Source organism: Vitis vinifera, chromosome 13, assembly GCF_030704535.1.
Source record: "Vitis vinifera cultivar Pinot Noir 40024 chromosome 13, ASM3070453v1".
NCBI lineage: Eukaryota > Viridiplantae > Streptophyta > Magnoliopsida > Vitales > Vitaceae > Vitis > Vitis vinifera.
Window position 1 is genome coordinate 8,775,830 of NC_081817.1, and position 72,089 is coordinate 8,847,918.

General features: G+C 32.7%; 5 protein-coding genes across 6 annotated transcripts; all 5 read left to right on the forward strand.

The window, feature by feature from the left end:
• The first annotated feature begins 571 nt into the window (after positions 1-571).
• On the forward strand, positions 572-1,321 carry LOC104881185 (putative B3 domain-containing protein At3g24850). The gene is made up of 2 exons (XM_010660443.1): positions 572-647; positions 711-1,321. The coding sequence occupies exons 1-2, from the start codon at positions 572-574 to the stop codon at positions 1,319-1,321; spliced, it is 687 nt and encodes a 228-aa protein (XP_010658745.1).
• A 3,445-nt stretch (positions 1,322-4,766) lies between these two features.
• On the forward strand, positions 4,767-5,516 carry LOC104881177 (B3 domain-containing protein At2g32645). Its single transcript, XM_059741892.1, has one exon. It carries the CDS (start codon positions 4,767-4,769, stop codon positions 5,514-5,516), a length of 750 nt encoding a protein of 249 aa, XP_059597875.1.
• Positions 5,517-21,941: 16,425 nt separating this feature from the next.
• On the forward strand, positions 21,942-22,442 carry LOC104881186 (uncharacterized). Its single transcript, XM_010660445.1, has one exon. It carries the CDS (start codon positions 21,942-21,944, stop codon positions 22,440-22,442), a length of 501 nt encoding a protein of 166 aa, XP_010658747.1.
• Positions 22,443-58,091: 35,649 nt separating this feature from the next.
• On the forward strand, positions 58,092-60,752 carry LOC100245453 (GABA transporter 1). Of its 2 annotated transcripts, none has more exons than XM_010660418.3 (7): positions 58,092-58,408; positions 58,586-58,816; positions 58,980-59,077; positions 59,335-59,482; positions 59,569-59,699; positions 59,848-60,081; positions 60,177-60,752. In XM_010660418.3, exons 1-7 carry the CDS (start codon positions 58,318-58,320, stop codon positions 60,552-60,554), a joined length of 1,311 nt encoding a protein of 436 aa, XP_010658720.1. In that variant the 5' UTR covers positions 58,092-58,317; the 3' UTR covers positions 60,555-60,752. The 2 variants fall into 2 exon arrangements, with proteins under 2 accessions (XP_010658720.1, XP_002265793.1); XM_002265757.4 differs by having other exon boundaries at positions 58,093-58,408; positions 59,296-59,482.
• Positions 60,753-67,838: 7,086 nt separating this feature from the next.
• On the forward strand, positions 67,839-70,612 carry LOC100266050 (GABA transporter 1). The gene is made up of 8 exons (XM_010660419.3): positions 67,839-67,946; positions 68,036-68,205; positions 68,376-68,606; positions 68,868-68,965; positions 69,208-69,394; positions 69,480-69,610; positions 69,759-69,992; positions 70,094-70,612. Exons 2-8 carry the CDS (start codon positions 68,115-68,117, stop codon positions 70,472-70,474), a joined length of 1,353 nt encoding a protein of 450 aa, XP_010658721.1. The 5' UTR covers positions 67,839-67,946; positions 68,036-68,114; the 3' UTR covers positions 70,475-70,612.
• Positions 70,613-72,089: the final 1,477 nt, after the last annotated feature.

The following is a 72,089-nucleotide window of genomic DNA, read 5'->3' on the forward strand; positions in this document are numbered from 1 at the left end:
TAAAAAATAAAAAATAATTATAATTTTCATATAAAAATAATAAACCTTTTTACAAAAATTGTAACCGAGCTTATATCCTTAAAATATTGAAACAATGATAAATCACATTAGCACAAAAAATAATACTCTATTTACAAACATAAAAAATAAAATAAAATAAAATATGGGATAATTGAACTTGTTTAAATTTTATAAGAAATAGAATTTGGAGGCCAAGGTCCAAGTTCCGAATATTTGGGGAGGTTGTAGGATTTGATTAGGATTTAGTAACATTCCAAATTGAAAGACTCGTGCCCCAAGTTTCCAAATATTTGGGGAGGTTGTAGGATTTAATTAGGACTTAGTAACTTTCCAAATTGAAAGACTCGTCTCCCAGGGAACTCATCTATATATAAGCTCTCTCCTGCCAACGAGAACAACAAACCATTCGTAATTTTTCCAAATTGAAAGACTTCTCTCTGGGTCATCATCTTGCCATCCCAAGAAGACCAAGAAACCACTTCCTTCCTTACCAAGAACAAGAAACCACCGAAGCTATATAGTTTGAGCATTCTGTGATCGAAGAGCTACAATGGATTCTATTGTAGAAGATGAGAAGAAACACGATCAGGTTCTCGAAGAAACGACCAACAACTTTGAAGATGAAGGTGATCAGGCTCTTCAAGAAACGATCGACAAATTTGAAGATGACGGTGATTAGTATCCTCAAGAATCGATCAGGATCAAGAAGCGACCACCACGGTGCCATGATGATGATGAGGGCGGGTGTGTTCAGGAGAAAACGAAGCGAATGATGAAGAAGATGATGGATAAGGCAAGGTGTCCGTCTCCCCATGCAACGCCGGAGCTCCCTGTCATCCTCAGGAATCGGATCAGGGCTTTGGGGGGTTCTGATGTCACTTTTGTAATCCAGAAGCCTCTCTTCAAGACTGATGTGAGTTCCGGTCACAACCGTCTGTCCATATCGTTGAACCAGGTACAACAAAGTTTCCTCACACCTGAAAAGAGCGAGAGGTTGAACTCGGGGGGAAACGGAAAAAAATGTGCAGCTATGGAAGTGATGTTGATTGAGCCCTCCCTTCATCGGGAAACCATCAGTCTGAGGAAGTGGAACATGAAGAAAGCTTCCGGAAATTCTACCTCAATGTATGTGTTGGTGACTAATTGGAAATCGGTTACGGAAAGGAATAGCATGAAGGAAGATGAAACGGTGCAGGTCTGGTCTTTTCGAATCAAGTCCAAGTTGGGTTTCGCTCTTGTAAAGAGAAGACTACAAGATGATCCTAGGAATCGTTCATTAAGGGGCATCCTGGATAGCTGATATGGATATCAGGGACAGATAGGGTAGGCGTATTTACCATTTAGTAGAAGATGATAAACCTCCCTAGATAATGATTGTCACTAAATTGATTTTCCCTTTTTTTTTTGTATTTGTTTTTTTCTGATTGTGTAGAATTTTAATTTTGATTGAATTTTAATTGTGAAAATAATTAATTCAAATTCAGTCATTCTGTTTTTTTTTCCTTTATTTGTTTTCCCCATAGTTTCTATAAACCAAAGGGTTAGGATGTTGTCCTTCTGAGTTTCTTTTACTTGAGATAGTCTAATACATATGAAGCACATGCACTATTTGAAACTGGTATGAGAGAAAGGCAGAAAGATGAAATCAAAATTATGAGTTTCATATTTGGACATCAGTTGCATTTCTTTTGATGTCAATTCAATTTGGGTATTTGGCAATCACCACGTTTTTCATTGTTGCCATATCCGGGTATTGGGCGTTTGGCAATCAGGCCAAGGGAACTGTTCTTGCTTACCTTAATTTCTTCTAAAAATAATTTAGATGTCTATTATTTTTTAGATGTTGTCTTGGACTTGAATTTTATTTTGGGCTTTACATATTGAGGTTGTTTTAGGCTTCAATTATTGTTTTGGTGTGGGCTTGGTGTATTTGGCTATGGGCTATGCTTGTGGGCCTCAGGCCGTCAAATTTGTTTCTTTGTTTGGGCTTAGCTTTTGATATATCATTTGGGCCTAATTAAATTTATTTGACATTGGATTGGTCTTGGGTTGCACGATTTTTGTTGGGCCAATTTGAATTCATTTGACTTGGATTTTACTTGGGCCTTTTTACTTATTCTTATTTGGGCTTGTCTTACTTTTATAGATGGGTCAATTCTACTACAACTTTTTTTCTCGGAGCTTTGGACAATCACCACATGGAGGACTAGATTAGACTCGAAATCTCTTTAATAATCTTTTAAAAAAAATTTTACAAAAAACTTGGAAGGCCTTTTTTCTAATAAAATTGTAATTTTTTTTAATAAAAACTATAAAATGTTTTTTAAATAAAAAATACAAAAATACTTTTTAAATCAAAACTGCAAAATATTTCTTTAAATAAAAACAATAAAATCACTTTTCAAACAAAAAATGTATATAAAATCCTTTTTTTTCAATAAATACTATAAAAACTTTTTTTTTTCAAATAAAAATATTAAATTACTTTTAAAATTATTTTTTTAATGAAAATTGAAAAATTACATTTCAAATAAAAATTTCAAAACTCTTTTTTTGAATAAAAACTGAAAAAAAAATCACTTTTCGAATAAAAACCGCAAACATTTTTAATAAAAAAAACTGTGAAATCACTTTTTAAAATAAAATTGCAAAATTACTTTTTAGATAAAAATTTCAAAAATATTTCCTTTTAATAAAAATTGCAATTTTTAAAAAAAGAAAAGTTTTAAAAATCTTTAAATTGACTTGCAACATTACTTTTGTAAAAACCCATTTTTTAATTATTATTATTTTTTTTAAAAAAATCACATTTTCTAAATAAAAGTTATGTGGAAACATTCTTTTACAAATAAAATAATAAACTTGACATCCATCCTCCAACTTAAGAGGGTATATTAAAAAATTGTTGCAACGCTTATGTGGCGTAAAGCGTTGTATATAATATTTTGTAAAAAATTTAAAATTATTATAATAAGTAAAAAATGTTTCAACTCTCTAAAAGCTAGTTCACATCATCATTTTACTTTTATTTTATTAGGTAGATGATAAAATTTATAGTGGGGTTTTTATCTACTCATGCCTTAATTTATTACTTAAATTTTCTTAAGTGATATTAATCTTAAAATATAATTAAATATCAAATAATTTTTTATTAATATTTTTCATTAAAAAAATTGAAAAAAATCAACTATATTATATAAAAATTCATATATTTGTCGCATGGGTTTCTCTATCCATTTTCAAAAAACTTCTAATAAAATGTCTTATTTGTTATTGATAATTTAGTTTTAACATTGTTGAAAAAATTAGGGTCTAAATTTAACACGGCAGAAGTATGAATTGATGTATAAGTTATTCTATTTATTTATTAAATAGAAAAGGAGTGGAGTTTGGAAAGTGGATGTTTTAGTACTTGAATGGGCAAATATTGGGTTGGTTAAGAAGGAAATAAAATTTTGGAGAATATATTTAAAAATAGGGTATATAAGTATATATAAAACTCCTCATATAAAATATGAATTTTTAAAATTAAAAATAAAAATAACCTCCACAAAGGTTTATTTATTTATTTATTTTTATGCCTTTAGAGAACCTTTTGAAAAATGGGGGGAAGGACAAATAAAAACAAGGGACACTAATGTGTAATTGAGGTTTAATTTTTAAAAAGTGAATTATTTTTATGAATAGTTAGTCTTTTTGTTTAAATATTTTAATAAAAAAATTTAAATTTAATAAAACAAATTGACACATTTCTTCATTATTCTTATATATATATATATATATATATTATAAAATGAAGAATTTAAAAATGTATTAATTTTTAAATCAATTTTATACTATATCTGATTTTTTTTCCCCATTTTTCAAATTAATTCAAAAAAAAAAAAAAGATTTTAAACTTTTTCTTACTTATTCTTTTGCTTCCTCTTATTTTATAGAGCATGAGACTAAAAATAGTTACCAATTAAAATAAGTCTAAATGTCACCTACACTTCAATTTAAAGCTACTTTAATTTTTTTTTTCAGTCATTGAATTAAAAGGGAAGAAAATAAAAAGGAAATATAGAATGGAACAATTAATTATTTATAAAAAGAAAATCGAGAAAAAAAAGTCAATGCCTAAGGGAGCATGAGGGAAAAAATTATTTTTTGAAATCTCTCATTGAGGATTTGGATTTGGCTTAACTCTATTCAAATATTTTCTATTTTTATTTTTAAAAAATAAAAAATAATTATAGTTTTCATATAAAATAATAAACCCTTTTACAAAAATTGTAACCGAGCTTATATCCTTAAAATATTGAAACAATGATAAATCACATTAGGACAAAAAATAATACTCTATTTACAAAAATAAAAAATAAAAAATAAAATAAAATACAAATCGATGGGATAATTGAACTTGTTTAAATTAAATAGAATTTGGAGGCCAACCGTCCAAGTTTCCGAATATTTGGGGAGGTTGTAGGATTTGATTAGGATTTAGTAACTTTTCAAATTGAAAGACTCGTCCCGAGTTTCCGAATATACAGGGAGATTGTAGGATTTGATTAGGATTTAGTAACTTTACAAATTGAAAGACCCGTCCCTCATCTCTATATAAGCTCTCTCCTGCCATGCCAACGAGAACAAGTAACTTTTTCAAATCGAAAGACTTCTCTCTGGGTCATCGTCTTGCCATCCCAAGAAGACCAAGAAACCACCGAAGCTATATAGTTTGCGCATTCTGTGATCGAAGAGCTACAATGGATTCTGTTGTAGAAGATGAGAAGAAGCACGATCAGGTTCTCGAAGAAACGACCAACAAATTTGAAGATGAAGGTGATCAGGCTCTTCAAGAAACGATCGACAAATTTGAAGATGACGGTGATCAGTATCCTCAAGAATCGATCAGGATCAAGAAGCGACCACCACGGTGCCATGATGATGATGAGGGCGGGTGTGTTCAGGAGAAAAAGAAGCGAATGATGAAGAAGATGATGGAGAAGGCAAGGTGCCCATCTCCCCATGCAACGCCAGAGCTCCCTGTCATCCTCAGGAATCGGATCAGGGCTCTGGGGGGTTCTGATGTCACTTTTGTAATCCAGAAGCCTCTCTTCAAGACTGATGTGAGTTCCGGTCACAACCGTCTGTCCATACCGTTGAACCAGGTACAACAAAGTTTCCTCACAACTGAAGAGAGCGAGAGGTTGAACTCGGGAGGAAACGGAAAAAAATGTTCAGATATGGAAGTGATGTTGATTGAGCCCTCCCTTCATCGGGAAACCATCAGTCTGAGGAAGTGGAACATGAAGAAAGCTTCCGGAAATTCTACCTCAATGTATGTGTTGGTGACTAATTGGAAATCGGTTACGGAAAGGAATAGCATGAAGGAAGATGAAACGGTGCAGCTCTGGTCTTTTCGAATCAAGTCCAAGTTGGGTTTCGCTCTTGTAAAGAGAAGACTACAAGATGATCCTAGGAATCGTTCATTAAGGGGCATCCTGGATAGCTGATATGGATATCAGGGACAGATAGGGTAGGTGTATTTACTCTTTAGTAGAAGATGATAAACCTCCCTGGATAATGATTGTCACTAAATTGATTTTCCCTTCTTTTTTTTTGTATTTGTTTTTTTCTGATTGTGTAGAATTTTAATTTTGATTGAATTTTAATTGTGAAAATAATTAATTCAAATTCAGTCATTCTGTTTTTTTTTCCTTTATTTGTTTTCCCCATAGTTTCTATAAACCAAAGGGTTAGGATGTTGTCCTTCTGAGTTTCTTTTACTTGAGATAGTCTAATACATATGAAACACATGCACTAAAAAGTAGGGATCTAACACTATTTGAAACTGGTATGAGAGAAAGGCAGAAAGATGAAATCAAAATTATGAGTTTCATATTTGGACATCAGTTGCATTTCTTTTGATGTCAATGAGTCAGGTAGCAACTGATAGTCACGGACCTTGTTAATTTTGTTTTGAGCATAGGCATAACCTTGAATAGTGTTACATAAAGGCACTGAGAAGTAGGGACTTGTCACTATTTAAAACAGGAGAGGAAGGTAGAATGATGACTGAAACTAAAATTCATTGACTTGTAGAAAGCTGAAAAACTATGGCTTTTGATGGGTGACACAATATGATTGAAGAATGTTAACACACTGAAAAGTATAAATTCCATCTAGATCATCTTTTGTGCAAAAGCTATGGTATGGTAAGAAAACCTTGAAGGGTCCAAGGAATGAGGACACATTAGCCAGTGTGTCTCACATAGCCTCAAATTCCCAAAAAGACTCAAATAAGATGTTGATCATAGCTGGGTACCATAAGTTGTGGTTATCAGCAAACTAACAAAGATAATTGATGGTAATCCGTCTGAACTTTAGGCTGATATCTTTCAGATACTGATGGTTGGGAATAAGCTTCTGATCTTTGGTTTTCCAATCCCGAGTTGTCTGAAAGATGATAAATGACGAATGTCCATATACATCAATCTCCTTAATTCTCAATTCTCAGTGTGTTTTTTTTTTTAAGGCTTATCCGGGGGCTGCTACTCTGGGCCATCCAATTCCTCTTCTTTCTTTTGCTGCTGATCTCACATTGGGAGCAGTTCCTTCTCGTTAGGGTCATCAAATGAGAGATGGTCCTCCGACTCCAAGAAGAAATAGATATTAAACTACCAAATCCACATTATTGAAACCTGTTTAGTGAGGCTGCAACATAAGGACTGCAATTAGTGTGCAGAAAAAGGAGAGTGCTAAGTTTGATTATAAGGACTTGAAGGCCCCAACAAAGTGTGTGGAGTTTGAGCTGTTCTAGCTGAAACTTTCTCCAGATGGTTTGAGTGTCTTTTCTGAAGTCTTGAGATTTTTCACCCTTGCTGTAACTAATGATACGCAGCCTGCCAGTTTCTGCAATAATGCTATCTTCAGTTCATTCATCTTAGAATAGTAGGGCTAGATTTGCTTGAAACCCCCCTTGGGAATTTGGTACTAGGTCAGGACCAATTTTGAGAATGAATAAAACCAACAATTTCTATCCAGGTACTCTGCAACAAAATCAGGCTCAATATGAACCAATAAGATTAGCAAGAAGCTGTGGTGGACAGAGTGTTCTGCTCCAGCATGTGAGCACAATTAAACTTTCTTTACTATTTTTATTGTTTTTGACATTTCTCTGGCTATTCTTGCATGACTGAACTGATTCTATTGCTCCTAATTTACTCATGGAGCTTATCAATCAACTTTTGTACTTCTATGTCATTGCTTCTTGTTACTAAAATATCATCAACATAGACTAAGATAAAGGTAGGATGTTGTAGAGTGATGCTTACAAAGAGAGATTGATCTGACTTTGTTGACTTGAATCCAAGCATGAGTAGAGCATTATACAATTTTTCAAACTAAGCCCTTAGAGTTTGTCTGAGACCATAAAGGAATTTGTGCAAATGACAAACCATTGTAGGTTGATTGGGATCTTGAAAACCATATGGCTGCTGCATATGCACTTCTTGCAAATCTCCATTGAGAAATGCATTATTAACATCCAATTGTTTAACCACCCAATTTCTTGCTGGTGTAATTGAGAGAATTACTCTGATGGTAGTTGGTTTCATTACAGGACTAAACATTTCATTAAAGTCAAAGCCTGCAACTTGATGCAAGCCTTTAGCTACCAACCTAGCTTTGTACTTGTTAACAGTGTTATTAGGATTCTCTTTAATTTTGAAAACCCACTTGCATCCTATTTCTTTTCTGCCTTGTGGTAATGAAACTAATGACCAAGTTGCATTCCTCATTAGTGCAAGATGCTCATCTCTCATTGTTGCAGCCTCATTTTCATTCTATAGAGCTTCATCAACAAATTCAAGTTGTACAACAGCAATATAGACTTTAGGCTTGTAAATGCCAACCTTAGATCTTGTAATCATGTTGTGTGAATTGGTGATATGCAACCTGTCCTTATTAGGTAAAACTGAATCAAACGAGTCAGCAGCACCAACACAAGGGGCTGAATTAGAATTAGGAACACCAATAGGTATAGCAGAGTCTAGAGATTCAGCTTGATGACCAAGAGTTTCTTGAAAATTTGGTTGAAAGATGGAAGATGAAGAAGTGAACTTGGATGGTTTTATGGAAGAAGATGTAAAAATTGGAAGTTGGGTTGGTGTGCTATGTTGAGTAAAAGCAGAGGTAGCATAGGGTTCAATATAATTCTTTTTGGCAAAAGGGAGGACTTCTCATTAAAGATGACATCCTCGAAGATAAAAATTCTGCCAGAAGCATCTAAACACTTGTAACCCTTGTGATTGATGTTATAGTTAAGAAAGGTACATTTAGTGGAACAAAGGGCAAGTTTATAAGAGTATAGGGTTGAGTATTAAGATAGCATGCACATCCAATTACCTTGAGAGACTTATAATCTGGCACAATATGAAACAATATGAAACAATTTTTCTAGGGGAGATTTATTGTTAAGAAGAGGTGTGGGCAGTCTATTGAGTAGGAAAGCAGAGGCTCTAAATGCCTCATCCCAATATTTTAAAGGCTTGGATGATTAAGCTAAAAGAGTTAAGCCATTTTCAATAATGTGCATATGTTTTCTGTCAGCTACACCATTATGTTGGTGTGTGTGTGAGGGCAAGAAGTGTGATGAACAATTCTACAACATAGAAGATAATCGGTAAATGCTCTATACTTCCCCCCACCCCAATCAATTTGGATTGCCTTGATCTTATAACCAAGTTGCAATTCAGCTTAAGTTTTAAAATGAACGAAGGTTTGCAAGGCATCAGATTTGTTCGTTAGCATATAGATCCAAGTGAATCTAGATGACTGATGCGGTGTAGGACCCCTAGATCAGAATGTACAAGTTTTAGTGATTTAGTATAGATTATTTCAGAAGATGAAAACGGAAATTTATGAATCTTCCCAAAACAGCAAGCTGACCAGAAAGAAGCATCAGTTTTATGTATATGACAGAGGTTACATTTGGACAAAACAAACCATACAATATTATCATAAGTGTGGCCTATTATGCCATACACTGCAATCAGAAACTAAAGAATAGGCTGTAGTTTGTACAAAAAAAGAACAAGCTGTAAGTTGTGGCATAGAAGAAAGAAGGTCTGAATGACTAGTAGAAATATTGGAAGAAGGATGAGATTGTCACTTGTTCTGAAGATTCAGTTGTGTCTGATCAAAAGCATGTAGGCCATCTTTAAATCTTCCTTTTAGTAGAATGGATTTGGTATCCTAATCCTTCACAAAGCAAAAATGAGGATGAAATTCAAAGAAGACATGATTATCAAAAGCAAATTTGGAGACACTAAGCAAGTTCTTGGTAATTGGAGGAACATGTAAAAGATGTTGAAGGGACAACAGTTTGGAATTGTAAGGAGAAAAGAAACTGGATTGACCATCATGTTTAATAGCTAGACCCTTACCATCACCCATGTGAACCTTATTGTTACCAAGAAAATCAGTTTTTGTTATCAAGTTCCTTGCATCTGTTGTAACATGATTGGAAGCTTCAGAATCAGGATACCAATTGGTATCACAAACTGTTCCAGGTGTGGCAAGAATGACTGTCATAGGAGAGTGTGAATTTGATGTGTTCTAAAAATGGCCTTAAAACTGAGATGAACCAATGAACGTTTGATCAAACCTATAAAAGCATTGTCGCACTATATGACTAAACCTCCCACATAGCTAACATTGAGGTTTGTTGTTATTCTAAGAGCCACGACCACCATATTGACTACCATGTCTTCCTCGACCACCAAATTGACCATTACCTCTTCCTCTATTACAGTTGTGACTATTCTTATTGAAAGTGAAGTTGAGATTTCCACGAAAACTGCTAGGACTAGAAAAGAAACCTTGGCCTTGGCCATATTGAGAGTCAAAACCTCCAAATGGATTATTGCTGAAATCACCAAACTTCTTCTTTCCAGTGTTCCAAGACTACCAGAATTAGTATTCATATGTGCAACATTAACAATCACTGAGTCCGACCTCTGTTAATTCTTTTTAATCCGAGCTTCTTGTGAAAGAAGAAAAGATTCAACCTCATCTATTGTATATGAATCTATGTGTGAATTAATTGATGTAATGAATGTTTCATATTCTGAGGGTAAAGCCCCAAATATAGCATCAATGTAATCTTTTGGTGAGAGTTCATGACCAACAAGAGCTGGATGATCTACTAAGCTACGAATCTTTAACAGAAAATCATTCATCCCTAAAGACTCTTTCTTAATTTTCTGAAGTTGAGTCTTGTATTGATTTACCTTGGCTTGATTTTGTGCCACAGTTCCTACGACCTTCTCTCGCTGGTCTTGGACCACCACGCTCAGCAGGGCAATCACCAGCTTCGTTTCCAGGACATGGCTACAGATATTTTAGGTGGGTGATAGCTTCTCTCTTATGGCCATATAATGTTGAATCAAATGGACTCTTTATCCATCATCTATTGTATTAAATATTATTGAAATACTCCTTGAAATTGATATTATGGTTCATGTAAGTATGTAACTGGAAAAAGCATTACTGAAATTTGATAGGTTCAGGACGGGGAAGGTATTTAGTGGGTCCAATTCAATTTGGTCATGTTATGCTACAGTCATCCCCTGTATTCTTGTTCTGAGGTTGGGCATGTTCTTTCATTGAAGATTTTCATCACAACTCAAATTATCTGGAATGATTTCCTTCTTGCGTTTTGGGGGCAGTTTATTTACTTGCTGTCAAGACCAAATGGGAGCATGCAGCTTTGCCAATTTGTGATTGTTTCAGGGTGCAAATTCTGTCCTTCCACTCCTTAAGGCACATTAACCTTGTCTCTCAAATCCTCTGCCTCTCCTACACTGCTTCCCACTGCTGGTTCCATATACACAGCACGATTAAATGTGATGAGTTATGCTAGATACTTGTTTCACCCATTTCCCTTAAAAATAAACACGAGTGGATATTTAAATAAAAAACACAATATAATTTGTATTAAAGCCAAGATGAGAGAAGCTTGTGGAAACAAGTGAGTTGTGATTATTCTATTCAAATTTACTTCAAAATTGTATTTCCTCCTTCTCTGTTTTTCTTTAGGTGAAATGAATTTACAATTTATAATTCAATAAGTATTTTTTATTTTTTATCTATAAACTCAAATATCCTTTCTTGCTCCATCCGCCTGCTTAGCTTTAAATTGTCTTCATCATATTCCATTTCAGAGTGTTGATAATGGCCAAGCCCCTGTCATAGACTTCGAATTTTGTTGTAGTAAGCTGTCATTGAAGATTCCCTTTGCTTTGTGTAATGGATCATATTCTGCAAACCATAAATCTGGGTAATATTCCGCAGATTTGAATACATTTAAATCAACTCATCTCAAACTTCCTTGGCTGTTGAGAGAAACAAGCAAGTCCTGCTGGTTTCTGATTGCATAGAATTCAGCAACCAAGACATGATCTTGGAGTTTGCTACATACCATCATTTGAAATCTGGATCCACAGATTTTGGTTCCTTCACAGTAGTGAGAAATCTCCCCATTTTGCCTCTACTTTTGCTGAACAAATTTATGGATTGAGATCACTCTAGGAAGTTTTGTCCATTGAGTTTCTCTGGTAATTTGAAGAGTAGAGTTGTCACCATGAGCTAAAGTTCATGATTGATCCATGGCCTTCACTAATTGACTATTTTGAGACACTTCCTGACATTGTTCAAGTGAAAGAAGGCTCGACAAAGGGCAAAAACAAGAAAAAGATCTAAGACTTGGCAATGAAGGCCAATGAGAACTTTATACCAATTTAGGTTTCAACAATGAATGCTGAAAGAAGTTAGTGCCCTGATACCATGTTGGAGAAATTAAAAATTAGAGTACTTTTTCTTACCAATTTCAACAATCACATTTGTATTTATATAAAGTCAGTCATAAACAATAAAAAAGAAAGTAGTCTATTGAAGTTAATCTCCTGATGTTGGATAATTGGTATGTGGAAGGTAGTTGTGACCATTGGAATGGAAGAAGGCTCATTAGGGGATTATATCATTAGGAGTTAGAAATGGTAGAATCCTTTTTCACTTGTCTCCAAAATGTGGTTGTGCATGTATGTAATGAGGATAATTTAACTTGAAAATATGCTAATGATGGAAGACTACAGGGTATTGAGTGCATATTGTAATCTCCCTTTCTCGTATAGAAAGGTCTGGGGTTCACCTGCCTGCATATTCTTTTGTTTGGGAAATGATTCTTACTTAATGCAAAAGAGAAGGGCTTTGGTCCAGTAGTGTTGTTAGGGTAAACAGGAAGAAGAATGGGCCAAGCACTTATCCATTTTATGAAGGTATAGAGTTCATGGTCTTTTATCATTCTCAACTTTAGGTATTATTTGGGTGCTTCTTGATACAATTAAGAATACCTTAACTAGTTGGCATGCAGGGATTGTGAGGAAGGAGAAAAATGAAAGTATGGCCTTACAGCTCCATTATGTTTATTTTGGTGTATGTGGAAAAAATGAAATAGAAGGTCTTTAATAACATAGATTGGTTTGAATTGTAGCTGAAAAATGTTTGTATGGATTCTTTAGTTGAATGGACTGGAAGATGATTAGGAGATGAAAGACTTCCTTTTATAGACTTCATTGATGTTCTGGGTAGTAAAGGAGTGAATGATATCTTTCATTCTGTTTTCGTTTGTCTTCTTGGTCTGTGTATATAACATGTGTCCAAGGGTTGACCCACTCCTTAAGTGCTTATTGTTTAAAATTTTACATATCAAAAAGAAAAAAAAAAAAAAAAAGAATTTGGGCTAGATTTTTGTCTTTGCTTGCTTTTTCCTGCTCTTATAAACAACTGTTTATTGTTCTACAGCCTAAAAAGTCGTGAGCCTGAATTCCTTGTGGCCACACCTGAGAGACTTTTGGAGCTTATTTCCTTGAAGGCCATTGACATATCTGGTGTCTCCTTATTGGTAAGCATTTTACCCTTTTCATAACTACAAGTTTCTTATCTTGCTTGCTTTTAATTCTCATAAATATATTTGACTTATTTCTTTTACGATTTACATTTTCAATTGTGCCTATTATTTGGGAGTCTTGACATTTAAAAGGGCAGACTTAAATAATGTATAGGCCAAAATATTTCACTTGTTTAATGGACATTTTGATTTAAGAGGAAACTATAATAAAGTGCATATCAAAATATTTCACTTTTGTGTTACAGATTCTGAATTTGTTATCTACCCTTAGTTCTCATAAAAATAACAAGAGGAATACAGGACTTACTGTTTATGAAGGTCCTCTGATGCTTTCTTGCAAATTTGTCCTTGGTTGTTGATTATCTGTTTATTCTATTCTACTGGTACTAACCATTAATGTCTGATCATGCTTTTGAATATCATAAATATACAATTTACTCTCTGAAAATCATTGACATATATTTAGGTCTATCTGCTTCTTAAGATGTTACGAAGAATTTTATAGATCTTTATCTGGGAAGCTCTTGTTATTTACTATATCAAGTTTTCGTTATGGATGGACATGATTCACGTCACTACATTTCCTAGGCTCACCTAGATAACTACTTCTCATTTTAATATGTGCTGATGTAGGACAACCCTAGGATGGTTGCCTACACTCAAGGGTAGGTGGACTAGGGTTTTATTTTTTAGGGTATAAGGAGAGGAACAAAGAATAAATTTTATGGTAGAGAAAATTATAAGATAAGAAATAGAGAGAAAAAAGAAACAATGAAAAAAAGATGGAAAACCTTAGAGTTTCACTAAGGCCTTCTGGGAGTCTCACCTAGAAGAAAATCAATGGAGTCTCACCATTGGGAGTTGCAACCTTGCAATGAAAGAAAATATATTATTATTCATATCAATTCATCCCTTTGATTTACATTGATTAGCCTATTTATAGGCTTCTCTAAGAAATCCAAAGTCTACTACGACTCTAATAACCTATTATGATTCTAATTCTAATTATAACATCCAAAATGTACTAGGACTCTAATAACCTATCATGACTCAAATTCTAATTATATTATAAATTAACTAGCTAATCCTAATTAGACTCCAACAAATATTAATCCTACTTTAATTACAACTAATACTAATTCCCTTTCTTGATATATATCTTGAAGATTCATCCTCATCATGTGCATTAGTCATTTTTCAGTGATTTGTCTGAAATATGAGCTATTAGATGGCTGTTAGTTGGCATCTTTTATATTAGTGCTCACATTTTTCATAGGTTTGTTACTTTTGGCATCATTACTTTCTGATTCATTTTTGACATTTAAATAGGTTGTTGATGGACTTGACACTCTTTGTAAAGGAGGCTTCCTTGATATGATTAAATCTATTAGGCAGTCAATTTCTCGAAATCCCCATGCAGTTGTTTTCAGTGAACGCTCAAGCTGTACCTCTGTTCCAGGTGTAGAAGATCTCCTTAGAGGATCATACTGTAGATTACCTCTTAAGGGTTCAATTAATAATCAAAGTGCTTGCATTGCTCAGTCTATACATGCGTGAAGAAAAACTACTAAAGGTATGCTTATCACTTGGTTTTTATGCAAAAATTGTATGATCAATCATTGGGAAAACATGTCATGAAGCAAACCCTACCATCTGAAACCAAATCCTTTCCATTTGTGATAATGTTCATCTCTTTCCCACCACTGAAACTATTGCATATACCCCTGTTCTTCCAATGCCGGTTGAAATGATTTGCTCTAAAGTCATATTCTAAAATTATATAGTATTAAAGAGGCAATTGTGATAGGCTTGTTGATGGGCTGAGCCCAAAGTAACGAGAGAGCGCTTGTTTTTTGTTTTCTCTTCTTTTCTGTTTGCCCGTTGGTGCCTATCATATACAATGTATGTATTTTGGTGTATCATTTCTTAGGTGTTATTAATATATTTTCTAATATTGCCCGTAAAATAGTAATGATAATAATGGAATCATGCAGGTTTGAGATACTAGAAGCCATCCTATGTCTTTACTTAACCCGTCTCTGATCCAAGGGCCGAGATTTTTCTTCATGTCCATATTGCTCCCTTTGGCTGGATATATTCTGGAATGTGGACCTATGAATTATGGCGCAGTTAATAGGTCATATCTTCTAGTAATACGGTTATGAGTCCCAATATTTGTCCATCATCTTCCTGCTGCTGGTCTCCATAAACTTACTGAGGTCGAGAGTGAACCTTTTCCTACAACTCTTAGGCAAGTGACTCTGAAGATTCAATATAATTCTTAGAAAGATATGAATTAGTGCTGTTTGATTTTTGGTGGTGGTCTATGGCTACAGCCATTTTACTGTTGATTCTGTTGATATTCATATTGCAGCTCTCCCCGTCCATAACCATTTATTATACAAGAATCCCAGTGCTTGTCTTAATCTTGAAGGCCAAAAGTTGACTACTTAACCTTTGAACCCAAAATCGCGGGCAGTGTCGTATAATTGTTCATACTTTAGGTTTGACCAAATGATTTCTACCCATCAGATTCAAGTTCTCTTTTCTTGTGTTTTCCTTTTTGTGCAGTTCAGTTATTTTGTCTTTGCGATTTCTTCGCCATTTCTTCTCATTTTCTTTGGGCAGTTTACTTTGCTTGATCATAAACAAAAAGCTGGAACTCATCTGGATGCTTAGAAGATGGGAAAGGATGAAATTTTCGATGAATTTCCCATCTTCTCAGAAAACCAGAGGACAATTTTTTCACTTACAAAAGGAAAAGTAGAAGTATCAGCATGGGTTTTGTTTCCCTTCTGCTGTTTAACACTGGCATGCTGCTCATTTGAGGTCAAATTTTGACAGCAGAACAACTCAGCCGTTGGTGATTGATTCAGAGCACATGAGCACCACCTAGAATAGTTCGTGATCTTGACTTCAAATTGGGCATATCCAATTCTCGCAGAGATGGGCGGCTGCACTTTCAATTGTTTGTTACATAGCTGTTTTTATAGCAAGAGAAGATGTTGCACCACTTGCAGGACCATGGATTGATATTGTGAATGAGTGCAGGAAGCTCTATCTGACTGAAGCCCCCGGGATATTTATGACACTCCACATCATGGCTTTTGAGATGCTGGAGTTACAATTCTCTTTAAGAATGTTGTATCATTCGCATTTTTGCCTGAAAATACAATTAGATCAAATATCATAAACCCTTATATTTTGTTTTTCTGCATCATGACCCTTCCTAACGTCACTGACCGGGCTAAATTTTGTTTACAATTTTGGCATTGTACGACTTCTGGTATGTCTCCTGTAACACACAATCTCAGCATCCACATGAAGATAGTGAGTATTAGTGCTATTGTGTAATTTATAATGTTTTCAGAGCCAAGAATTGATAAAGTTCATGATTCATTATTCGGATTCGTGATTGAATTACGGTTGAATCTTTGTTGTCATAATTATATAATTTTTATATTTGATATATTAAATTAACTTATATAAATATATTAATATTTTAAAATTTATTAAATAGAAAATGTATAATATTTAAGTATGAAGATATGTTTAAGATAAAAAAAAAAATCATAGTATTTGATTTGATTTTTTTGTCTTTGTATTTTATTATTTTAATTATTGATATTATTTTCATAATTATTATTATAAAAATAAACATGAATATAAATATTTATATTTGTTCAAAAATTTTATACGGAAAGTTTAAGGGCATATGAAGAAACCCATTAAACTACGAAATGAGACGTTATTGATTTCTGTTACACATCCACACAGGAATCCCTGCAATGAAGAATACCAAACGCTCATATTTGGACAAAAATGACGTCGTTTCAACATTTTTGAAGCATTTTTATTTTCTTTTTCAAGCTTGGGACATTTTCTCCGTTTGGTTGCTGAGAAAAATGGACCCATTTCCATCTAGTGTTTTGTTCGGTTCCATTATTTTCCCGAGAACCAAACAGAGAAAAGACAATAGCTTTACTGGATCCGGCGAACCCGATAACGAAAGACAGCGGGGGGCGAGCGTAAACGATGACGAGTTTGAAAGGCTTGGTTTTGGGGGGTGAGAAGAAATGATCGAGAGTCCATTCGAGAGCGTAAAAGCTGTGAGAGCTGTCGTCGATGCCGATCACTAGCACAAGTCTCTCCGTGGTCTCCATGGAAGAAAGCAAAAATGCTTGAAAAGGACCCGTTCCCAAAAACAACGGCGTTTTAAGAATCGCTAAACATTGATCGTCTCCAGGAGACTGGTTTCCGTATTTTAAGTTGCGCCCCACGTGATGTTTGGTAAGTTTCCTAATATATGGGGAGGTTGTAGGATTTGATTAGGATTTAGTAACTTTCCAAATTGAAAGACTCGTCCCCCAAGTTTCCAAATATATGGGGAGGTTGTACGATTTGATTAGGATTTAGTAACTTTCCAAATTGAAAGACTCCAGGGACCTCATCTATATATAAGCTCTCTCCTGCCATACCAACGAGAACAAGAAACCGTTCGTAACTTTTCCAAATTGAAAGACTTCTCTTTGGGTCATCATCTTGTCATACCAAGAAGAGCAAGAAACCACTTCCTGCCTAACCAAGATCAAGAAACCCTCGAAGCTATATACTTTGCGCATTCGCTTCAATGGATTATGTGGTAAAAGATGAGAAGAAACACGATCAGCGTCTTGAAGAAACAATGAAGATATTTGAAGATAGAGGTGATCAACGTCTTCAAAAAAAGAATCAAGATCAAGAAGCGGCCACCACGATGCCATGATGATGACGACGATGATGATGATGAGGGGGGTGTGTTCAGGAGAAAAAGAAGCAGAGATGATCAGTGTCTTCAAAAAATGATCAAGATCAAGAAGCGACCACCATGGTGCCATGACAATGACGACGACGATGATGATGAGGGGGGGGGGGGGGGGGGGTTGTTCAGGAGAAAAAGTAGCTGAGGATGAATAAAATAATGGATGAGGCAAGGTGCTCGTCTCCCCATGCAACGCCAGAGCTCCCTGTCATCCTCAGGAATCGGATCAGGGCTATAGGGGGTTCTGATGTCACTTTTGTAATCCAAAAGCCTCTCTTCAAGACTGATGTGAGTTCCGGTCACAACCGTCTGTCCATACCGTTGAACCATATACAACAAAGTTTCCTCACACCTGAAGAGAGCGAGAGGTTGAACTCGAGAGGAAACGGAAAAAAAATGTGCAGATATGAAAGTGATGTTGATTGAGCCCTCCCTTCATCGGGAAACCATCAGTCTGAGGAAGTGGAATATGAAGAAAGCTTCCGGAAATTCTACCTCAATGTATGTGTTGGTGACTAATCGGAAATCGGTTACGGAAAGGAATAGCATGAAGGAAGATGAAACGGTGCAGCTCTGGTCTTTTCGAATCAAGTCCAAGTTGGGTTTCGCTCTTGTAAAGAGAAGACTACAAGATGATCCTAGGAATCGTTCATTAAGGGGCATCCTGGATAGCTGATATGGATATCAGGGACAGGGTAGGTGTATTTACTATTTAGTAGAAGATGATAAACCTCCCTGGATAATAATTGTCACTAAATTGATTTTCCTTCTTTTTTTTTTCCGCTAATGTAGAATTTTAATTTTGATTGAATGTTAATAGAAACATTGCCATTCCCTTCTATCTCCCTCGGTAGCACGATATGATTGAATAATGATCATGTACTAAAAAGTATCAATTCCCTCAATATGAACCAATAAGATTAGCAAGAAGCTGTGGTGGACAGACCAACAAGAGCTTGGATGATCTACTAAGCTACGAATCTTTAACAGAAAATCATTCATTCCTAAAGACTCTTTCTTAATTTTCTGAAGTTGAGTCTTGTGCTGTGGCTTGATTTTATGCCACAGTATTGTTGTAGAGTTTTCCAAATCTGAGTTGTTGTATCACAATTAACCATTCTATAAAGAATTGTTTCAGTCATTGATGACAAAATCCAGGATACAAGAAGTTGATCTTGTTGTTTCCAGTCCAGAAAATCTGGATTTATCTTATCATTTCCCTTAAAGGCTTATTCTCCCACAGGACATTCCAAGACTGCGTCCATAAGGACTACTCTGTACATGGAAGCGGAGAACATCATCTATTTGGTGCCATATCCGGGTATTGAGCGTTTGGCAATTAGGCCAAGGGAACTGTTCTTGCTTACCTTAATTTCTTCTAAAAATAATTTAGATGTCTATTATTTTTTAGATGTTGTCTTGGACTTGAATTTTATTTTGGGCTTTACATATTGACGTTGCTTTAGGCTTCAATTATTGTTTTGGTGTGGGCTTGGTGTATTTGGCTATGGGCTATACTTGTGGGCCTCAGGCCGTCAAATTTGTTTCCTTGTTTGGGCTTAGTTTTTGATATATCATTTGGGCCTAATTAAATTTATTTGACATTGGATTGGTCTTGGGTTGCAGGATTTTTGTTGGGCCAAATTGAATTCATTTGACTTGGATTTTACTTGGCCTTTTTACTTATTCTTATTTGGGCTTGTCTTACTTTTATAGATGGGTCAATTCTACCACACCAACTTTTTTTCTCGGAGCTTTGGATAATCACCACGTGGAGGACTAGATTAGACTCGAAATCTCTTTAATAATCTTTAAAAAAAATTTAAAAAAAAAACTGTAAGGCCTTTTTTCTAATAAAATTGTAATTTTTTTTTAATAAAAACTATAAAATGTTTTTTAAATAAAAAAATATAAAATACTTTTTAAATTAAAACTGCAAAATATTTCTTTCAATAAAAACAATAAAATCACTTTTCAAATTAAAAATGTATATAAAATCCTTTTTTTTCAATAAATACTATAAAAACCTTTTTGTTTTCAAATAAAAATATTAAATTACTTTTAAAATTATTTTTTTAATGAAAATTGAAAAATTACATTTCAAATAAAAATTTCAAAACTCTTTTTTTGAATAAAAACTGAAAAAAATCACTTTTCAAATAAAAACTGCAAACTTTTTTAATAAAAAAAAACTATGAAATCACTTTTTTAAATAAAATTGCAAAATTACTTTTTAGATAAAAATTTCAAAAATATTTCCTTTTAATAAAAATTGCAATTTTTTAAAAAATAAAAGTTTTAAAAATCTTTAAATTGACTTACAACATTACTTTTGTAAAAACCCATTTTTTAATTATTATTATTTAAAAAAAAATCACATTTTCTATATAAAAGTTATGTGGAAACATTCTTTTACAAATAAAATAATAAACTTGGCATTCATCCTCCAACTTAAGAGAGTGTATTAAAAAATTATTGCAACGCTTATGTGGCGAGCGTTGTATATCATATTTCGTAAAAAAAATTAAAAATTATTGCAATAAGTAAAAAATGTTTCAACTCTCTAAAAGCTAGTTCACATTATCATATTACTTTTATTTTATTAGGTAAATGATAAAATTTATAGTGGGGTTTTTATCTACTCATGCCTTAATTTATTACTTAAATTTTCTTAAGTGATATTAATATTAAAATATAATCAAATATCAAATAATTTTTTATTAATATTTTTCATTAAAAAAAATTGAAAAAAAATCAACTATATTATATAAAAATTCATATATTTGTCGCATGGGTTTCTCTATCCATTTTCAAAAAACTTCTAATAGAATGTCTTATTTGTTATTGATAATTTAGTTTTAATATTGTTGAAAAAATTAGGGTCTAAATTTAACATGGTGGAAGTATGAATTGATGTATAAGTTATTCTATTTATTTATTAAATAGAAAAGGAGTGGAGTTTGGAAAGTGGATGTTTTAGTACTTGTACGGGCAAATATTAGGTTGGTTAAAAAAGAAATAAAATTTTGGAGAATATATTTAGAAATAGGGTATATAAGTATATATAAAACTCCTTATATAAAATATGAATTTTTAAAATTAAAAATAAAAATAACCTTCATAAAGGTTTTTTTATGCCCGTATCACTGTAGAGAACCTTATGAAAAATGGGAGGAAGGACAAATAAAAACAAAGGACGCTAATGTGTAATTGAGGTTTAATTTTCAAAAAGTGAATTATTTTTATGAATAGTCTTAGTCTTTTTGTCTAAATATTTTAATAAAAAAATTTAAATTTAATAAAACAAATTGACACATTTCTTCATTAAAAAAAAAATAAATTTTAAAGCTACTTTATACTTATTCTTTTGTTTCCTCTTATTTTATAGAGCATGAGACTAAAAATAGTTACCAATTAAAATAAGTCTAGATGTCACCTACACTTCAATTTAAAGCTACTTTAAATCTTTTTTTCAGTCCCTGAATTAAAAGTGAAGAAAATAAAAAGGAAATATAGAATGGAATAATTAATTATTTATAAAAAAAAATCGAGAAAAAAAGTCAATGCCTAAGGGGGCATTGGGAAAAAAAAATTATTTTTTGAAATCTCTCATTGAGGATTTGGATTTGGCTTAACTCTATTCAAATATTTTCTATTTTTATTTTTTAACAATAAAAAAATAATTACAATTTTCATATAAAAATAATAAACATTTTTACAAAAAATGTAACCGAGCTTATATCCTTAAAATATTCAAACAATGATAAATCACATTAGCACAAAAAACAATATTCTATTTACAAAAAAAAAAAATAAATAAAATACAAACAGATGGGATAATTGAACTTGTTTAAATTTTAAAAGAAATAGAATTTGGAGGCAACGTTCCAAGTTTCTGAATATTTGGGGAGGTTGTAGGATTTGGTTAGGACTTAGTAACTTTCCAAATTGAAAGACTCGTCTCCCAGGGAACTCATCTATATATAAGCCTCTCCTGCCATACCAACAAGAACAACAAACCATTCGTAACTTTTCCAAATTGAAAGACTTCTCTCTGGGTCATCATCTTGCCATCCCAAGAAGACCAAGAAACCACTTCCTTCCTTACCAAGAACAAGAAACCACCGAAGCTATATAGTTTGCGCATTCTGTGATCGAAGAGCTACAATGGATTCTGTTGTAGAAAATGAGAAGAAACACGATCAGGTTCTCGAAGAAACGACCAACAACTTTGAATATGAAGGTGATCAGGCTCTTCAAGAAACAATCGACAAATTTGAAGATGACGGTGATCAGTATCCTCAAGAATCGATCAGGATCAAGAAGCGACCACCACGGTGCCATGATGATGATGAGGGCGGGTGTGTTCAAGAGAAAAAGAAGCGAATGATGAAGAAGATGATGGAGAAGGCAAGGTGCCCATCTCCCCATGCAACACCAGAGTTCCCTGTCATCCTCAGGAATCGGATCAGGGCTCTGGGGGGTTCTAATGTCACTTTTGTAATCCAGAAGCCTCTCTTCAAGACTGATGTGAGTTTCGGTCACAACCGTCTGTCCATACCGTTGAACCAGGTACAACAAAGTTTCCTCACACCTGAAGAGAGCGAGAGGTTGAACTCGGGAGGAAACGGAAAAAAAATGTGCAGCTATGGAAGTGATGTTGATTGAGCCCTCCCTTCATCGGGAAACTATCAGTCTGAGGAAGTGGAACATGAAGAAAGCTTCCGGAAATTCTACCTCAATGTCTGTGTTGGTGACTAATTGGAAATCGGTTACGGAAAGGAATAGCATGAAGGAAGATGAAACGGTGCAGCTCTGGTCTTTTCGAATCAAGTCCAAGTTGGGTTTCCTTTTGTAAAGAGAAGACTACAAGATGATCCTAGGAATCGTTCATTAAGGGGCATCCTGGATAGCTGATATGGATATCAGGAACAGATAGGGTAGGTGTATTTACTATTTAGTAGAAGATGATAAACCTCCCTAGATAATGATTGTCATTAAATTGATTTTCTCTTTTTTTTTTTTTGTATTTGTTTTTTTCTGATTTTGTAGAATTTTAATTTTGATTGAATTTTAATTGTGAAAATAATTAATTCAAATTCAGTCATTCTCTATTTTTTTTTTCCTTTATTTGTTTTCCTATATGGTTTTCCCCATAGTTTCTATAAACCAAAGGGTTAGGATGTTGTCCTTTTGAGTTTCTTTTACTTGAGATAGTCTAATACATAAGAAGCACATGCACTAAAAAGTAGGGATCTAACACTATTTGAAACTGGTACGAGAGAAAGGCAGAAAGATGAAATCAAAATTATGAGTTTCATATTTGGACATCAGTTGCATTTCTTTTGATGTCAATGAGTCAGGTAGCAACTGACAGTCACGGGCCTTGTTAATTTCATTTTGAGCATCGAAGGCATAACCTTGAATAGTGTTACATAAAGGCACTGAGAAGTAGGGACTTGTCACTATTTAAAACAGGAGAGGAAGCTAGAATGATGACTGAAACTAAAATTCATTAACTTGTAGAAAGCTGAAAAACTATGGCTTTTGATGGGTGACACAATATGATTGAATAATGTTAGCACACTGAAAAGTATAAATTCCATCTAGATCATCTTTTGTGCAAAAGCTATGGTATGGTAAGAAAACCTTGAAGGGTCCAAGGAATGAGGACACATTAGCCAGTGTGTCTCACATAGCCTCAAATTCCCAAAAAGACTCAAATAAGATGTGGTTGATAGCTGGGTACCTCTGGTACTTGAGTTTTGCATGCAATGGTATCATAAGTTGTGGTTATCAGCAAACTAACAAAGATAATTGATGGTAATCTGTCTGAACTTTAGGCTGGTATCTTTCAGATACTGATGGTTGGGAATAAGCTTCTGATCTTTGGTTTTCCAATCCCGAGTTGTCTGAAAGATGATAAATGACGAATCTCCATATACATCAATCTCCTTAATTCTCAATTCTCAGTGTGTTTTTTTTTTAAGGCTTATCCGGGGGTTGCTACTCTGGGACATCCAATTCCTCTTCTTTCTTTTGCTGCTGATCTCACATTGGGAGCAGTTCCTTCTCGTTAGGGTCTTCAAATGAGAGATGGTCCTCCGACTCCAAGAAGAAATAGATATTAACTACCAAATCCACATTATTGAAACCTGCTTAGTGAGGCTGCAACATAAGGACTGCAATTAGTGTGCAGAAAAAGGAGAGTGCTAAGTTTGATTATAAGGACTTGAAGGACACAACAAAGTGTGTGGAGTTTGAGCTGTTCTAGCTGAAACTTTCTCCAGATGGTTTGAGTGTCTTTTCTGAAGTCTTGAGATTTTTCACCCTTGCTGTAACTAATGATACGCAGCCTGCCAGTTTCTGCAATAATGCTATCTTCAGTTCATTCATCTTAGAATAGTAGGGCTAGATTTGCTTGAAACCCCCCTTGGGAATTTGGTACTAGGTCAGGACCAATTTTGAGAATGAATAAAACCAACAATTTCTATCCAGGTACTCTGCAACAAAATCAGGCTCAATATGAACCAATAAGATTAGCAAGAAGCTGTGGTGGACAGAGTGTTCTGCTCCAGCATGTGAGCACAATTAAACTTTCTTTACTATTTTTATTGTTTTTGACATTTCTCTGGCTATTCTTGCATGACTGAACTGATTCTATTGCTCCTAATTTACTCATGGAGCTTATCAATCAACTTTTGTACTTCTATGTCATTGCTTCTTGTTACTAAAATATCATCAACATAGACTAAGATAAAGGTAGGATGTTGTAGAGTGATGCTTACAAAGAGAGATTGATCTGACTTTGTTGACTTGAATCCAAGCATGAGTAGAGCATTATACAATTTTTCAAACTAAGCCCTTAGAGTTTGTCTGAGACCATAAAGGAATTTGTGCAAATGACAAACCATTGTAGGTTGATTGGGATCTTGAAAACCATATGGCTGCTGCATATGCACTTCTTGCAAATCTCCATTGAGAAATGCATTATTAACATCCAATTGTTTAACCACCCAATTTCTTGCTGGTGTAATTGAGAGAATTACTCTGATGGTAGTTGGTTTCATTACAGGACTAAACATTTCATTAAAGTCAAAGCCTGCAACTTGATGCAAGCCTTTAGCTACCAACCTAGCTTTGTACTTGTTAACAGTGTTATTAGGATTCTCTTTAATTTTGAAAACCCACTTGCATCCTATTTCTTTTCTGCCTTGTGGTAATGAAACTAATGACCAAGTTCCATTCCTCATTAGTGCAAGATGCTCATCTCTCATTGGTGCAAGATGCTCATCTCTCATTGTTGCAGCCTAATTTTCATTCTATAGAGCTTCATCAACAAATTCAAGTTGTACAACAGCAATATAGACTTTAGGCTTGTAAATGCCAACCTTGGATCTTGTAATCATGTTGTGTGAATTGGTGATATGCAACCTGTCCTTATTAGGTAAAACTGAATCAAACAAGTCAGCAGCACCAACACAAGGGGCTGAATTAGAATTAGGAACACCAATAGGTATAGCAGAGTCTAGAGATTCAGCTTGATGACCAAGAGTTTCTTGAAAATTTGGTTGAAAGCTGGAAGATGAAGAAGTGAACTTGGATGGTTTTATGGAAGAAGATGTAAAAATTGGAAGTTGGGTTGGTGTGCTATGTTGAGTAAAAGCAGAGGTAGCATAGGGTTCAATATAATTCTTTTTGGCAAAAGGGAGGACTTCTCATTAAAGCTGACATCCTTGAAGATAAAAATTCTGCCCGAAGCATCTAAACACTTGTAACCCTTGTGATTGATGTTATAGTTAAGAAAGGTACATTTAGTGGAACAAAGGGCAAGTTTATGATGATTATAGGGTTGAGTATTAGGATAGCATGCACATCCAATTACCTTGAGAGACTTATAATCTAGCACAATATGAAACAATTTTTTTAGGGGAGATTTATTATTAAGAAGAGGTGTGTGCAATCTATTGAGTAGGAAAGCAGAGGCTCTAAATGCCTCGTCCCAATATTTTAAAGGCTTGGATGATTAAGCTAAAAGAGTTAAGCCATTTTCAATAATGTGCATATGTTTTCTCTCAGCTACACCATTATGTTGGTGTGTGTGTGAGGGCAAGAAGTGTGATGAACAATTCTACAACATAGAAGATAATCGGTAAATGCTCTATACTTCCCCCCACCCCAATCAATTTGGATTGCCTTGATCTTATAACCAAGTTGCAATTCAACTTAAGTTTTAAAATGAACGAAGGTTTGCAAGGCATCAGATTTGTTCCTTAGCATATAGATCCAAGTGAATCTAGAGAATTCATCAATGAAGTGAATGTAGTATTTATAACCACTAGATGACTGATGTGGTGTAGGACCCCATAGATCAGAATGTACAAGTTCTAGTGGTGTAGGACCCCATAGATCAGAAGATGAAAAAGGAAATTTATGCATCTTCCCAAAACAGCAAGCTGAACAGAAAGAAGCATCAGTTTTATGTATATGACAGAGGTTACATTTGGACAAAACAAACCATACAATATTATCATAAGTGTGGCCTATTATGCCATACACTGCAATCAGAAACTGAAGAATAGACTGTAGGTTGTACAAAAAAAGAACAAGCTGTAAGTTGTGGCATAGAAGAAAGAAGGTCTGAATGACTAGTAGAAATATTGGAAGAAGGATGAGATTGTCGCTTGTTCTGAAGATTCAGTTGTGTCTGATCAAAAGCATGTAGGCCATCTTTAAATCTTCCTTTTTTGGTATCCTAATCCTTCACAAAGCAAAAATGAGGATGAAATTCAAAGAAGACATGATTATCTAAAGCAAATTTTGAGACACTAAGCAAGTTCTTGGTAATTGGAGGAACATGTAAAAGATGTTGAAGGGACAACAGTTTGGAATTGTAAGGAGAAAAGAAACTGGATTGGCCATCATGTTTAATAGCTAGACCCTTACCATCACCCATGTGAACCTTATTGTTACCAAGAAAATCAGTTTTTGTTATCAAGTTCCTTGCATCTGTTGTAACATGATTGGAAGCTTCAGAATCAGGATACCAATTGGTATCACAAACTGTTCCAGGTGTGGCAAGAATGACTGTCATAGGAGAGTGTGAATTTGATGTGTTCTAAAAATGGCCTTAAAACTGAGATGAACCAATGAACGTTTGATCAAACCTATAAAAGCATTGTCGCACTATATGACTAAACCTCCCACATAGCTGACATTGAGGTTTGTTGTTATTCTAAGAGCCACGACCACCATATTGACTACCATGTCTTCCTCGACCACCAAATTGACCATTACTGTTGGGCTTTGTGGAGCCTAGTTTTGTTTGATCCAGTTTGACGACCCGACCCGAATAATATAGCATGGCTTTTTAATGGGAGATTTATTGAAGCCTGTTGGGCCCGTTTAGCCCATTGTGGAACCACCTTTTGTAATTAGGGTTTTTTAGTATGGTAGGGTTGTCGTGCTATATATATATAGAGAATATTATAGCCATCAGGTTGTACTTTGTATTCTTCCCTGATAATAGTGATATCCCTGCAATTCCGTGAACGTAGGCAAATTGCCGAACCACGTAAATACTGTCTTGTGCGTGTGATTGTTTTTCTTTGGCGTGTGTTTTTCTCTAATTTTTGTTTCTCACGGGTTGGGAATTCGGTTTAATTCCCTACAACTGGTATCAGAGCCTAGGGTTAGGTTTGAGTGGGAGCAATGGCAGAGGAAGCAGGAAAGGCGTCTGGAATAGAAAAGTTTGATGGCACAGACTTTGCGTATTGGAGGATGCAGATTGAAGATTATCTCTATGGGAGGAAATTGCATCTGCCTCTTTTGGGGACAAAACCTGAGAGTATGAAGGCTGAGGAATGGGCGCTTCTTGACAGACAGGTTCTAGGAGTTATTAGGTTAACTCTGTCTAGGTCTGTTGCACACAATGTTGTAAAGGAGAAGACCACAGCAGATCTGATGAAGGCTTTGTCCGGTATGTATGAAAAGCCGTCCGCAAACAATAAGGTGCATCTGATGAAGAAATTGTTCAATTTGAAGATGGCAGAGAATGCATCAGTAGCACAACATCTAAATGAATTTAATACAATCACAAATCAATTGTCGTCTGTAGAAATTGATTTTGATGATGAGATTCGTGCTCTGATTGTCTTGGCTTCTTTGCCAAATAGTTGGGAGGCAATGAGGATGGCAGTAAGCAATTCTATAGGAAAGGAAAAGCTCAAGTACAATGATATACGAGATTTAATTCTGGCTGAGGAGATTCGCCGAAGAGATGCAGGTGAAACCTCAGGATCTGGTTCTGCCCTAAACCTTGAGACAAGAGGCAGAGGTAATAACAAAAATTCAAATCAGGGTAGATCAAATTCCAGAAATTCTAATCGGAACAGAAGCAAATCTAGATCAAGCCAACAAGTACAATGCTGGAATTGTGGGAAAACAGGTCACTTTAAAAGGCAATGCAAAAGCCCTAAGAAGAAGAATGAAGATGATTCTGCTAATGCTGTAACAGAAGAGGTACAGGATGCATTACTTCTTGCAGTAGACAGTCCACTTGATGATTGGGTTTTGGATTCAGGAGCTTCGTTTCATACCACTCCATACCGAGAAATCATACAAAATTATGTTGCAGGTGATTTTGGTAAGGTGTATTTGGCTGATGGTTCAGCCTTGGATGTTGTGGGTCTAGGAGACGTTCGAATATCATTGCCCAATGGGTCTATTTGGTTATTGGAGAAGGTTCGACATATTCCTGACCTGAGGAGGAATCTGATTTCTGTTGGACAACTTGATGATGAAGGACATGCAATACTATTTGTTGGTGGTACTTGGAAGGTTACAAAGGGAGCTAGGGTATTGGCTCGTGGAAAGAAGACTGGCACTCTGTATATGACCTCATGTCCAAGAGACACAATTGCAGTTGCTGATGCAAGTACTGATACAAGCCTATGGCACCGCAGACTTGGTCACATGAGTGAGAAAGGGATGAAGATGTTGCTGTCAAAAGGAAAACTACCAGAATTGAAGTCCATTGATTTTGACATGTGTGAAAGTTGCATCTTAGGAAAGCAAAAAAAGGTGAGCTTCTTGAAAACTGGCAGGACACCGAAGGCTGAAAAATTGGAACTAGTACACACTGATTTGTGGGGGCCTTCTCCGGTTGCATCCCTAGGAGGTTCAAGGTACTACATCACCTTTATTGATGACTCAAGTAGAAAGGTATGGGTTTATTTTCTAAAAAATAAATCTGATGTATTTGTAACTTTTAAGAAGTGGAAGGCCATGGTTGAGACAGAAACAAGTTTGAAAGTAAAATGTTTGAGGTCAGATAATGGAGGAGAGTACATAGATGGAGGATTCAGTGAGTATTGTGCTGCACAGGGAATTAGGATGGAGAAGACCATTCCTGGGACACCACAGCAGAATGGTGTGGCTGAGCGCATGAACAGAACTCTCAATGAGTGTGCTAGAAGTATGAGGTTGCATGCTGGACTACCAAAAACTTTTTGGGCTGATGTTGTTAGCACTGCAGCTTACCTGATAAACCGAGGACCATCAGTTCCCATGGAGTTCAGACTTCCTGAGGAGGTTTGGAGCGGTAAAGAGGTGAAGTTTTCACATTTAAAAGTTTTTGGTTGTATTTCTTATGTTCATATTGATTCTGATGCTCGTAGTAAACTTGATGCAAAGTCAAAAATATGTTTTTTCATTGGCTATGGTGATGAGAAATTTGGCTATAGGTTTTGGGATGAACAAAACAGGAAAATCATCAGAAGTAGAAATGTGATATTTAATGAACAGGTTATGTACAAAGACAGGTCATCTGTAGTGTCAGATGTTACAGAGATAGATCAAAAGAAATCTGAGTTTGTCAACTTAGATGAATTGACTAAAAGTACTGTCCAAAAAGGGGGTGAAGAAGATAAGGAGAATGTAAATTCACAGGTAGATCTGAGTACACCTGTAGTTGAAGTTCGCAGATCTTCTAGGAACACTAGACCTCCGCAGCGTTATTCACCTGTTTTAAATTATCTCCTGTTGACTGATGGTGGTGAGCCAGAGTGTTATGATGAAGCCTTGCAAGATGAGAATTCAAGCAAGTGGGAGTTAGCCATGAAGGATGAGATGGATTCCCTGTTGGGGAATCAGACATGGGAACTGACTGAATTGCCAGTAGGAAAGAAGGCTTTGCACAACAAGTGGGTATACAGAATAAAGAATGAGCATGATGGTAGCAAACGTTACAAGGCCAGATTAGTTGTTAAAGGGTTCCAACAGAAGGAGGGCATTGACTACACAGAGATATTTTCTCCAGTTGTGAAGATGTCAACAATTAGACTTGTACTTGGAATGGTGGCCCCAGAAAACTTACATCTTGAGCAGTTAGATGTGAAGACAGCATTCCTTCATGGTGACTTGGAGGAAGACCTTTACATGATTCAGCCAGAAGGGTTCATTGTTCAAGGACAAGAGAATCTAGTCTGCAAACTGAGAAAGAGCTTGTATGGCCTTAAACAAGCTCCTAGACAGTGGTATAAGAAGTTTGACAATTTTATGCATAGAATTGGGTTCAAGAGATGTGAAGCTGATCATTGTTGCTATGTTAAGTCCTTTGACAACTCTTACATCATATTACTATTGTATGTGGATGATATGCTTATTGTAGGGTCTGACATTGAGAAGATTAATAATCTGAAGAAGCAATTGTCCAAACAGTTTGCAATGAAGGATTTGGGAGCTGCAAAGCAAATCCTTGGTATGAGAATCATTAGAGACAAAGCTAATGGTACATTGAAGCTTTCACAGTCAGAGTATGTGAAGAAAGTTCTCAGCAGGTTCAACATGAATGAAGCTAAACCAGTGAGCACACCCTTGGGTAGTCATTTCAAACTAAGCAAAGAACAGTCACCAAAGACAGAAGAAGAAAGGGACCATATGAGCAAGGTGCCCTATGCCTCAGCTATTGGCAGCTTGATGTATGTTATGGTGTGTACAAGGCCAGACATTGCACATGCAGTGGGAGTTGTGAGCAGATTCATGAGTAGGCCTGGAAAGCAGCATTGGGAGGCAGTCAAGTGGATTTTAAGATATCTGAAGGGTTCATTAGATACATGTCTTTGCTTCACAGGTGCAAGTTTGAAACTGCAGGGTTATGTAGATGCTGATTTTGCTGGTGATATTGATAGTAGAAAGAGTACTACTGGGTTTGTTTTTACTCTAGGTGGTATAGCTATATCATGGACTTCAAATCTACAGAAGATTGTTACTTTGTCTACTACAGAAGCTGAGTATGTTGCAGCAACTGAAGCTGGAAAGGAGATGATTTGGCTACATGGTTTCTTAGATGAATTGGGTAAGAAGCAAGAGATGGGCATTCTACACAGTGACAGTCAGAGTGCAATTTTTCTTGCCAAAAATTCGGCTTTTCATTCAAAGTCGAAACATATACAAACAAAATATCACTTTATCCGTTATCTTGTTGAGGATAAACTGGTAATACTTGAGAAGATTTGTGGATCTAAGAACCCTGCAGACATGTTGACTAAGGGTGTCACTATTGAGAAGTTGAAGCTGTGCGCAGCTTCAATTGGTCTTCTAGCTTGAGGACAGGAGGATGAGTTGTAGGGATGAGGGATCGTTTCTTGGAAGATAGCGGTTTGATGTTGGTGATTGGACTAGTCTCCAAGTGGGAGATTTGTTGGGCTTTGTGGAGCCTAGTTTTGTTTGATCCAGTTTGACGACCCGACCTGAATAATATAGCATGGCTTTTTAATGGGAGATTTATTGAAGCCTGTTGGGCCCGTTTAGCCCATTGTGGAACCACCTTTTGTAATTAGGGTTTTTTAGTATGGTAGGGTTGTCGTGCTATATACATATAGAGAATATTATAGCCATCAGGTTGTACTTTGTATTCTTCCCTGATAATAGTGATATCCCCGCAACTCCGTGGACGTAGGCAAATTGCCGAACCACGTAAATACTGTCTTGTGCGTGTGATTGTTTTTCTTTGGCGTGTGTTTTTCTCTAATTTTTGTTTCTCACGGGTTGGAAATTCGGTTTAATTCCCTACAATTACCTCTTCCTCTATTGCAGTTGTGACTATTCTTATTGAATGTGAAGTTGAGATTTCCACGAAAACTGCTAGGACTAGAAAAGAAACCTTGGCCTTGGCCATATTGAGAGTCAAAACCTCCAAATGGATTATTGCTGAAATCACCAAACTTCTTCTTTCCAGTGTTCCAAGACTACCAGAATTAGTATTTATATGTGCAACATTAACCATCACTGAGTCCGACCTCTGTTAATTCATTTTAATCCGAGCTTCTTGTGAAAGAAGAAAAGATTCAACCTCATCTATTGTTAATCAAATGGACTCTTTATCCATCATCTATTGTATTAAAGGATAATACTCCTTGAAATTGAAATTCCGTCCTTCCACTCCTTAAGGCACATTAACCTTGTCTCTCAAATCCTACACTGCTTCCCACTGCTGGTTCCATATACATCGGTAAGCAATCACAGCTTAATTTCTTCTAAAAATAATTTAGATGTCTATTATTTTTTAGATGTTGTCTTGGACTTGAATTTTATTTTGGGCTTTACATATTGAGGTTGCTTTAGGCTTCAATTATTGTTTTGGTGTGGGCTTGGTGTATTTGGCTATGGGCTATGCTTGTGGGCCTCAGGCCGTCACATTTGTTTCCTTGTTTGGGCTTAGCTTTTGATATATCATTTGGGCCTAATTAAATTTATTTGACATTGGATTGGTCTTGGGTTGCAGGATTTTTGTTGGGCCAAATTGAATTCATTTGACTTGAATTTTACTTGGGCCTTTTTACTTATTCTTATTTGGACTTGTCTTACTTTTATAGATGGGTCAATTCTACTACACCAACTTTTTTTCTCTGGAGCTTTGGATAATCACCACGTGGAGGACTAGATTAGACTCGAAATCTCTTTAATAATCTTTAAAAAAAAATTAAAAAAAAAAAAACTGTAAGGCCTTTTTTCCTAATAAAATTGTAATTTTTTTATAATAAAAACTATAAAATGTTTTTTAAATAAAAAAAATACAAAAATACTTTTTAAATTAAAACTGCAAAATATTTATTTAAATAAAAACAATAAAATCACTTTTCAAACAAAAAATGTATGTAACATCCTTTTTTTTTCAATAAATACTATAAAAACTTTTTTTTTCAAATAAAAATATTAATTTACTTTTAAAATTATTTTTTTAATGAAAATTGAAAAATTACATTTCAAATAAAAATTTCAAAACTCTTTTTTTGAATAAAAACTGAAAAAATATCACTTTTCAAATCAAAACTGCAAACTTTTTTAATAAAAAAAAATGTGAAATCACTTTTTTAAATAAAATTGCAAAATTACTTTTTAGATAAAAATTTCAAAAATATTTCCTTTTAATAAAAATTGCAATTTTTTAAAAAATAAAAGTTTTAAAAATATTTAAATTGACTTGCAACATTACTTTTGTAAAAACCCATTTTTTAATTATTATTATTTTAAAAAAATCACATTTTCTACATAAAAGTTATGTGGAAACATTCTTTTGCAAATAAAATAATAAACTTGACATCCATCCTCCAACTTAAAAGAGTGTATTAAAAAATTATTGCAACGCTTATGTGGCGTAAAGTGTTGTATATCATATTTCGTAAAAAATTAAAAATTATTGCAATAAGTAAAAAATGTTTCAACTCTCTAAAAGCTAAGTCACATCATTATTTTACTTTTATTTTATTAGGTAGATGATAAAATTTATAGTGGGGTTTTTATCTACTCATGACTTAATTTATTACTTAAATTTTCTTAAGTGATATTAATCTTAAAATATAACCAAATATGAAATAATTTTTTATTAATATTTTTCATTAAAAAAATTGAAAAAAAATCAACTATATTATATAAAAATTCATATATTTGTCGCATGGGTTTCTCTATCCATTTTCAAAAAACTTCTAATAGAATGTCTTATTTGTTATTGATAATTTAATTTTAACATTGTTGAAAAAATTAGGGTCTAAATTTAACATGGTGGAAGTATGAATTGATGTATCAATTGTTCTATTTATTTATTAAATAGAAAAGGAGTAGAGTTTGGAAAGTGGATGTTTTAGTACTTGTATAGGCAAATATTGGGTTGGTTAAGAAGGAAATAAAATTTTGGCGAACATATTTAGAAATAGGGTATATAAGTATATATAAAACCCCTCATATAAAATATGAATTTTTAAAATTAAAAATAAAAATAACCTCCATAAAGGTTTTTTTTATTTATTTATTTTTATGCCCGTATCACGATAGAGAACCATATGAAAAATGGGGGGAAGGACAAATAAAAACAAGGGACGCTAATGTGTAATTGAGGTTTAATTTTCAAAAAGTGAGTTATTTTTATGAATAGTCTTAGTCTTTTTGTATAAATATTTTAATAAAAAAATAGAAATTTAATAAAACAAATTGACACATTTCTCCTTTATTCTTATATATATATTATTAAATGAAGAATTTAAAAATGTATTAATTTTTAAATCAATTTAATACCATTTATGATTTTTTTTCCCATTTTTCAAATTAATTAAAAAAAATTTTAAAACTTTTTCTTACTTATTCTTTTGTTTCCTCTTATTTTATAGAGCATGAGAATAATAATAGTTACCAATTAAAATAAGTCTAGATGTCACCTACGCTTCAATTTAAAGCTACTTTAAATCTTTCTTTCGGTCCTTGAATTAAAAGTGAAGAAAATAAAAAGGAAATATAGAATGGAATAAATAATTATTTATAAAAAAAAAATCGAGAAAAAAAGTCAATGCCTAAGGTGGCATTGGGAAAAAAAATTATTTTTTGAAATCTCTCATTGAGGATTTGGCTTAACTCTATTCAAATATTTTCTATTTTTATTTTTAAAAAATAAAAAATAATTACATTTTTCATATAAAAATAATAAACCTTTTTACAAAAATTGTAACCGAGCTTATATCCTTAAAATGTTGAAACAATGATAAATCAAATTAGGACAAAAAACAATACTCTATTTACAAATGCTTCAATTAAAGTCAAATAATAAGAAACCCAATAAATCAAAATAAAAGAAGCGATAATATTTGAATATGAGCTAGCAAAATAAATCTATATAAGTAACACGAAATTTTAAAGTGAAAACTTTCTTTCACCTCCAAAAGTAAGAGAGGAATATAAAGTCTCATTTAGCTACTCTCTTGGAGCTAGTGGAAATATACAACTTAATTTAAAAACAATTGTACCAATCATGGTTTTAAAAATCGAACCAGACTGGCTGTCCAACCGTTGATCGGTCATGGTTCTGGTCCAGTCATGTCAATTTAGTCGGAAAGAGGTTGAACCGGAATCAGACCAATCCAACGAGCACGGTTTAATTAATTTTTTTTTCCCTAGTATCAAAACAACACCATTTTGATCCACCCTTCCCCAGCAACCCGTTGCGCGACTACCCTAGCTGGAGTCACCCACTGTCGTCGACACTGAGTTACCACTAGTCGGATGTCGCTCCCTCGACAGCACCCCCACCCCATCCCCAACAGTGCTCCGCTTGCAGTGTTATAAGGGATTGACGCCCCCTCACCTTCGAGGTGCCCTTCTCATTCTTGTTTGTAGGGTGTTGTAAAGCCCCTTTGCCCTCAGCACCCGTCCCAACCCAGCAAAACCCACCCTTCCTGATCGCATGGCCGCCTCAACTCCACCGCCAATGGTAGTAGCTCCAAAAGCTTTGATTTTTATTTTTTATTTTTTATGTTTTATATTTAATATGTTTTTTTATTATAATTTTGAAATTAATTTAATATTTAATTTTTATAATTAAATTTTTTTTTAATTTTAAAAATTTTAATAATATATAAAATATATATTTATGAAATCACTTGTTCAACTACAATTCGACTATCAGTCCGACCAATGAACCGTGAACCAATAACTTTTTCGGTTCAATGACCGGTTTGGTTATGAAAACATTGGTACCAATAATATCAAATAAGAGGAGAATCAAGGATGAAAATATCAATAATCACGAATGTATCAGTTCATAAATTTTACGGATAAATCAAAATATATCTAAATATATTGGTGGATATTTTGAAAAAAAACAATAGGATATTTTATTTTTTATTTTTGAAAGAAAAGACATGTCTACAAAAGAAAATCCCAATAGACAAAAAAAATTTATATGTATAGGATACTTTATTTCTATTTTTGAAAATTTACTAGAATAAGTTTATACCCTTTTACAATGCAATCTCAATAGCTCTAACATCTTTCCAAATGAAGCTCAAACATACGACCAATCTCCATGCTCTTTTATCCTCTAAACCCTACAAAAACTGTCCAAATCTAGAGGTCAGGTTACTCATTAGGAAAGTACCATGAGGTAACACCCCTCTAAGCCCTAAGAAAGATCTCTACTAAGCTAAGTAAAAGAAACTATGACAATCAATTAATTAATTATGGATACCAATGATAGAATGATATAAATAAATATACAAAATGATGAGATGAAAAATAAATCACAATAATGTACAACAATGGTAAAGGAATTGTGGATACAATTGATAGAATGATACAAATAAATATACAAAATGATGAGATGAAAAATAAATCACAATAATGTACAACAATGGTAAAGGAATTGCACAAATTAATTTATTAGATTAGTTGGCAAAATGATTTTTATTAATCCAAATGTTACAATGCAATTTTAAGAAATTTCAAAAGAATTTATTCACATTAAAAATAAGTTTGAATTAATGGTTTCAATTTATTCGTTTTTTTTTTTAAAAAAAAGAATATTTCAATTTATTTACAACAAGTGATTTGATTTGCATTTTATTTGTATTCAATTTTTATCTTCAATAAATTTATTTACACTTATTATTATTAAAAGAATTTATTAAAAATTTTCAAGAACTTGTTAAATTTATTTAAATTGTCAAAGTGTAAACTTCTTTTTCAAGCAAATAAATTCCTTTTAAAAGAAAACAAAAATCTAATTAAAAAAATCAAAATAGGATGCTTTAATGAATAAAATATGAAAAATTGGTTTTCTTTAAATAAAGTTGGATAAACTCTTATTTATTTACTTATTTATTTATAAAATCCAATTCTTTAAAGACAAATAGAATTAAAGATTTTATTTATTTATTTTTATTCATTTAATGTTATTATTGTTATTTATTTATTGTTATTTTTTTATCTTTTATTTTATTTTATTTATTTATTTATTTAAAGTTCTAATAACCTTTAATCAAACAAAGAGAAAAAATCTTCTTTAGTAAATCTTTTATATATATATATATATAAATCATTTTTGATAAATAAAAATGCATTAAATAATTTTGTAAATAATTTTGTAAAAGTCCACTTTCCTAGTAATATATTTTTATTATTAATAATAAAATTTAATTGAATTTTTAACATTTTTTTAAATAAAGCTATAAAAGTCTTCTTCTTTTTTTAATTATCATTTTAAAACAAAGTTATAAGTTTTTTTTAAAAAATAATTTATATAAATCACTTTTCTTAAATGAAAATGAATCAAAATACTTTTGTAAATAAAATTATAACAATTCATTTCCTAACAAGGGTAAATAAAAATCATTTTTTAAAAATTCATTTGATAAAATAAGTGTAAATAACTTTCTTGAAAATAAAAAATGAAAACAAATAAAGTTTAATTAAATAATTTTTTGAAAATAAATTGCAACTTTTTTTCATAAGTAAACAAATTGAAATCATTTATTCGAAAATTATTTTTAATAAATTACTTTGAAATTTCTTTAAATATATTTTTTAATTAATTTTATAAATCATTTTTCCTAATTTTTCATAATTTATTTTGTACATTTTTGTAATTAGATTTTATCGTCATTTTTTTTGTATATTGATTTGTACCTTTAATCTTGATGTTCATAATTAATTAAATAATTTTCACAATTCCTTTGATTCATTAGTAGAGACTATAGTTACACGAGCTTAGAGGGGTATTACGACTCACCACCGTACCTTCTTGGTAGGTAACCTGAACCTCGAATTCATACTCAATTTTTGCAAATACGTCTTTTCCAAATAAGAAGTAACACATGGTTTTCTGTCTTAGTTTGTTGTCCCTTAAAAAAAAATTAAAATAAGTGGTTGACTCGAAGTCTTTTTCAAAAAATAAAAAACAAGCAAAATGTGGGTTTGCAATTTCCTTTTTAAGTTAGGCTATTTTTGGTTTCTAGAAAATTCAAAAGAAAATACAAAGAGAACAAAAATAGAAGGAAATAAAAAAATATTTAAAATCAATAAATTATTCTTATATCTTACTTCAAACTCATAAAATTTATTTTACTTCTTCAACATAAATTAAATAGTTCAAAAATGTATAAATTTGTAACTAATTTTAATTATATTTTCATATTTTAATTTTTTTTAATAGTATGAAAAAAAATATTTAACACTTTTTTTCTTTCTTGAATACTTTGAAACCAAACATAGTATATAATAAAAGAAATAAAAATAGAAAAATCACTTAAGACATTAATACATGTGTGATTAATATTTTGAAAAAAAGAGGACAATCTAATGATATCATTCTTAAACATGTTTTTATTGTCATAGTAATCTAATACAATTAGAAATGAAATAGAAAAAATACAAAAACAAACTTAAAATCTAAGTGTTAGTTAAAATATACACCCTTTTATTTCATTTTTAAAATAAAAAATTAATAATAATTTTTATATAAAATGTAAGAATTATTAAAACCTTATATTTAAAAAGCAATGATTTTAAAATTATTTAGAAAAATGAGATATTGAATTTTTTAATACCTTAATTTTAAAATTTCTTAATCTATTTTTTAATTATATATATATATATATATATATATATATATATATATATATATATATATATAAATAAATCTATATATTTTTTTACAAGATATTATACTTTTATATATAAGTTTTTTATTTTAAAAACAAAAAATAAGAAGCATTTAATTTTATCATTATAAATATGAAAAGAAAAATTAAATGTAATTAAAATTAATTAAAATATTATCTATTTTTAAATTTTAATTTTTATATAAAAAATTAAAATATGATATAAAAATAATTTATTAATTTTAAATCTAATTTTTATTTAGAATTTTCTTTCCTTTTAGATAGTTTTTTTGCCACTTTAACATGCTAATGAGGTGTAGGCCTGCCTTACCACAATTGCTTTTGTCTTGGCACGAAGATTTCTGCATTGGATATTCCAAAACACTTTTCAATGGCCTAGGAACAGAGAAATTTATATTTGTTCAAAGTTTTATAAGGAAATTTTTTATTTTTTTATTTTTACAAGAAAACATTAATCTTCTATATATTTAGTTTTACAAAACTAATAAATTTTCATGGCATGATAGCTGAATGGCTTACTCCTTGTTTTTAAAGTTGGAGATTAGTGGTTCAAACCTCTAGCCTGAAATCTAATCCCACTTCGGAAGGGCATTAACTAAATACATATACCTTGCATTGCCACTCTATCAAGGTTTAAAATAAGTTTGGTAAAATGTGCTTAACTCTATCATATTTAATATTCTTTAGATTGTTGAATTGTCATTAATAAAGTATAATTTACATGTTATATTATTAAAAAAAAAGGCAATCATTCTTCCGATCTCTTTAAGAGTCCCTACAAAATCTCAATCATCTAGATGTAGAAAAATAATTGCAAATCTAGTTCATGTTTTTTTTTTTTTTAATGAAAACATTGTTGAAATAAAGCTCTAAAAAATAAGACGTAATGTGATAAATGAGATTCTAGTTTTCAATATTCTATCCATATCTACCTTTAACAAAACATTCAAACCTGTATCACTTGTACTTTATATGACGAGTGTATTAGAAGTTGCATAAAAAATTCAAGTAATTGATTTCTTACAAGTGAACGAATTGTTCATAAGACCAAAACAATTCATTTGAGGTTTGTATATGATTACACATTGAATAGAAGCTATAATGAATTATGATATTGATTATTGAAACTATATGATTTCACCAAACTACTATATTGTATGAACTCTCAACTTTGATAGAATATTAAATTAATTCTAAGGTTTGAAGTGGTTTTGAACTAAGGTAAGGCTCTAAGGTGTTCATATATTATCTACAAATTGGATCATTGATGATTTAAGTAGGTGGTGACATGTATCCTCGATAAAGACACCAAACTTTTGTCTTAAAATTTAAATTTTTTACATATATATTAAATATTGCTTTTATCATTTTTTTTAATTAAGCTAAGGCTTTGTTTGGACGTCATAAAGGTTAAAAGAAATGACAAATGATAATGAGGTTATTATATAAAGCTTTCAAAACAAATACGTAACTACCACCTACCACCTAGAAAAAAAAAATAATAAAAATCTACTTGGGTATGTTATTTAAAAATAAAATCATTTTTAAAAATTTATACCATTGTTTGGTTGTTTTTTTAGAAATAAATTTTAAAAATAAAATAAAATAAATAACTATTCTACCAAATGAAGGTCTAATAGAATTTGATTAAAGTGCAAAAGGAGAAGTGGAACTGCTTGACATACGTGATTCTTCTTCTGTGCAAACAACAATTGCACCTCCAGTGAAGGGGAAGATGTTTGGCAATCACCACGTTTTTCATTGTTGCCATATCCGGGTATTGGGCGTTTCGCAATCAAGCCAAGGGAACTGTTCTTGCTTACCTTAATTTATTCTAAAAATAATTTAGATGTCTATTACTTTTTAGATGTTGTCTTGGGCTTGAATTTTATTTTGGGCTTTACATATTGACGTTGCTTTGGGCTTCAATTATTGTTTTGGTGTGGGCTTGGTGTATTTGGTTTGGGCTATGCTTGTGGGCCTCAGGCTATCACATTTGTTTCCTTGTTTGGGCTTAGCTTTTGATATATCATTTGGGCCTAATTAAATTTATTTGACATTGGATTGGTCTTGGATTGTGGGATTTTTGTTGGGCCAAATTGAATTCATTTGACTTGGATTTTACTTGGGTTTTTTTTACTTATTCTCATTTGGGCTTGTCTTATTTTTATAGATGGGTCAATTCTACTACACCAGCTTTTTTTCTAGGAGCTTTGGATAATCACCACGTAGAAGACTAGATTAGACTCCAAATATCTTTAATAATCTTTCAAAAAAATTATATAAAAAAAAAAAGATATGTAAGGCATTTTTTTCTAATAAAATTGTAAATCTTTTTTAATAAAAACTATAAAATGTTTTTTAAATAAAAAAATACTAAAATACTTTTTAAATTAAAACTGCAAAATATTTCTTTAAATAAAAACAATAAAATCACTTTTTCAAACAAAACATGCAAATTAATTTATTTGAATAAAAACTATAAAATCCTTTTTTTTTTCAAATAAAAATATTAAATTACTTTTAAAATTAATTTTTTTTTAATGAAAATTGAAAAATCGCATTTCAAATAAAATTGCAAAACTCTTTTTTTTTTAATCAAAAATGAAATTCAAATAAAAACTGCAAATTTTTTTAATAAAAAAAACTGTGGAATCACTTTTTAGATAAAAATTTCAAAAATATTTCCTTTTAATAAAAATTGAATTTTTTTTAAAATAAAAGTTGTAAAAATCTTTAAATTGAATTGCAACATTCCTTTTGTAAAAACCCATTTTTTAATAATTTTTTTTTATAAAAAAATCACATTTTCTAAATAAAAGTTAAGTGGAAACATTCTTTTGCAAATAAAATAATAAACTTAGACATCCATCCTTTAACTTAAGGGAGTGTATTAAAAAATTATTGCAACGCTTTTGAGGCGTAAAGCGTTGTATATCATATTTTGTAAAAAATTAAAAATTATTGCAATAAGTAAAAATGTTTCAACACTCTAAAAGCTAGTTCACATCATCATTTTACTTTTATTTTATTAGGTAGATGATAAAATTTATAGTGAGGTTTTTATCTACTCATGCCGTAATTTATTACTTAAATTTTCTTAAGTGATATTAATCTTAAAATATAACCAAATATCAAATAATTTTTTAGTAATATTTTTCATTAAAAATATTGAAAAAAATCAACTATATTATAAAAAAATTCATGTTAATGTTGATATATTTGTCACATGGGTTTCTTCTCTATCAATTTTCAAAAAACTTCTAATAGAATGTCTTATTTGTTATTTAGATAATTTAGTTTTAACATGTTGGAAGTATGAATTGATGTATAAGTTATTCTATTTATTTATTAAATAGAAAAGGAGTGGAGTTTGAAAAGTAGATGTTTTAGTACTTGTATGGGCAAATATTGGGTTGGTTAAGGAGGAAATAAAAATTTTGGGAATATATTTAGAATTAGGGTATATAAGTATATATAAAACTCCTCATATAAAATATGAATTTTTAAGATTAAAAATAAAAATAACCTCCATAAAAGTTTTTATTTATTTATTTATTATTCACGTATCACAGTAGAGAACCTTATAAAAAAGGGGCGACAGTGGAGGGGGGGAAGGACAAATAAAAACAAGGGACAATAATGTGTAATTGAGGTTTAATTTGACACATTTCTTCATTATTATTTTATATATATATGAAAATTTTAAAAATGTATTAATTTTTAAATCCATTTTATACTATATATGATTTTTTCTCCAATTTTTCAAATTAATTAAAAAAATTAACTTTCTCTTACTTATTCTTTTTTTCCCTTTTATTTTATAAAGCAGGAGACTAAAAATAGTTACCAATTAAAATAAGTCTAGATGTGACCTACATTTCAATTTAAAGCTACTTTAAATCTTTCTTTCAATCCTTGTGTAGACCCCTCTTTGGATCGGGAGAGCTTGGTCTTTTAGAGTGGGCTGGACATTTCATTTCCAAGAGTGGGGGACGACTTCCAGGGATGGCCAAGCTATTGAGACGTGTGGTAAAGACATCACTACCTCGGCATGGTGGTGGTTGAGGATGGAGACCTTTTTGTTGAACGGTGAGCAGCGGAACATGTAGAGGCTTGCAAGAGAAGAAAACAAGTTGGTGAAGAGGATGAGGGAGGAAGGACAACTCTGGAGAGACTTTTCTGAATCTTCTCTGTATTTTTTTGTGAGTGTGAGGGTTGAGAGTTGAGATATTTTTTAACTTCATTTTGGAAGTTTTTGAGGGCCATTATGTTGGAATTTTTTATGTGTGGACTTACATAATCAATGTGATAATACCATAAATCAATGTTATTTTATTTTTGCATTATGGTCCATAATGGGGTTGGACACATATTGTTGTTTGATTTTTATGAGCTCACCCTAATTCACTTGACTGGCCCATTAAGTCAAGTGGTCCAAATAATGTGTAATGTGTGATATATATATACATAAGTGCAAAGGAAGGCTTTTTTTTCTTGGGGGCTGAAAAGGGCATGCACTCTTGAGAGCACATATAGACTGAATCTTGGGTGTAGAAAGAGAAGAGCTCATTGAACCCAGATTTTCATACCATCATGGACTAAGCATATTCTTGGACACCAATGGAGCACGAAAACGGCTTTCCATGGCATTAATCAAGGTAAGCATTTCATTAATTGCCATTTTACTTCATGCTTTAATGTCTACATGTGATCCTATGTCGTTTAAAGTTTTCATCAATTGGTATCAAAGTCATACATGGATGACATTTGAGCTACATATTTGGGTTATTTTGGGTTTCATGTTTTTTGGTTTGGAAGCCATTTTTTTGGAGTTTTTTTTTTTCATTTGGTGTTGATTCTCGGTTTTCAAGCCCAATTGATGTTGGAGACTTGTAGAAAATATTGTTTGGAGCAAAAACCATCTTTTTTTTCTTTTGGTTTTTGGAGCTCATTTGATGGGATTTCGAAAATTAGGGTTTATTTTGGTTCTTCCTTTTATGCATTTTTTTATGTAATTTTTGGGTTTAGATTGAAGGATTGATGTTTGAGGATGGAAACCTAAGTGTTTTCGTCGAAAAATGCACATAATTTTGACCAATTTTTTTTTTCTTCTCTAGAAGAACCAGGTCGTGTTAAATCTAGTGGAGAAGATGATGACGTCATAAAAAAATTTATTATTATTATTTTTTTTGTCTTGGTATTCTTGGAATGATTATGCATATATTGGAATTATTATGCATTTGTTAAATTTGGTTTTATTGTGACAATTATTATTATTGTTGTTCTTTATGGTATATATATATATATATATATTTTATCTTATACCAATAATGTTGTCCTAGGCCATTTTTGTTAAATATTTAAATTTATTATGACATTAAAGAACACTTGTGTGATTGCCTATCGCAATTGCAAGTGTGTCAAGTTGTGCAAATTAAATATTTGAGTTTATCTTGACAATAGTGAACATATATGTGGTTGCCTATCGTGATCCTATACGTGTCAAATTGTCTTTGTTGAGATATTTTATCTCCCACTTTTGGTTGTTTTATTATTGTGATTACTAAGGTCTATACGAGTATTGTAATTGTCCTATCGATGATTATAATACTTGGTAGGATGCTTAGATTGGTGAAGGAAATTAATTATATATTATGAACCGTACTAATTTTCTTTTGCTCTTTTGGTAATAAAATTAGTGCATTTTGGTTGTGATATTTAATCAGTTGTCCTTACCGCTATGGAATTTCAAAATTCCAAGCTATTGATAAATTGAGAAATTTTGGAAACTAGCAAATAGCATGATATTGTAGTAACATGCATATTGTTTACTTTTGCTATTTTCCAGCTACTGGCAATCTTGGAATTACTCTGCAATTATCTGCCATCAAGCCTCTTACTAGAAATAACTTTGAGGAATGGTATGAGTCTTTCAATGTGCATATGACTCTGCACAATTTGGACTTGGCTTTGAGAGTTGATGAACCAAGTAAGCCCACTGATGTGAGCTCTATTGATGAAAGATCCTTTTATGAGAAATGAGAGCATTCCAATACGAGTTGTTTGATGGTGATGAATTATACTATAGATAAATCTATTAAAGAATGTGTGCCAAAGACAGAAAGGGCCAAAGACTTTTTGGAATATGTGAAGGCCAATTATACCAAGATTGATAAGGCAGAAATGACAACTTATTTGAAACTTCTCACAACCACTATGTATGATGGAGTAGGTGGGGTCAGAGATCACAGCATCAAGCTAAAACACTACATCAATAAGACAAATGAGATGAAAGTGAAGTTGAGTGAGAAATTCTTGAAACGGTTGATACTTGAGTCTCTTCCTACTTCCTTTGATTACGGTGAAGTTGACTTATAATTCTTTGAAGGAAGAATGGACTTTGAAGGAGTTGATGTCCATTGTGTTGCAATAGAAGTCTCACTAAATAAAAATGAGACTCACTCCCTTGCTCTTGTTACTGACCAAGTGAGCAATATGAAGAAAAAACCTCAACACAAGAATTTTGGAGGCTATAAGCAATTCAAGAGGAAAGAGAATTCGAGTCAAGGAACCTCTAATGCATCTGCTTCTTCTAATGCTACAAAGAATGAGAGATTCAAGGGGAAGTGCAACTTTTGCCATAAGATTGGCCATAAGTAGGTTGATTGCTTCAAGTTTAAAAATTGGTTAGAGAAAAAGAAGAAAGGTAAAATTGTGGTTGTGGTTAATTTGAATGCAAACATGATTAAGACTAATATTGTTGATGTTCATGCCAATTTTTGGTGGTTAGATACTGGTGCCACTATTCATATTACTAATTCTTTACAGGAAATGACAAACAAAAGGAGGTCGTCAAAGCATGAAGAATGTGTGTATATGGGTAATGGAAGCAAAGTGAAAGTAGATTTTTTTTGGCATGATAAAACTAAGATTGGCCACATAAAGTTTTTTGTTGTTACATAATGTTGCTTACATACCCTCACTTAGGAGAAATTTGATTTCTGTATCTATTTTAGATAGACAGGGTTACACTTTCCACTTTGGAGGAGGAAAAGTGGATATATTTAGCAACTCAGTTCTAATTGGCAATATTGTTTTGTTTGGCAATCTTTATAGTCTCAGTTTGCATCATGGTCCTTTATGTGATTCATCTTCTATTAATTTTGTTGTTGGTTGCAAGCGTGCTAGAATGAATTTGAGTTCTTCCATGTTGTGGCACAAACGCCTAGGTCATATTTCTAGGCAAAGATTAGAGAGATTTGTTAGAAATGGTGTGTTTTCTAATCTTGATTTCTCAAACTTTGAGACTTGTGTTGTTTGCTTAAAGGGGAAAATGACAGATAAGACTAGAAAATGGAAGATTTATAGGTGTGGAAGTACTTTAGACTTGATCCACACAAATATATGTGGTCCTTTGACACCACCTACTTTAGAGGGTTATAAATATTTCATCACTTTTATTGATGTATTCTCTAGATATGGTTATGTTGAACTAATCTATGAGAAATCTGACCCCCTAAATGTGTTTAAGACCTTTAAGGATAAGGTGGAGTTGCAGTTGGGAAAGCCCATTAAAGTTGTGATGTTTGATAGAGGTGGTGAGTATTATGGGAGATATGATGAGTCTCCTACGTATTTCCAGATGGTTAACACTGTAAGCCTAGATGATGAAGACTTTGAGATCAACAAGGATCTCTTAAGGAAAGACTTTTATTCTGAAGTCAATAAGGAAAGAAGAGCTTGGTTCTTCAGCAAGGTCCTTAAAGACATTAGAACCCTCTACCAAGAAGAATTCTACACTTACTTAAGACAAGAAAAGAAGAACATTAAGTATTCAATCTGGTTTGAACTCTTCAAACAAGAGGAATATCCAGATTATCCTAGTAAACGTGTTAATAATACTTCCACAAAAGCTAAGATATGGAAGACTAGTGATGATATTATCATAGAATCCATTCACGCTCCTGAGGCTAAGATAGAAAAGAACATTAATGGAACTATAGTTAATACTTTACCTTTTAAGGCCAAGCCAGAGGATAAAGGAACTGCTAACGCTGTAGATGTTAAAAGGATCATGGAACAAAACAACTACACTAACATGTTTCTTAAGACTCTAGGTGATCAACTCAACAAGGTTGAAGAGATCATTGAAACCTAAGATCACATTAGGACATCATTTGCTAAGAAAGATAATAAGCCTTTGTTTAAGCCTTTTGAATTCTCTAAGAAATTCCAGGAGAATCCCCATTTTGATCAAGCTTTCATTAATAGGATAAGCCAAAAGGTTAAGGATAGCTTAGTTGTCCCTGAGAACCTCAGCCTTCTCATAGAAGAATCAATATGGTTAAAGGAGATATTAGTTCTGAAGTAGAGGCTGATGAACTAATCAAAATCTTTAAGGAACCTCCTAACCATACAGTTATGAGGATTATCCACAACCAAGAAACACTAAGAACTAGGAATTACTACCCTAGACCAACATTTCCTGATATGTAGTATGAGGAAAGAAACCAGTATACTCGAGCTTCCTACACTAGTGGTACTATCTATGAATGGAACATAGATGGTATGACTGAGTATAACATACTCACTAAGCTTCAAGAAATGACCATGATTAGCACAACCTATAAGTTACACAATAGATTGTTAGACCATGCTATTGCTCAGACAATTTTTGTTGGGTTTACAGGTCAGCTTAAGGGATGGTGGGATAATTATCTCATTTTTTAGGATAGAAATGGTATCCTAAAAGCCTATAGGATTAATGAGGAAAATGAAGTGGTTAAGGATGAAGAAGGATAAGATATAGAGGATGCAGTGGCTACTTTAATCTATTCAATTTTTTTTCAAAGCACTTCATTGGAGATCCTGCAAAGATTAAGGATAAAACTGCAGATCTCTTAACCAACCTTAAGTGTCCCAAGCTTCATGACTTTAGGTGGTATAAAGAAGTTTTCCTTACCAAAGTCATGTTAAGATCAGACTATAATCAATCTTTTTGGAAAGAAAAAGTTCACCTTAGGACTACTTAGACTTTTCTCTGAGAGAATTAGGATTAAGATAAGGGAACAGTTTAATGGACAAATCCCTTATGATAAGCTTACTTATGGAGAAATCATAAGCATTGTCACAACATAACGTATTAAACTGTGCAATGACTTTAAGCTTAAGCAGCAGATGAAAAATGAACAAAGGATCTACAAGAATGAATTTGGTTCATTCTATAGCCAATTTGAATTCAACCAGAAAGAAACTAAGCCTCCCTCTAAGCAATGTAAGAAACAAGTAAGTAGAAAACCTAGTAAAGAAAAGTTTTGTCACAGTAAGAGAGGTACTTATGGGAACTATAGAATGAATGAAACCAAGCGATTAAGGCACATCCAAAGAAGGATGAACAAGGAAGCCCAGAAAAAATTAGAAACCCCTCCACAATCTAAACTAGTTTGCTTTAGTGTGGTAAGGAAGGCCACTATAAGAAAGATTGTAGGGTTAGACATAAAATTAATAACCTAAATGTCTCAGATGACTTAAAAGATATGCTTTATGAAGTAATGCTAAACACCTCAGAATCTGAATCAAGGACTGATTCAGATAATGAAGATGATATTAATCAACTAGATAGTAGTGGTGAGATCTCAAGCCAAACTTCTAGTGACCAAGAAGAATGCATTAAGGGTAATTGTGATTGCCAACCTAATACTATAAATGTCATAAGCCAGGATCAAGAACTTGTCCTAGATGTTTTAAGGAAAGTTGAAGATAAAAAAATTAAGCAAGATCTTTATGAAGTTTTTAAGAAATCTGTTGGTAAGCAAGAGGTTAAGAAGACAGTAGATCCTTATAACTTAAATGAAATTTTAACAAGATTTAACCAACAATCTACCAAAGACATTACCATTAAGGATCTTAAAGAAGAAATAAGACAATATAAGAAGGAAATTAAGGATTTAAGACAATTCACAAGCTTAGGTTTTTCACACCTCCAAGAACAAAACAATAGGATTATTATACAATGAAATCTTGTTGATAACTAGGAAAACCTTGAAAAGGTTCCAGAATCCTCACAAGCTAATGATAAAGAAGCAAATGCATACTTGAATACTGTCAATAGGGTTATTTTCCAGAGGTGGGAAGTCTCCCTTACTATAGTAGTCAAGAATAAGTTTGTTTTTGACATTGTTGCTTTGATTAATTCAAGAACATCTTTGAATTGCCTACAAGAAGGTCTTGTACCTATTAGATTTTATGAGAAAACTAAACAGACTCTTTTTTGAGCTAACGATAAAAAACTTGCCATTAAGTATAAGTTGTCAAATGCTCACGTATGTAACCAAGGCATTTGTTTTAAACAAACCTTCATTCTAGTTAAGGATCTTAAGGAGAAAGCTCTCCTGGGAGTCCTTTTTTTAAGCTTTATCTATCCCATGTGGGTAGATGACCAAGGTATAAGAACAAAGCTCTTAGATAAAGAAATTCTTTTTGAATTTGCGAATCCACCTGATGAGAGGAATATAAACACCATAAGGGATTAGGTGATTCAAGCCAAAGAAAACCATGTTAATTTCTTAAAATAGGAGATTAGTCTTGTTAGAATAGAAGAACAGCTGAAAGTTAAGAAAACTCAAGTTGCAATAGAGAAATTTAAGGATAAAATTGTTGGAGAAGTTTGCTCTAACATTCCTAATGCGTTTTGGCATAAGAAACAACACGAGGTAAATTACCTTATGAACCAGACTTTAGTGAGAAGAATATTCCCACTAAAGCAAGACCTATCCAGATGAATAAGGATTTGTTAAGCTATTGTGAAAAGGAGATCCAGGATCTTCTTGACAAAAAATTGATAAGAAAGTCTAAGTCTCCTTGGAGTTGCTCAACCTTTTATGTTCAGAAACAAACTGAATTAGAAAGAGGAACACCTAAACTAGTCATCAACTACAAGCCTCTCAATGATGCATTAAGATGGATTAGGTACCCTATTCCGAATAAGAAAGACCTCCTTCAGAGGTTAGTTAAAGCTAAAGTTTTTTCTAAGTTTGATATGAAATCGGGATTTTGGCAAATCCAGATTGCAGAAAAGATAGATAGAAAACAACTTTTATTGTTTCCTTTGGACATTATGAATGGAACGTAATGCCCTTTGGTCTTAAGAATGCACCCTTAGAATTCCATAACATAATGAATGAAATCTTTAACCAATTTTCTGATTTCATTATTGTCTACATTGATGATGTTTTAGTTTACTCTACTTCTATAGAAGAACATTGGAAGCATCTCAATAAGTTCATTTAGAATGTCAAAAGTAATAAGTTAAGCCTATCAGCCACTAAGATTAATCTATTTCATACCAGGATCAGATTCCTAGGTCATCACATCCACCAGGGAACCATTACCCCAATTCAAAGGTCAATAGAATTTACTGATAAGTTTCCTGATGAGATTAAGGATAAGAAACAATTGCAATGTTTCTTAGGAAGCCTTAATTATGTGTCAAACTTTATTCGAGATTTAAGCCAACTTTGTGCCCCTTTTAGACAAAAACTTAAGAAGAATCTTGTACCTTGGAATGAGGATCACACCAAGATTGTCAAGATTGTCAAATCCAAAGTCAAGACCCTACCATGTCTAGCTTTAGCCAATCCTGAAGCCTTTAAGATCGTTGAGACTGATGCCTCAAATATAGGTTTTGGTGGGATTCTTAAGCAAAAGGTTGATAACCAAGAAAGGTTGGTAAGATATACTTCTGGAACTTGGAATAATGCCTAAATCAACTACAGTACCATTAAAAAAGAGATTTTAAGCATTATTTTATGCATTTCAGAATTTCAAGTTGATATTTTAAATCAAGAATTTTTATTAAGAGTTGATTGCAAATCTGCAAAACCAGTTTTACAAAAGGATGTTAAGAATATAGCTTCTAAGCATATTTTTGCTAGATGGCAAGCTATTTTAAGTAATTTTAATTTTCAAATTGAATATATTAAAGGAGAAAATAACTCAATCCCTTATTTCTTAACTCGTGAATTTTTGCAGGATTCACAAGATCATGGCTCCCAAAAAAGAAAAACAACCTCTTAAGTCTATTAAGAAATCTCCAGGTTCTAAGAAATCCCATTCAACTCTTTTTGAAAAATTCATGTCGCTTCATTATGAACATTTTGAAGTTGCAGGTTCTTGCAGCTTCTCCAAAGATCCTATTCCTTCAACAACTCTTAAGCATTCCTCTTCCCCTAACAGGAATAAATGATCTAGTTCGAATTCTCTACCTTCTGTGGAGGATTCCTTCCCCACAAATCCATCCTCTAATGATACTAACCCCTTATCTGTTTATCTCAAAAGTCTTTGTGATTTGCAGGAAAGGTGCAGGACTTTGGAAAGAAAACTAGAAATAGTTGACTTTCTCAAAGGTCATCTGAATTTGCTTGAGGTTCAAGCCCCATTTTTCTCACTGGAAAATGGTGAGAATAAGCAATTCACCCTACTGGTGAATGAAGCAAACTTAAGTGAAGATGAGTGGAATAACTTCAAAGTAAGAATGCATTTTCATAAGAAATAGATATTATATTTTCTTAAGCACGATGTTCGTTTTCTGATCTTTGAAAAAGCCAAGGCCCTTGCAAAATAAAAACAAGTTTTTATTTCTACTTATCTTCAAGATCTTCATATTCATCTTTCAACCATACCTAGTCTTCGAGTCCTAGGTTTAAAATTGGTCAAAGATATGGAGTTTGATGGTTCTAAGATTTGCTTTCTATTGATGAACCTCTTCTCCACCAGCAAGGCATCAGGAAGTTTGGTTGCAATTGCAATAGAAACTTTACTATCAGCAGGGTCTGCCTTGACTTATAGTATTACCAGTCAATCGGTCTCTCTTTTAAAAATGAGAAATTAATCCTAACTCCTTAATTACTTCTGGATTACGGATTAGTCCATCAACTGGTTTGCTCTGATCCAAGCCAAGCAAATAATTTTGGAAGAAAAACTGCATTGGGTCTAATTCAAGGTTTTAAGATGAACAAAAAGTTTGTTGATACCATCATCATTAGCAAAGCTCTTGAATGGATCTCATATGGTAGTCTTTTCTCATCACAATATTATATTTCTTTCCATTACCAGAATAGATTATATTCTTCCTTGATGTCTTCTCGTGCTACTCTACCAACAAGCTTTAAGCAGTCTGTACCGAAAAGCAATTTTGTCTACACGCATGATGCATACCAGCTTTTCTCCACCAAAAGCAAGATTCTTTTGTCAACAAGTCAAGAGTGCTACCGTAAAAGTTAGTTTTATTGTTCACTATTCATTCACGAATGGTTACTATTCACAGTAGAAGTCAAAAAGCGTATAATAACCTATCTTCCGCTTTGTACTGTTTAAGATTCCTATTTCAAGCTATTTAAGGAGGCCTGATCCTTATTTGTAAACACGACATTTTTCATTCTCTCTCTTCTCATCTTAAGCTCTCTTTTCTCTCTTCTTTCTCTCTCATCATGTAAGCCCTCAAACCCAAAGCTTTCTTCAAAGTTTTCCTATATTTACCATTGTAAGATATTTCATTCCATGTTTCTACTAATATGTATGTTTTTTAAGTTGTGTAATCTAAAGTTTTATGTTCCTTTTCTGTAAATTTCTTTATTAAATATCCCGTGAAGTTTCTAATTTCTCTTAATTTGTTTTGAATTTTGGCATAATTTATGTTTTCATTGCATATTACCTTGTCCTGGGTGTCTATGGTATCAGAGCCACAAGAAGGGAAATCGGGTTAGTTTTGAGCTTTTGATCTATCCTAGGAAAAGTAGCAGTGTGCCTGAGTGCGATCCCTGCCGGGTTAAGCCCGTTGTTAGCCGGAGATAGGCGTTTGTTAGGGCTGTAAAAGGGTTGGGGTGATTACTCACTAGGTTTGTTAATCTACTATTAGGCTCTAGATTAAAACCTTAAAATGAGTTCGATTTTCAGAATCATGTCTAGGAAATCTATTGATTCTCAAGACACTGTAGTAAACAGTGAAAATATCAATTATCTTAAGATCTAAAATGATTTAGATGATTGGAAGTTACCCAAAGTGTCTAATCAAGAAATTTATATGAAATGAATTCTTTACAGATTACACCATTAGGACCCTTGAACAATCCGTAAGCTTAGAAAAAGACGATTAAGTGATAAGACTTTTGGACAGTAAATCCATAGAGAGACATAAGTGTGACTACAACTTCATACACTTTGGTATGATTCAAGTTGCAGCTAAGCTTTTGACAAGACTAGGTCTAAACACCTCTATTGTCATGTGTTTAAGGGATAATAGACATCTCGATTATCGAGATTCTATTATTGGAGCAATCCAAGCAGGATTGAGTGATGGTCCTATTTATTTCCAGTGTTTCCCTAACTTCACAGTTAGATTAAGAGATGCCGACATCTTAGATTTGGTTGTCCTTCATGTTAAGACCCATGGATTTAAGTTTGAGAAAGGAAATAGTCTTGTTTCCATCATCACCAGATTTGCCTATAAGAGTATGACTATAAGCGTTGGATCTAGAACACTATGCACCGGTCCCAAGGGTGAGACTACTCTCTTCTACTCAGATATGCTAAATAAGTCAAATTTCATAATTTCTAAAAGAATCATGTGGAATGAGGTTGAGTTTCCTAAAACTTGGCATTGTGCTAATGTTGTCTTAGCCATAGAGCAAAGATCTGAAAGGATTGAACAAATTGTTCAATATCCTGATGAGGGAGAAGATATGATTTTCTCCAACTCTTTCCATCACTCTAGCAACCCTAGAATTTTATATTATGAACCCTCTAGAGCTTCAAGTTCATCTATCCCAGTAAGAACCATTAGGATGGAAGAAAGATCCACTTCAGCAAATCCTAAGAATATTAAGCTAACAGGTGTTAGATGTCACACCAATTTGGCCAAACCCTTTTACACGGAAGAAAAAGAGTCTACCCAGGAATCACATCAGGATGAATCTCCTAATTTGTTTCCTGCGTATTCCCAGATGGTTAACACTGTAAGCCTAGATGATGAGGACTTTGAAATCAATAAGGATCTCTTAAGGAAAGACTTTTATTCTAAAGTCAATAAGAAAATAAGACTTTGGTTCTTCAGCAAGGTTCCTAAGGACATTAGAACCCTCTACCAAGAAGAATTCTACACTTACTTAAGACAAGAAAAGAAGAACATTAAGTATTCAATCTGGTTTGAACTCTTCAAACAAGAGGAATATCCAGATTATCCTAGTAAACGTGTTAATAATACTTCCACAAAAGCTAAGATATGGAAGACTAGTGATGATATTATCATAGAATCCATTCACGCTCCTGAGGCTAAGATAGAAAAGAACATTAATGGAACTATAGTTAATACTTTACCTTTTAAGGCCAAGCCAGAGGATAAAGGAACTGCTAACGCTGTAGATGTTAAAAGGATCATGGAATAAAACAACTACACTAACATGTTTCTTAAGACTCTAGGTGATCAACTCAACAAGGTTGAAGAGATCATTGAAACCTAAGATCACATTAGGACATCATTTGCTAAGAAAGATAATAAGCCTTTGTTTAAGCCTTTTGAATTCTCTAAGAAATTCCAGGAGAATCCCCATTTTGATCAAGCTTTCATTAATAGGATAAGCCAAAAGGTTAAGGATAGCTTAGTTGTCCCTGAGAACCTCAGCCTTTTCATAGAAGAATCAATATGGTTAAAGGAGATATTAGTTATGAAGTAGAGGCTGATGAACTAATCAAAATCTTTAAGGAACCTCCTAACCAAACAGTTATGAGGATTATCCACAACCAAGAAACACCAAGAACTAGGAATTACTACCCTAGACCAACATTTCCTGATATGTAGTATGAAGAAAGAAACCAGTATACTCAAGCTTCCTACACTAGTGGTATTATCTATGAATGGAACATAGATGGTATGACTGAGTATAACATACTCATTAAGCTTCAAGAAATGACCATGGTTAGCACAACCTATAAGTTAAATAATAAATTGTCAAACCATGCTGTTGCTCAGACAATTGTTGTTGGGTTTATAGGTCAACTAAAGGGATAGTGGGATAACTATCTCACTTTTGAGGATAGAAATGGTATCCTAAAAGCCTATAGGATTAATGAGGAAAATGAAGTGGTTAAGGATGAAAAATGATAAGATATAGAGGATGCAGTGGCTACTCTAATCTATTCAATTTCAAAGCACTTCATTGGAGATCCTGCAAAGATTAAGGATAAAACTGCAAATCTCTTAACCAACCTTAAGTGTCCCAAGCTTCATGACTTTAGGTGGTATAGAGAAGTTTTCCTTACCAAATTCCTGTTAAGATCAGACTATAATCAGTCTTTTTGGAAAGAAAAGTTCATCTCAAGACTACCTAGATTTTTCTTTGAGAGAATTAGGATTAAGATAAGGGAACAGTTTAATGGACAAATCCCTTATGATAAGCTTACTTATGGAGAAATCATAAGCATTGTCACAACACAAGGTATTAAACTGTGCAATGACTTTAAGCTTAAGCAGCAGATGAAAAATGAACAAAGGATCTACAAGAATGAATTTGGTTCATTCTGTAGCCAATTTGGATTCAACCAGGAAGAAACTAAGCCTCCCTGTAAGCAACGTAAGAAACAAGTAAGCCGAAAACCTAGTAAAGAAAAGTTTTATCACAGCAAGAGAGGTACTCATGGAAACTATAGAATGAATGAAACCAAGCAATCAAGGCACATCCAAAGAAGGATGAACAAGAAAGCCCATAAAAAGCTAGAAACCCCTCCACAATCTAAACTAGTTTGCTTTAAGTGTGGTAAGGAAGGCCACTATAAGAAAGATTGTAGGGTTAGACAGAAAATTAATAACCTAAATGTCTCAGATGACTTAAAAGATATGCTTTATGAAGTAATGCTAAACACCTCGGAATCTAAATCAAGGACTGATTCAGATAATAAAGATGATATTAATCAACTAGATAGTAGTGGTGAGATCTCAAACCAAACTTCCAGTGACCAAGAAGAATGCATTAAGGGTAATTGTGATTGCCAACCTAATATTATAAATGTCATAAGCCAGGATCAAGAACTTAGCCTAGATGTTTTAAGGAAAGTTGAAGATGAAAAAACTAAGATCTTTATGAAGTTTTTAAGAAATCTATCGGTAAGCAAGAGGTTAAGAAGACAGTAAATCCTCATAACTTAAATGAAATTTTAACAAGATTTAACCAATAATCTACCAAAGACATTACCATTAAGGATCTTCAAGAAGAAATAAAATAGTATAAGAAGGAAATTAAGGATTTAAGACAATTCACAAGCTTAGGTTTTTCAGACCTCCAAGAACAAATCAATAGGATTATTATACAAGGAATAATATATATATATATATATATAAATCATTTTTGATAAATAAAAATGCATTAAGACACTTTTGTAAATAATTTTGTAAAATTCTACTTTCCTAGTAATAATTTTTTATTATTAATAATAAAATTTAATTGAATTTTTAACATTTTTTTAAATAAAGCTATAAAAGTCTTCTTTTTTTAATTGTTTTTTTTTAATAAAGTTATAAGTGTTTTTTTAAAAAAAATTTATATAAATCACTTTTCTGAAATGAAAATGAATCAAAATACTTTTATAAATAAAATTATAACAATTCATTTCCTAACAAGGGTAAATAAAAATCATTTTTAATAAATTCATTTGATAAAATAAGTGTAAATAACTTTCCTGAGAATAAAAAATGAAAACAAATAAATTTGAATTAAATAATTTGTTGAAAATAAATTCCAACTTTTTTTCATAAATAAACAAATTGAAATCATTTATTCGAAATTATTTTTAATAAATTACTTTGAAATTTCTTTAAATATATTATCTAATTAATTTGATAAATTATTTTTCATAATTCTTTTGTCATTTATTTTGTACATTCTTGTAATTAGATTTTATTGTCATTTTTTTTGTATATTGATTTGAACCTTTAATCTTGATGTCCATAATTAATTAATTAATTTTCACAATTCCCTTGATTCATTTAGTAGAGACTATACTTACACGAGCTTAGAGGGGTGTTATGGCTCACCACCTTACCTTTTAGGTAGGTAACCTAACCGTCGAATTCATACTCGATTTTTGCAAACATGTCTTTTCCAAATAAGAAGTAATACATGGTTTTCTTTTTTATTTTGTTGTCCCTTAAAAAAAATTAAAATAAGTGGTTGACTCAAAGTCTTTTTCAAAAAATAAAAAGCAAGTCTCATCATTATTTAGTAGGATGCACGTGCAAAATGTGGATCCACAATTTCCTATTTAAGTTAGGCTATTTTTGGTTTCTAGAAAATTCAAAAGAAAATACAAAGAGAACAAAAATAGAAGGAAATTTTAAAATATATATTTAAAATCAATAAATTATTCTTATATCTTACTTCAAACTCATAAAATTTATTTTAATTCTTCAACATAAATTAAATAGTTCTAAAATGTATAAATTTGTAACTAATTTTAATTATAGTTTTATATATATATTTTTTTAATAGTATGAGAAAAAAAAATTAACACTTTTTTTCTTTGTTGAATACTTTGAAACCAAACATAGTATATAATAAAAGAAACAAAATAGAAAAAGCACTTAAAGACATTAATACATGTGTGACTGATATTTTGAAAAAAAAGAGGACAACCTAATGAGATCATTCTTAAACATGTTTTCATTGTCCTAATAAACCAATACAATTAGTCACAAATTCAAAGATTTGGTTGCACAGTAAAGTTTGCAAGAAATACTTTCAAGAAATGAAATAGAAAAAATACAAAAACACACTTAAATATACTTCCTTTTATTTCATTTTTAAAATAAAAAATTAGCAATAATTTTTATATAACATATAAGAATTATTAAAAGCTTATATTTAAAAAGCAATGATTTAAAATTATTTTAAAAAATGAAATATCGAATTTTTTAATACCTTGATTTTAAAATTTATGAATCTATTTTTTAAATATATATATATATATATATAAATCTATATTTTTTTATGAGATATTATACTTTTATATATAAGTTTTTTATTTTAAAAACAAAAAATAAGAAGCATTTGATTTTATCATTATAAATATGAAAAGAAAAATTAAACATAATTAAAATTAATTAAATATTATCTATTTTTAAATTTAAATTTTTATATAAAAAATTAAAATAAATTTAAAATAAAATATAAAAATAATTTATTAATTTTAAATCTATTTTTTATTTTTAAAACTTCTTTGGTTTTTTACCGATTTAAAGTGCAAATGAGGTTTTTTGCCACTTTAACATGCAAATAAGGTGCAGGCTGGAAGATTTCTTTGGATATTTCAAAACACTTTTCACTGCCTAGGAAAAGAGGGCAACTCAATTAGGGTGGAAACTCCTTGACTGAATTGTCTTATCAAAATCCTGGTCTATATGAACTTGGACTAATCTCCTGCCCCAGGGCACACGTCACATTCATCATCTTTCTGTATCAGTAGAAATTAGAACTGGAAATCCGTAATTTCATATCAAGTATTGAGCATTACTTTTTGGGTGAAGTGCCAGTGAGCTTGAACTAGAAGAGATGGAAGCAGGCCTTTCTCACTCCATGGAAGATGGCACCAACCCTCCAAAGCCTTTGGATGCTGGAGCCCTCTTTGTTCTCAAATCCAAAGGTAAGCTTCATGAATCATGATTATCTACTTTCAACTCTCTGTCTGCTGTCTGTCGTGACTCGTGAAAGCAGCAAGAGCATCTCAATGTTTAATAATTTTTAAAATTTTGCGGAAGAGTAATTTCTAGGAAGAAAAGCAAGTAGGCATTTAATTTGGGTATGTGTGTCACTGTGGCAGGATCATGGTGGCACTGCGCCTACCATCTTACCACATCGATAGTGTCTCCGGCGATTCTGAGTCTTCCCTTTGCGTTGTCGTTGCTGGGGTGGGTGGGCGGAGTTTTTTTCCTCACCATGACAGCGCTTGTCACGTTCTATTCCTACAATCTTCTCTCGGTGGTCTTGGAGCACCACGCTCAGCTCGGCCAGCGCCAGCTTCGTTTCCGGGACATGGCTACAGATATTTTAGGCGGGTGACATCTTGTCTTGTATTACCTAATACTAGGTTGAATCAAATGAGCTCTTAATCCATCATGTGGTACATGAAATGCATTAAAAGATGCCCCCTGATGTTGTGGTTCATACTGGAACAAACATGACTTATATTTGATTAATTGATGGTTATTTGACAGGTCCAGGATGGGGTAGGTATTTAGTGGGTCCAATTCAAATTGGGCTATGTTATGGTACAGTTATTGCCGGCGTTCTTATTGGAGGGCAGAGCCTAAAGGTCAGTCATTTTTGCTTAGAACAGAGACCATGTGACCTGACCATATGATGTTCATTCAGTTGCCTACAATAGGCCTCATTTCTGAGGTTTGATATACTATTTTAGATAAGAAACAGAATGAACTAATATGGAAAATACGATCGTTTGCTCAGATTTCATTGAACATTTTCTTCAGAACTCAAATTATCTGAAATGATTTCCTTGCCTTTTTGGGGCAGTTTATTTACTTACTCTCAAGGCCAAACGGGACTATGCAGCTTTACCAATTTGTGATTATTTCGGGAGTTCTAATGCTGGTCTTAGTGCAAATACCATCCTTCCACTCCTTAAGGCACATAAACCTTGTCTCCCTAGTCCTCTGCCTCTCCTTCTGTGCTTCTGCCACTGCTGGTTCTATATACATCGGTAAGCAATCACAGCACAATTAAATGTGGGGACTTCTGATTGATACTTGTTTCACTCAATTCCCATGAAAGGTTACTCTCCCACAGGGCATTCGAAGACTGCACCAGTAAAGAGCTATTCTGTACATGGAAGTGTTGAACATCGTCTATTTGGTGCCCTGAATGCTATTTCAATCATTGCCACCACATATGGCAATGGAGTCATTCCTGAAATTCAGGTTTCTATTGTTTGTACTTGTAGGTTATAGATGAAAAATATCACATTCTCCCAGTTTCTCTGCTGCCAAATGGAGGTGTAATAGATATTGATTTAAGTGCAGGAGAGCTGAACTAACGGATAAATATGGTTCTTCTTCTTCTTGGCAGGCAACAATTGCACCTCCGGTCAAGGGGAAGATGTTTAAAGGCCTGTGCGTGTGCTATGCTGTTGTGCTCACCACATTTTTCAGTGTTGCCATATCTGGGTATTGGGCATTTGGCAATCAGGCCAAGGGAACTGTTCTTGCAAATTTTATGGTTGATGAGAAGGCTTTGCTGCCCAGTTGGGTTCTCCTGATGACCAATGTTTTCACCCTCTTGCAAGTATCAGCTGTCAGCCTGGTAAGTGCTCTTATTCCTATTATATACACTACCTATGTTGTAGGCCCTGCATCGTATATATTTTGAAATGAATATGTTAAATGGCCCAAATTCAGGTTTACTTGCAACCCACAAATGAAGTGCTAGAGCAAAAGTTTGCAGACCCCAAGATCGATCAATTCGCAGTTCGCAACGTCATGCCGCGGTTGGTTTTCCGGTCATTTTCAGTGGTCATAGCCACCACCCTCGCTGCAATGCTTCCTTTCTTTGGGGACATCAATGCAGTACTTGGAGCATTTGGATTCATACCTCTAGATTTCATTTTGCCCATGATCTTCTACAATGTGACCTTCAAGCCAAAACAGAGCCTAATTTTCTGGGGGAACACATTACTTGCCATACTCTTCTCAGCGCTAGGGGCCTTGGCAGCAATATCATCAATTCGTCAAATAATTCTTGATGCCAACACGTACCGCCTCTTTGCAAACATTTAACAATAGCAACCATTATTGGAATTCAATACCATTTGAGGTGTATTCCATACGGCCCATCAGGTTTTCTTCATTTCTTGTTCGTCGGGCACTTATTTCTAACAGTGTTGATCGTAATCATCTTTCAGATGAAAGCTGAAAATGACGGTCAAGTCTGAGGCAGTTGCTTATACGAATCTAATGAATAGGAACGTTCAGTCATTTATAGGCAGGGTCTCAATTGAATATCCTAATGTGTCACCGGTCGTACTCTCTAGAAGCCGGTTCACATCATTTTACTTTATTTTATTCCATAGATTATAAAATTTCTAAATGGACTTTTACCCATCCCTTAATTGAGTCCTTGAGCCTTTTTAAAACATATATATATATATATATATATATATATATATATATATTCAAATATTAAATAGAGTCTTCAATTAAGAACATTTTCATTAAATTAGATTTAAAAAAAATCAAGTATATTATATAGAAATTTATGTTAATATTGATATCTTTATCATTTGTGTTTGTCCATTCATTTTCTAATGAAAAACCATAATTGAATGTCTTATTTAATTATTATTAGACTATAATTTAGTTTTACCATTATGAAAACAATCATACAAATTTAGGTATGTTTGGTACTATGATTTAAAAACAGTTTTCTATTTTTAAAAATAGAAAATCATTTTTTAAAATTTTTAACACTGTTTGGTTTTTATTCTCTAAAAATAATTTTTAAAAACAAAGTAAAATAGAGAACTGTGGACCCTGCATTTCGGCTCACGCGTTTCCCACTCGATGGCGAGCTCGATTTTTATTTGAAAAACGATTTTATTGATTATGAAAATGACTTGGAGTCGCCACTTATTTTTGTTTTATTTTTAAAAGGGTAAACAAAATAAGAAAGAAAAACCCTAAGTGTGACTCCTTATTTAGAAAAGGTGATCTAAGAAAAACCGGATCGAGTTCAAGGGTCAGGTTATTTATCAGGAAGGTACGGTAAAAACCGTAGCACCCTTCTAAGTCCCTAAAAACAGGTCTCTACTAATAAAATGAAGCAATCATGGCAGTGGACGAGTAGATCAATGAGTACCCAGAATAAATCATGCACACGTGAGAATCAAAATATGCTTGGACAATTATCAGAGTGAAAGTAGGTGCGTACCTAGGCGACGAGCCACCATGCGCTATCAAGAAAGAGGTTAGTGCATAATTAAGTAATAATAGCATGCATGTCGGAGAGCAGGATAAATAAATCATGTATGATAACCAAGTCAATCAATCATATCAATCAATAGATCATAAGATCATGTATGTGGGGCCCTCACCAAAGCCCGATTAATCTTGCATGAATTAATATCACAAATTCCATTATTTAGGAATTATGAAAATTGCATTCACACTTATGTAAAACCAAGAAAAACATAAGGTTTGAGAACCGGAATAGAATTAAAATTGTTCAAGTGAAAATTGGATTTTTTAAATTTATTTGAAAATTGGAGCTTTGGGAATTAAATTTGAAAATCGGAGTTTTGGGAATTAAATTTAAGAATTGGAATTTTGGGAATTAAATTTGAAAGAAATTAGAATTTTGGAAATTGGAAATTAAGTTCAAAAATTGGAAATTTGAAGAATTGTTTAAAGATGAAATTTTAAAAATAAACAAATAAATAAATGAATAAAGTGATAATGATAAAATAAATTGATATAAAAATTGGAATTTCGGAAATTGGAATTAAATTTAAAAATCGGAATTTTGAAAAATTGTTTAAAGATGAAATTTTTGAGAATAAATAAATGAATAAATAAAAATAATAATAATAAAAACGAAAATAATAATTAAATAATGAATGCGAATATTGGGATTTTTTTTTAAATTGGAACTTCAATTATGAAAATTGTTTAGAAGATGGAATTTAAAAATAAATAAATAAATAAAATTTGAGAATGGAATTTAAAAATAAATAAATGGATAAAATAATGACAATAACAGTAACAATAGTAATAATTACAATAATAATGGTAATTTAAACAAATAAATGTGGAAGTTGAATTTTGGGAATTAAATGAAAATTGAGATTTTGAAAATTAGATTTAGAATTGAGATTTTCGGTTGGATATTAAAATATGGAGACATAAGTAATAATATTAAAATATAAGTTGTGGCTTTGTTATTAGGAGTGGTTAGATGGAAAAGAAAAGAAAATCACCCGGGACCACCATATATTTAAGAGATTTGAGAGCAAAACATGTGGTCCCCACATATTAAATAGGTTTGGGAGCAAAACATGTGGCTGCATGCATAAGAGAGAGGATGGAAGGATATTTGAGTGGGGGAAAAGTCAAGGAAAAATATGGGTATTACGCATGAGAGAGAATAAGAAGACGTGAGTGGTAAAAGAAAAAAAAACGCCCTGGTGACAATGCAAAGGACAGCTTCTTCTCTTTCTTCAACCTTTCTACCTCAAGCCTTGCCTCTACAACACTGTCTCACATCCCATCTGTAGCATACAAGTTTGATGATAATACATAAGGAGAAGTAGTCACAGGCTGAAGCTTTAGAAGCCATTTAGCCATGATAGCTTCACCATGAGTAACAGTCATCAGGAGGCTTCCCTGGTAGACCATTTAGTCCTCCAGATTGGACTTGTCGTTCACATAACCACCACCCAAAGAGGTCCTCATCAACATGATGCAGAGAACCCGTCAAAGCAAGAACACCAACCTGACAGAATATTTGCCCTGCATGGGATTCAGCACCAGCAACATATAACCTATTCACCACTGAATATATATCCTCTGTAACTCTTTGCTCCCATGGACGGAAATAGGAGTAATGATGCACTCCATGACCAGATACCCGAAACAGGGGAAGATGGAAAAGAGAAACAGAGCACAAAGTGTAGGAGTAAAAGAAACCCATACAAGCCTCATTTCATATAACGATCAATGAGCTCATATGAGGGTGGATGAAATCAAATGAGCACCAAATAAAAAGTAAAACAGAGGTACAAAACATCTCATGCAGAAATCAGAACAGGGCAAACTAAACTTCAGCAAAGACCCATTAGCAAAATATGAACATACTCACTCCCAAGCAACAAATATCATCTGAGCATCAACAAAAGAGATAACAGAAAAACATGAAGAAAGAAAATATACGTGAAAAACATGGTAACCAAACCTGAAAATCTCTCCCTCAGCTGGGCGTTTTTAGGCTGCAACCCTCAGTTCCTTCTCTTTTTCAACTGTTATCTCCTTGTAATCAGACTGCAACTCCCAGAAGAACGAGCTCCTCAAGCAACTGATTCAACTCCCTTTCGTGACTTCCTTTTCTTTCCTCTGTTTGTGTCTTCCTCAACAAGCCATCCTCGGCTGCTGCTACACGTCCCATCTAGTGGCTACCCCTCATCTAGCTACCCGCAGAGCAGCCCACTTGAGAGGCAGTCAGAAAAAATATATATATTATTAAAGCTCCTGGGGGGAACAATTTTTAGAAAATAAATAGGAGTTATTTTCACTTTTTTTAAAAAAAAAATTACACATACATATATATTATTCCTCTTTTATATAGAATAATTATTTTTTGATTTTTTTTTCACTAAGCAAATTAACTCCAAATTAAAAAAGATTTAATACGTTGGATTCGTTAATCAGTCTATTAAGACCTATTTGACTATGTTTGTTAATACTCATTTTTAAGAATTGTTTGTAAGTTTAAAAATAAAAATAAAAAATTTTCTAAAAGTTAAGGTGTTTGGCAAGTTGTTTTTAAAAATATTTTAAAAATAAAAAATAAAAAACTTATTTTGATAAGTTGTTTTTAATTATGAAGGCTTTACAGGAAAATATTAAGGAAATAAAATGGTGGAGAATACATTTAGATGGATGGATGAATAACTCAGCTCAACACTTTCATGCACAAATATTTCACCCATAGAATATTCAAATAAATAAATAAGTAAATAATAAATTAATGAATACAAATAAATGAATCTTCCTTGTAGAAAAATGATTTTATTAAAATAGCTTGGTCAAAAATTACATATAGATGGACCGATTTCCTAAAAGTATTTGATTCTTTCTTTAATAAAAATGAATAAGCTCTCAACCGTGTAGATATTGTTCGCTTTGGACCTAAAGGAGCCCTCACGGCTTTAAAACGCATTTACAAGGTTACAAGGAGTCTATACTTATATAACATCATAAACTTTTCCCTCTATCCTATGTGGGATGTCACAAGCACCCTCCATTCAGACATAACGTGCAATGACCCGCTTTCAACTGTGTAGATATTGTCCGCTTTGAACCCAAAGGGGCCCTTGCGACTTTAAAACGTGTCTACAAGATTAGGAGGAATTCATACCCATATAACGTTAGGAACTTTCCCTCCCATTCGATGTGAGATGTCACAAACACCCTCCCTCCCCCATACAAATACAACGTCCTTGTTGTGTCTCATGGGATTATAGGGCTAAACAGACAAACACTCCCTATGGGCCCAAACAAACCCCCACACCGAGGTCGGAGATTGGCTCTGATACCATTTGTAACGACCCATTCCCAACCATGTAGACATTGTCCGCTTTGGACTCAAATGGCGCGGACTCAGATGGATTCTCACGACTTTTAAACGCGTCTACAGGGTTAAGAGAAGTCAATACTTATATAGCGTCAAAAACTTTTCTCCCTATCCAATGTGGGATGTCACAATGTAGACATTGTCCGCTTTGGACCCAAATGGGCCCTCGTGGCTTTAAAATGTGTTTACAGGGTTACGAGGAGTCCATACTTACATAGCACTAGGAACTTTCCCCCCTATTCGATGTAGGATGTCACAAACACCCTTTCATACAAACACAACGTTCTCGTTGTGTCCCACGAGATTGTGGGGTCAAACAGACAAACACCCTTATAGGGCCAAACAGACAAACCCCACATCAAGGTTGGGGATCGGCTCTAATACCATTTGTAATGACCCACTCTCAATCGTGTAGATATTGTCTACTTTGGACCCAAAGGAGCCTTCACGGCTTTAAAACGGGTCTACAGGGTTACGAAGAGTCCATACTTATATAGAACCAAAAACTTTCCCCCTTATCGGATGTGGGATGTCACAAACACCCACCCATGCAGACATAATGTCTTTGTTGTGTCCCACGGGATTGTAGGGTCAAACAAACAAACACCCTTATGAGGCCAAACAAACCTCACACTGAGGTTCAAAACAAATAATATCTACATGATTGGGAGCAGAACATTACATTCCATCTCACCCCTTTTGTTGTCAAAATTACTAAATTTTCAAGTCAAAATTGTCCTACAATAAATAGAATTATTATTCTACCAATGACGAATTTAGTGTACAAACTTGAGAAAAGAATAATAAACATTTGAAAATAAACATTTATTTGGTAATCGAAAACAATTTTCTATTTTTTAGAACAAAAAAATAAGAAAATGCATTTAATAACAAAAAACTATTATCTGTTTTATATTTTTAGGGACATAAAATAGGATGTTTTTATATAAGATCTTTTAGTTATTTTTTATAATTTTCACTTGTTTTTTAGGAATTATTTTAAATAAAAAAAATTATATAAACATACAGAATAATAAAAAAAATGAAGCACTAAACATAAAAATCATTTTTAAAACATATTTTAATATATAAAAAAACATATTAAAAATATTTTAGGTTTACGAACAAATTTTTATTTTATAAAACATCAAATCTTAAAAATTGTTTTTGAAAACAGGTACCAAACTCGTCTTAAATGATTACTATGTTTGGGCCACGACAGTTGATATATATACACTTCAGCCCATTTCCCCAAACATATTACCCATCCCCAACATGTTCTTAACACATTTAATCAAGAAAGTAAATATATTTCATTAAGGAGTTGTGATGAATACCTGATAAAATTAAAAGGAAGGAAATATACTTGCTGGAGGCTGTTTGCACGGGGTTTCCAAGGCCGCATGTACGGGTTATGGGTATGACGGTATGAGACCCACGCATGTGCAAAAATCACTTTAATTTTTTTTTTAAAAAAAATTGAAGTACCATTGTTTTGGTCTTCAAGTGCATGAGAACCCGTATATACCACAAAAATCACTTGCAAAAATTTTAAAGTTAGAGGTAATAAAATTTTTCATTAGCTCAATTTTAAAATAGTTTTTACAAATTTTATTTTATATAAAATTTATTATTCTTTTTATTTTAAAATAAAAAACAAGAAATGCATCCAACAAATACCTGAAAATTTACATTTCCCTACTTAAGTTATTAAGGTTATATTTTGGTGCAACAAAATTTCACAAGAAATAGAAGAAAAAAGAAAAAAAGAAACCGTAGAAAAAATGAAAAGTTAAAATAGATTTAAAGCAAATAAATTATTTTTATATGTCATTTTAAATTTATTTCATTTATTTTAACTTTTATGTATAAAGATTAAATAATTTTAAAATATATACAATTTTAATTACATTTGAGTTTTTTTTCATAATATAATCAAGAAAATCATTTTTCTCAATATTTTTTTCTTAATATTTTCCTATACCAAAAATCACAAATAAAAAAGTAATAAAATAAATACTTAAAACATTAAAGACTAATTCCACTCACTTTATTTAAGATTCGAGTTAAATACACTTAGTTATCATTAATTTGAAATTTTATTAAATTTTTTATTTATCTTTTTTATTAGCTCATTTTACTCACCTCTCCTTTAAATCAAAGTAATTGAAGGCATGTGATAAAATTTTAAACTAATTATAGTTAAGTGTATTTAACCCGAACCCTGAAGGAAGTAAGTAAATTAATCCTCAAACATGAATATTTGTGATTAATACTTTGAAAATAAGGGACAAGCCTGATGATGTCATTTCTTAAACATATATTCATCACCATCCTAATAAAATGCAATAATTCATGGGATTCAAAGATTTGGTACCACCATCAAATCTGTGGAAAATAAATGAAATTGAAAAAATAAATAAATAAATAAATTATTAAATACATAAAATAAATTTATATCTTTTTTAATTTTAAAAAGAAAAAAAATAGAAAGTATACGAGCGTTGAACATTTTTATAGTTTTTTATCCCCCGTATGAAAATCCTACAGCTTTTTAATAAGTTTTATATTTTTTTATAATAAAATAAATAAAACAATTTAATATTGTTTTTCTATTGTTTATTTTAAAATTCGTGGAATTGAATTATTATTATTATTATTATTATTTTTAAATCGATTTCTAGGTCTGCCGCACCTCAACCGCTTTTGTCTTGGCCTGCAGGCTTGTCCATTGGATACTCCAAAACTGGCTTGGAAAAAGTGGGCATTCCATTTGGCTGGAAGCTCCTTGATTGAATTTTTTTATCAGAATCCCAGTCTCCCATGTCTGAACTTGGACTTTTACTGGATGAATCCACACTTTGACTAATCTCCAGCTCCACCTCACTCTCTTCATCTTTCTGTATCCGTACAGGTTAGAATCGGAAATCTGTAATATGCATATCAAGTATTGAGCATTACTTTTTGTGTGGAGTGGAAGCAAGCTAGAATTGATGGAAGCGGACCTTTCTCACCCCATGGAAGATGGCACCAACCCTCCAAAGCCTTTGGATGCTGGAGCCCTCTTTGTTCTTAAATCCAGAGGTAAGCTCCATGAATCATGATTATGTACCTTCCAACTCTCTGTCTCTGTCTGTCGTAAAATCAGCAAGGGCATCTCAATGTTCAATAATTTTTGAAATTTTGTGAAAGACAAATTTCTAGGAAGAAAAGCATGTCGACCTTTAATTTGGGCATGTGTGTGACTATGGCAGGATCATGGTGGCACTGCGGCTACCATCTAACCACATCAATAGTGGCTCCGGCGCTTCTGAGTCTTCCCTTTGCGCTGTCCTTACTGGGGTGGGTGGCCGGAGTTTTTTGCCTGACCATGGCAGCGCTAGTGACGTTCTATTCCTACAACCTTCTCTCAGTGGTCTTGGAGCACCACGCTCATCTGGGCCAGCGCCAGCTTCGTTTCCGGGACATGGCCAGAGATATTTTAGGTGGGTGACAGCTTGTCTGTTATAACCATATAATGTTGAATCAAATGGCCCCTTTATCGGTCATTTATTGTAGTATATTAAAGGATGGCCAGTTTGTGAATTCAGGCTACTTATTTTAATTTTCTTTACCCCAAGTTCTTTATTCACGTAGGCCTTGAGATGTCATGAACATTCAAATAGCCCTTGATATTATGGTTCATACAACTTGGAAAAAAAAAAAAAAAATAACTGAAATTTGACTAATTGATGTTAATTTGACAGGTCCAGGATGGGGTAGGTATTTTGTAGGTCCAATTCAATTTGGGCTATGTTATGGTGCAGTCATCGCCTGCATTCTTCTTGGAGGGCAGAGCCTGAAGGTCAGTCATTTTTGCTAAGACCAGAGGCCATATGAAATGGGGCTATGACCTGAGTCCTGACCACATTGTTTTCATTCAGTTGCCTGCAATTGATCTCATTTCTGAGGTTGGATTATGTTCTTTCAGATAAGAACCACAACGAACTAATATGGAAAACATGACTGTTAGCCCAGATTTCATTGAATATTTTCTTCAAAACTCAAATTATCTGAAACGATTTCCTTGTTGCCTTTTTGGAGCAGTTTATTTACTTGCTGTCAAGGCCAAATGGGACCATGCAGCTTTACCAGTTTGTGATTATTTCTGGAGTTCTAATGCTGGTCTTAGCGCAAATACCATCCTTCCACTCCTTAAGGCACATTAACCTTGTCTCTCTAGTCCTCTGCCTCTCCTACAGTGCTTCTGCCACCGCTGGTTCTATATACATCGGTAAGCAATCACAGCACAATTAAATGTGAGGAGTTTGCTTGATACATGATGCAACCATTTCCCATAAAAGGATATTCTCCCACAGGACATTCCAAGACTGCACCAGTAAAGAACTATTCTGTACATGGAAGTGGAGAACATCGTCTATTTGGTGCCCTGAATGCTATTTCAATCATTGCTACCACATATGGCAATGGAATCATACCTGAAATCCAGGTTCCTATTGTTTTGATTTGTTTGTTACAGATGAAAATAATTACATTTATCCCAGTTTCTCTGCTGCCAAATGGAGGTATAATAGATTTTGATTTAGGTGCAGAAGGAGACTGAACCACTTGACAAATATCCTTCTTCTTCTTGGCAGGCAACTATTGCACCTCCGGTGAAGGGGAAGATGTTTAAAGGCCTGTGTGTGTGCTATGCTGTTGTGCTCACCACATTTTTCAGTGTTGCTATATCCGGGTATTGGGCGTTTGGCAATCAGGCCAAGGGAACAGTTGTTGCAAATTTTATGGTTGATGAGAAGGCTTTGCTGCCCAGTTGGGTTCTCCTGATGACCAACGTTTTCATCTTCTTGCAAGTATCAGCTGTCAGCCTTGTAAGTGGTCTTATGCTCATTATATATATATATATAAACCATGTTGCAGGCTATGCATCATATTTTGAACAAAAAAAATACTGCAAATGTCCCAAATGCAGGTTTACTTGCAACCTACAAATGAAGTGCTTGAGCAAAAGTTTGCAGACCCCAAGATTGATCAATTCTCGGTTCGCAACGTTGTGCCAAGGTTGGCTTTCCGGTCATTGTCAGTGGTCATAGCCACCACCCTCGCTGCAATGTTTCCTTTCTTTGGGGACATCAATGCAGTAATTGGAGCATTTGGATGCATACCTCTAGATTTCATTTTGCCCATGATCTTCTACAATGTGACCTTCAAGCCATCAAAACAGAGCCTAATTTTCTGGGGAAACACATTACTTGCCATAATCTTCTCAATTCTAGGGGCCCTGGGAGCAATATCATCAATTCGACAGATAATTCTTGATGCTAACACATACAGCTTCTTTGCTAACATTTAACACTAGCAACCATTGATGTTAACTGGCAATTAGGCCTAAATATTTTACTCAAATGCCAGGAAAAAAACAAGTGAGTAAATGGATAAATGTGTGAAGCTAGTGATATTCAAAGAGCATGGTAGTCTGCCTTTTTCTTTTTCTTTTTTTTTTATTATTATTATTATTATTATTATTTCTTTTTTGTTCCTGAGTACATCCAACTGTTCGATTTCGTTATAGAAAGAAAAAGAAAAAGGAAAAAAAAACTCTTGGAGATTTGCTTTGAGTATATAAAAGGGAGAATTGTGTTTTGGGCTCAGTTTGGACCAAAATTAATATTTGATTCATATATCATGCATATTTAAGCTCAAGACCCAAATAAAGTATGAAAATTAAGATGAAGGATATTATCCTTCATTAATCCCTAAAATGCCCTTAACCCTTATATAGGCACAAGTGAGCGTGAATTTCAAGTATTACTCATTTCTAACTTTTTTTTTCTTTCGATCTATATTTCTATTTTATGTCAAATAAAAAGTAATAATGTTTTTTTGTTTTTCATTTTTAAAGATATTGAATTTTTTTACTCTTATTATAAGCAATGATAAAATTTTTGGGATTTTTCATCCAAATATTTTTTATCTTTTTGTATTTATCTTTTAGTTTAATTTTGTATTTTTTATTTTAAATTTATATTACCCTTTCATTTATATTTTTCTCTTATTTTTAATTATTTTTTATATTTTCTACATTAACCATATATAAAAAAAAATTAAAATTGACTATCACTTTCACTCTATTATATATATATATCCTTTTAGCTTTTTAATTTTTAATGTTTTTATTTTAAAAATTTTAAAAAGATAAATTTATTGAAAAAAATAATTAAGATATGAAGTTCTAATATTATATTAATAATTTTTCTTATCTAGATAGACTAATGCAAAGTATTTTGATTCACAACAAGAAAATCGCCAATACAATTTTTTAGTAGAACTTTAGAAATTAAATTTTAAATAAAATATATTATATAAAATTTTATCTAAAAATTATTGAAAGTGGTATTTATTTATTTTTTATTGACTTTCAAACTTATCTAATTTTTTACTTGAAAGGTAATAGAACATGTTTACAAAAAAAATTAGTTTTTCATTTTTTAAATAAATGAGTATAAATATATTAAAAAATTAAAGATAATCTTAGTAAAAAAATTTGATAAATATGATTATAATTTTAAATATAGATTCATTTGGATAAAATTTCACAAAAAAAAAAAAAAAAAAACAGTGGAAAGAAATAACATTGTTAAAACTACAAAAAAAAAAATGCAATTACAAAAATTTGATGATGAAATTTAAAAATAAAATTCAAAACAATTCTTGAGTGAGAGAATTTGAGTGGGGAAAAAAAATATTTGAGTGGAAAAAAATGGGAATTTAGTTTTTTATATCCTTAAAATTAATATATAGAATTTTAAAGGATATTGTAGACCCCTTTGAGGAGCCAAGGGGTATTTAGTTTTTTTTATATATATTTGAGAAGCTGGCAGCACCCGAGAAGTGTGGGGGGAGCCCTCTCCATGCGTGGGACCAGCTGCAAGAGACACCATGCTGCTGATGAAGGAAGCCATGCTGCT

Bases quoted from the DNA above. Each gene is read 5' to 3' on its own strand.
- LOC100266050 (XM_010660419.3), top strand. From the start codon at position 68,115: ATGGAAGCGGACCTTTCTCACCCCATGGAAGATGGCACCAACCCTCCA. The intron at 69,395-69,479 runs GTAAGCAATCAC...ATTCTCCCACAG, and splicing joins CGCTGGTTCTATATACATCG to GACATTCCAAGACTGCACCA. The intron at 69,993-70,093 runs GTAAGTGGTCTT...TCCCAAATGCAG, and splicing joins AAGTATCAGCTGTCAGCCTT to GTTTACTTGCAACCTACAAA.
- LOC104881185 (XM_010660443.1), top strand. From the start codon at position 572: ATGGATTCTATTGTAGAAGATGAGAAGAAACACGATCAGGTTCTCGAA. The intron at 648-710 runs GTGATCAGGCTC...AGTATCCTCAAG, and splicing joins CAACAACTTTGAAGATGAAG to AATCGATCAGGATCAAGAAG.
- LOC100245453 (XM_002265757.4), top strand. From the start codon at position 58,318: ATGGAAGCAGGCCTTTCTCACTCCATGGAAGATGGCACCAACCCTCCA. The intron at 59,700-59,847 runs GTTTCTATTGTT...TCTTCTTGGCAG, and splicing joins GAGTCATTCCTGAAATTCAG to GCAACAATTGCACCTCCGGT. The intron at 60,082-60,176 runs GTAAGTGCTCTT...GCCCAAATTCAG, and splicing joins AAGTATCAGCTGTCAGCCTG to GTTTACTTGCAACCCACAAA.
- LOC104881177 (XM_059741892.1), top strand. From the start codon at position 4,767: ATGGATTCTGTTGTAGAAGATGAGAAGAAGCACGATCAGGTTCTCGAA.
- LOC104881186 (XM_010660445.1), top strand. From the start codon at position 21,942: ATGGATTCTGTTGTAGAAAATGAGAAGAAACACGATCAGGTTCTCGAA.